The sequence below is a fragment of the Aegilops tauschii genome, chromosome 6 (genome assembly GCF_002575655.3).
Source record: "Aegilops tauschii subsp. strangulata cultivar AL8/78 chromosome 6, Aet v6.0, whole genome shotgun sequence".
Classification (NCBI taxonomy): Eukaryota; Viridiplantae; Streptophyta; class Magnoliopsida; order Poales; family Poaceae; genus Aegilops; species Aegilops tauschii.
In genome coordinates, this window is record NC_053040.3 from 206204447 (window position 1) to 206276535 (window position 72089).

At 45.3% G+C, this 72089-nt stretch overlaps 1 protein-coding gene across 3 annotated transcripts; it reads right to left on the reverse strand.

The window, feature by feature from the left end:
- Nucleotides 1-33024: 33024 nt before the first annotated feature.
- LOC109759321 (uncharacterized) lies at nt 33025-37331 on the reverse strand. 3 transcript variants are annotated; one of them, XM_073501297.1, is made up of 10 exons: nt 36805-37331; nt 36569-36689; nt 36347-36466; nt 36197-36255; nt 35750-35825; nt 35464-35668; nt 34888-34987; nt 34269-34501; nt 33419-33754; nt 33025-33299 (listed from the first exon to the last, which is right to left on the reverse strand). In XM_073501297.1, the coding sequence occupies exons 1-4, from the start codon at nt 37180-37182 to the stop codon at nt 36245-36247; spliced, it is 630 nt and encodes a 209-aa protein (XP_073357398.1). In that variant the 5' UTR covers nt 37183-37331; the 3' UTR covers nt 33025-33299; nt 33419-33754; nt 34269-34501; nt 34888-34987; nt 35464-35668; nt 35750-35825; nt 36197-36244. The 3 variants fall into 3 exon arrangements, with proteins under 3 accessions (XP_073357398.1, XP_073357397.1, XP_073357396.1); XM_073501296.1 differs by lacking the exon at nt 34888-34987 and adding an exon at nt 34796-34852 and having other exon boundaries at nt 36805-37330; XM_073501295.1 differs by lacking the exon at nt 34888-34987 and having other exon boundaries at nt 36805-37330.
- Between the last annotated feature and the right edge of the window lie 34758 nt (nt 37332-72089).

Sequence of the window (72089 nt, forward strand, 5' to 3'; positions counted from 1 at the left end):
GAAATGGCCCAACGGAATAATGGGCCGTTAATGCGTATAAAGTGATACACTGTTCATTACGGGCCAGTTTTACCACGGGCCGTTAATGGGCCGAGGGTTACTAAGGGCCTCATATGGGCCAAAAGACGTCATGGGCCATACATGGGCCGGAAGTTAAAACGGGCTGGAATTATATTAGACGGCCCAGATGACGCTACTGGGCCTAATTCGGATAGGCCGTAAACGGGCCCTAGGTTAGCGGGCTGTAAATGGGCTATATGCGAACAGGCTGTTAACAGGCTTGCCGTGGGCCGGCCCGCCACCTTTTGACCAAGTCAAACAGGCTGGCCTTTTCATAGGAATGGGCCTTTTGTTGGGCCATGCAACGTGTCGACGTATCATAGGCGCTTCGGGTCCAATGAGGGGATGACGTCTGTCCCAACGGTGAGCGGACACGTGTTTCCTCCAGCCAATGATGATTTTACACGTGGAAAATCCCCATTGGTCGGGGCTGTTAACGGGTTATCGGATCCAAAACTGGACCCGATAGCTTAACGGCATTCCGTTACGGTGGATGCCACGTGTCGGTCACCCTTGATGAAAGCACTTCTGTGACGCGCGATTTATCGTCATGGAAGTGGACACTTCCGTGATGATAATTTTGGTAATGTCATGGAACACTTCTACGACAGCACAGGTATGACTATCTTGATTCTGTCAAAAAATCGTCATGGATGTACATGCATGATAGAAAACGTGACCTACTGTGACAAACACGTATCATCACGGAAGTGTATTTTTTTTGTAGTGATATTTGGGATATTTCTATGAACTTTGTTGAATCTCTATAAATACTTACGAAGGGTTTCTCCTTCCTTCTGATGGAGGAGCTGCAAATCGTTGGGCCTTCGTGGTTCCTGATGATCGCCAGTGAAGGTGCCAATGAACTCGTGGCACAGGTCAGCCCATGACAAAATGGTGTTCTCCGGTGGGTGCATCAGCCAAGACCTCACATTGGACTTGACGGCCAAAGGGAAGTAGTTGGCAAACACCTTCTCATCTCTTCCCCCGACAGCCTGAACAGCAATGGTGTAGATGCTCAGGAACTCTACCGAGTTTAGCCTCCCATCGTACTTCTCAGGTATCTCTGGCTTCAATGTGCAAACGGACGGCCAACAGACTTGCCACAGCTCTCGTGTAAAGGCACGGCAGCCAACCTCAAAAGGTAGGCGCCTGCCAACACCGAGCGCAGGCTCGTTGACGTTTAGGCCGTCGCACTTGTCGGTCCGGCGGAGGTTGTCGCAGCGCTGCTCGATGACGACACGTGTGTCTCCTCTCCGCCCATCCTCCGGGGCTCGACGTTGGCCTGGACATACTTGAGGGTTAGAAGAGGCCATCGAGATGTCGTCGTGATCTTAATTCTGTGGCGCTTGCGCTGGCTGCCGTGGTAGGGACTGCATCGTGGGGATGGCCCCTTCCGTACGGTCAGCAGCATGAGATGTTATTGTCGCTTGGGTAGGTCGTGGCGGGCCAGCTCGGCGTGAGCCCCTAGCTTCAGCGAAGCTGAGCAGGCTCTGGATGGTGGCATGCCATTCGTCCATCTACTCGGCCGATGGCAAAACCCTCAGCAGCAGCTGAGCTCGCGCCATGGCCTCCGAGGCTGTACTTGGCATGGATGTCAATGAAGTTGTTCGCACCGTTGCGCGGCTCCTGATGGTGCCAGCGGCTGTAGTACTGCACCCCCGCTGTCGCTGCGGGGCGACCACCTAGAGATGGTGTGGTGAAGGCGCTCGAGGGCCAGCGGCTCCGTCGGGCGTAGCGGCTTGGTCGGCCCGTCCCGGGGGAGGTGCATGCACAGCGACCGCACACGTGGTGGGGGCGGCCGGAGGGCGGCGATTCGCCCTGGTCCGAGCACCATTGTTGTGTTTGTGCCCGTCGGTAGGAGAGAGGGGTGCAGATGGAGTAACCCCCTCAGCCATACCTTGGGTAGCATGGCATTCCGGGTGTTGTTGATGCCGCTCTCCTCAAGTGCCTCCTGCTCCTGCATCGGCTGTGGGGGAAGTGGTAACGGTGCCGCCAGCTTCGAACACATCCCCAGCAGCATCCGCACCCTCGCGCGCCTCCGCATTTCCCACAGCGTTAGACGCCGCGGGCGGCGGAGCCTTCAAGGTGGATGGATGAGCCAGATGGCCGGATTTCTTCTTTGGCACCATGGTTGATGGCGTTGTTGAAGACGAAGATGGTGACAAAGTGGACGCGCTGCGCACGCCTTCAGATTCGCACAAGCGAGCCCCCTACTCGGCACGCCAAAGATGTCACGGGAAACCACGGCCACCCATGGGACCAGGAGGCCCCTTGCTGATTCGGCAGGGGGGCAACGCGTTGCACAAAGAGCAGACAAGCGTGGGGGGGCAGCGCGGCAGGGATCACACAAGCAATTTACCTAGGTTTGGGCCGCCGCTGGGCGTAAAACCCTACTCCTGCTTTGGCGGATTGATGGTGTCAAAGGTGGTGGTGAGCGTAGTACACTTTCCCGGCAGGGGTTGCCTTGGGGCAGCAGCGACTATGCGCGTATGAGGGTGTGAGTTATCCAACCTTCTAACCCTTTCTCTGGTTGCCATGGGCCTCCTTTTATAGATCAAGGGGTCACCACAATGGCAAATTAGTCATTATGCACTGATATAATAGCAAACAGTACTATCGTACCTAACTCTGCAGGCTGATAGGGTGCATTAAATGCACCTCTTACTGTCACATTGCTGGTTGCCCGGCAAGGCTTGTTGGGCTGTCTTGCCAGCTCCGCACCTGCTCGATTGACACGTCGCAGGACGGGTGTCGTCTGTGTGTTTTCTCTGTAAGGAGAGGCATCCATGTGGTGAATTACTGCCACTTAGTAACTTTGCGGCTTGACACCGCACTGATCGACGACGTGGGTCGTGGTGGAGTGGTGGTGAGGTGGTTTCGCCTTCGTGAGCCCCGGCAGGCCCTGCCGGGGTGCTTCTGTCGCCTGCTTCTGGGGGTGGCCTTGCCCCTTGCCGGGCTCGCCTGTCCGGCAAAGGAGGCTTTTCTCTGGGTGATATCCGGCTTTTCTGGCTTGATCTTGATCCCTTTGATCTGCATTTTGGTCCTTCAAATCCTTTGGTCCCTTGAACCCTGATTTGGCTGGTGCTTTGATCTTGCTCTTGTACCCAGGCACAAGAGCAAGATCGAAGCACCAGCCAAGTCAGAGTTCAAGGGACCAAAGGATTCGAAGGACCAACATGCATATCAGAGGGATCAAGATCAAGCCAGAGAAGCAGGATATCACCAAGAGAAAAGGCTCCTTTGTCGGGCAGGCGAGCCCGGCAAGGGGCAAGGCCACCCCAAGAAGCAGGCGACCGAAGCACCTCGGCAGGGCCTGCCGGTGCTCACAGAGGCGAAACCACCTCACCAACCACTCCATCATGACCCACGTCATCGACCAGTGCGGTGTCAAGCCGCAAAGTTACTAAGTGGCAGTCATTCGCCACATGGCTGCCTCTCCTTATAGGGAAAACACTAAGACGACACCCGTCCTGTGATGTGTCAAGCAAGCAGGTGCGAAGCTGGCAAGATAGCCCGGCAAGCCTTGCCAGGCAACCTGCGATGTGACACTAAGCAGCACATTTAATGTGCCCTGTCAGCCCACAGAGTTAGGTATGATAGCACTGTTTGCTATCATATCAATGCATAATGACTACTTTGCCATTGTGGTGAACCCTTGATCTATAAAAGAAGGCCCATGGCAACCGGAGAACGGGTTAGAAGGTTGGATAACTCACACCCTCATACGCGCGTAGTCGCTACTGCCCCAAGGCAACCTCTGACGGGCAAGTGTACTACGCTTACCACCACCTTTTCGACCATCAATCCACCAAAGCAGGAGTAGGGTTTTACGCCTCGCGGCGGCCCGAACCTGGGTAAATTGCTTGTGTGATCCATGTCGCACTGCCCCCACGCTTGTCTGCTCTTTGTGCAACACGTTGCCCCCTGCTGAACCAGCAAGGGGCCTCCTGGTCCCATAGGTGGCCGTGGTTTCCCGCGACAAGCCGTTAGATTCATCAAACCGCACATTCACCGATTCCATAACTTTCCTGGGGTGAGAATTATAGACACGATAGGTATGCGAGTTTGAGCCATAACTATGAAGAAAACCTTCATCTGCCTTAGGTGCAAACTTGGAATAATGATTCATATCAAGGATGTAGCAAGGTGCACCAAAAAAGTGAAGATAAGAAACATTCGGTTTCTTGCCAGTGATAAGCTCATATGAAGTTTTCTTAAGGAACTTGTGAAGATAAACAGTATTGATAACATGACAAGCAGTGTTAATAGCATCAGCCCAGAAGCGAATAGGAGTTTAATACTCGCTGAGCATTGTTCTCGCTATTTCGATGAGAGTTCTATTCTTTCGCTCAACCACTCCATTTTGCTGGGGAGTGTATGCATCAGAGAACTCATGAGAAATACCATTTTCCTCCAAAAATTCATCGATGTGAGTATTTTTGAACTCACTCCCGTTGTCACTTTTGACATGCTTGATTCGCACATCATATTCATTCTGGGCCTTCTTGGCGAAGCTTTTGAAGATATCTTGGGTGTAGGTTTTGTCTTCGAGAAAAAATACCCAAGTGTATCGAGAGAAATCATCAACAATAACCAGACCATAATGACTGCCACCGAAACTTGCATAATTTTGAGGACCGAATAAATCCATATGAAGAATTTCCAGAGGTCTTGTTGTGGTCATAACTATCTTTGATGAATGATGCTTCTTGGCTAATTTACCAGCCTCACATGCAAAAGAGAGACGATTCTTGTCGAATTTTACATCAGGAATGCCACGAAGATGATTTTTCTTCACCAGGGTCTGCAAATTCCTCATACCTGCATGACCAAGTATACTGTAGCACAGACATCCTTCGATTGCTTTTGCAAGAAAACAAGTTTGGACTGAGGGACCCTTAGAGAAATCCACAATATAAAGATCACCTTTTCTAATTCCCTCAATGATGAAGGGGTTGTCAGAGGCCATGAAGACAACGCATTTGGATATAGAAAATAGGACTAGGATGCCTAGATCACATAGCTTGCCAACTGACATGAGATTGTATCCAAGAGACTGAACAAGTAAAACATCATCAATGGACTTGTCTTTGGATATAGCAATTTTACCTAGCCCAATTACATTTCCTTTGTTGTTGTCACCAAAAGTGACATACTTCAGAGAAGAAACAGTTAAGTTGGGGTCGACAAACAACGAGTTGTGTCTCCGGTCATATGACTAGTGCATCCATTATCCATTCTCCACTCGGTACACCCGGAGACATAGTCCTGCAGAAGAATTACGCTTTCTTAACCAACCACATCTTTGCAGGTGGCTTCAAAACAGTAGAGCGAGTAGGATATGATTTTTTTCGATAAGCAAAGTTTTTGCTCGAGGAAGAACAAACATAATCTAAAGTGTAAGCATTGAAATTCCTTCCAGACGAATGAGCATAGTGATTGTATGAAGTGTGCATATACTCATTCTGTCGAACTTTTTCAATGAAGTATCGAGCATGAGCCTGCATGGTTAGTAAAGTAGTAAGAGGTAATGCATCGATAGTTTTCTTAGGCACCCAAATAGATTTCTTTGGGGGACCATTTCTGCTGTTTGGTCCGACATAGCGAGCAACAGCCTCACCATGTTGATTTTTGAACAACTTATAGTTGTCCTGAGAATCATCATCAGGATATTCAGGTATGGGACAGATATATCCCGGAAGTAATGTCGGATTGAGCGTTTTGCTCTTTGCAGGTACCCACACAGTGCAAGGATATTGATGCGGTTTCTAGTATGAACCATTTTCATTCAGTTTCCTTTCGAAACTGATACCTTCTTTCCTGGGATTTTTGTGAAGAATAGAATTCTTCAGAAGTTCATAAAGGTTTGATGCCCTTTGGGAGATTTGAACATTCCTGACTGAAGAAGATCCTTCAACCTAGCATTTTCATCAGAAACAGAACCATTTTCCTCAATCGAGGGGTTAGCATTCACAGATGATTCATCATTTGATTCAGCATTGGTTCGTTCATGGCATTTTAAGTAGGGTGGGACAAACACTTCAGGTTTCTCTTTAAGTTGTTGGGTGAGAAGAGAATTTTCCTTGATCAAATCCTCATGAGCCTCTCTCAGCGCCTCAAGTTCCTATTTCCTTTTTAGGTAATCATAAGTCAATCTTTTATGGTCGGCCGAGAGAAATTCATGATGATTTCGCAGTTCTTCCATTTGCGACTAGAGAGTAGAATACTCTTCGGTCAACGACAGATTTTTCTCCATATCCTCAACCAACAACCCTTCAGACTTCCTGAGGGTTTTCTCAATTTTCTCAAGAGAGTTTTGTTGAATATTAGCAATTTTGATCAACTTAGCATGGTCATCCTCATCAGAAGAATATTGATCACTCGAGTGAACCTTGTGATGTTTGGAGGATACCTTTTCTTTTGAGGCGTTGGCCATGAAGCAGTAGGCAGGAGTTTCATCATTGCTTGACGGATTCCCGAAGAAGTTTGTCGTAGTGGACGAAGCATAAGCTATGGCAGCCATGCCAGAGTCGGAATCCTCCACGGATTCATCAGCTTCTTCAGAGTCTATTGATTCTTCTTCTTCAGAGTCCATTTCCTTGCTGATATACACCTTGGCCTTGCGAGAATTATTCTTGCGATTGGAGGAGGACTTGGAAGGGTTCCTTGATGAAGATCTTGACGAAGATTTTGAGGTGGAGCTATCCTTCTTCTTGAAGAATTTCTTTGTTTTCTTCTCATCATCGGTGTCGTAGTTCTTGCTCTTGATTTTGCCTCGATAGTTGCCAGAATCATATCTTCCACTTCTACGAATTTCAGCTTCCCAGAGACGGCGGTCCAAAATGAAGTGTCCAGGCTTTTTGCACTTGAAGCAGGTGTATTCTCTAGTAGATTTGGATGAAGATTTTGAAACGCCGGAGTTGCTTGAACCTTTCTTCTAGAACTGGCTCTTCCTGTTGAGATGCTAGAATCTTTTCATCATCAATGCCAGATCCTTGCTGAGCCTTTCTGGCTCATCTAAATCTCCTTCGGCATTTCCATCGGAGGAAGAAACAGCAACAGCCTTAAGAGCATGATTTCTGCATTGACTGGAGACATGGATATCTCTTTTCTCTTCTTCTTGTTCCTCGTGAGTGTTCAGTCTTTCCATGATATCAGCTGAGTCTAGGGATTCAAAGTCAGAACGTTGACGAATCATCAAGACAAGAGTGTCGAATGAACTGTCAAGAGATCAGAGCAGTTTCTTCACAATTTCATGGTCAGTGATGTCTTTGGCGCTGGGACCTTGAAGCTCATTTGCTATGTCACTGAGACGGTCGAACGTTTGCTGACAACCCTCATTTCCAATGCGCTTGAAACGATTGAATTTTGCGTGAAGAGTATCGATTCGAGCTTCTTTCTGAGTTATAACACATTCATTGATCTTCTTGAGGACGTCCCACAAATCCTTCATAGTTTCACACTGGCGATACCAAAGAAATTGCACTCGAGAGAGATGGCCACCAATTTCATCTTTGGCTTGAGCATCCATCTGAATGAGTTTCTTCTCCTCGTCAGTGGGAGCTTGAGGTATAGCAAAGGTGAACCCCAACTGCACCACATTCCACATGTCATCATCTATTCCTCAGAGATGGATCTTCATCTTCTCCTTCCAGAAGGGATAGTCCGTCCCATCAAATATGGGAATCTTGAGATGCGACTTGTAGCTCACTGAATACATACTTAAACTACAAGGTTGTTAGACCAAAATGAGCAGAGTCAAGGAGTACCTTGCTCTGATACCAATTGTAGAAACGAAGTATGTCTACCAGAGGGGGTGAATGGGAGTTTTAAAACCTCTTCGGAAATCTCAAAACTCTCATAGCCCAGCAGCGGAATGAATGAAAGACAGATTACAGCAAGCTAAAACTAAGTACCGAAAGGAAACTAAAGACACATCGAGACAAAACACACGAAGGAAAACATATCGAATATAAAACAGGGGTGAAAGAGATAACCAGAGATGCTCGATGGCGACAAGGTATTTGTTCGACTAGTTTGTCCTTCTGCACAAGGACTATGTCTGGTTGGAGGGGTTGTGACTTAACACGGAAGATAAACTCTCTTCACCCTATTCTACTTGACAATTGGTTCATCAACCAATGTCGATTACTCATGGTAGATACTTGAGGCGATCTCCTAACCTTCACAGACTTCTTCTTCGAGAACCACAATCACTCTTGGTCTCTAGAGAAATTGACACCTAACGGTCTAGAGAGTTTGCAGCTCTCAAGAGTAATAGGTGGAGCGCACTCGACTTAGATTCGAGTGATGCTGAACCACTACATTCTTCGGCTCTAGGGGTTTTCTCTCGGTGGATTTTAAACTCAAATCGCTCAGAGAGGGGGTTGCTCAATAATCTTCTCAGAAACAAACTGAGCAGCCACCGGACAAGGCCGGCGCGGGGTGGCTATTTATAGTTGTAGCCTTCCCTGATGGGAAATGGCGATTTTGGACACGCAGTACCGCCAATGGACAACCAACACATTTGCAACGGTCAGGTTTTGGAGCAAAGGTAACATTACTTGAGGAACAAGTAATCCTAACTCCACGGTCTGAGACAAATCTCTCGCAGCGAAGAAGATCACAGTCTCTTGCTGGCAAGTATTTGCTCAGAACACAAAGATATTTCTCTCACAACTTCCATAGGATTTGGGTTTAGCATCAGAGAATCAAAGTTTCGAATGCTACACCCCTCTTCATAGTACGGTGGTCCTATGACTCAATAAAGAGTAGAAGAAGAATTAAATAAATGCTACGTCTTCAATCTCCTCGGACGCTGTCATTTCCTTCGGACAGACACCGAACCAATTGCTTGAACTTCAGCAATTTTTAGGGGTCACTCTTGTTAACATCATCTTTGGTGATAACCTTCGTTGCATCGCAGGGAGATTATCTTCATGGTTTGCATGAAACTCCCCGTGATCTCAAGGACCAGTTACTATGTGTGCACTAGAAAACACATAAGTCCCATACTTTTTATGTCAACAAACTCCGAAACATAAAGAGCCTATCATTGCACCAACAATCCTGATTACAAAGACTATGTGTATAAACTTCAAAAGGCTTTGTATGGACTCAAACAAGCACCACGTGCTTGGTATGATCATCTTAAGAAGTTTCTACTCGATGATGGCTTTGTGAGAGGGGTGATCGATCCCACTCTTTTTACTAAGAGGGATAAGGGTTATTTGATCTTATGCCAAATCTATGTAGATAACATTATTTTTGGTTCTCCTAACATTCATTTGTGCAAGAAGTTTGCGGCCTCCATGACCAAGACCTTTGAGATGTCACTCAATGCGGACTTGAAGTTCTTTCTCGGATTTCAAATTCAACAATTTCAAGAAGGAATTTTCTTGTCCCAAACCAAATATCTCAAAGAACTTCTTGATAAGTTTGGAATGACCATGCAAGACACCCATGCCAACCAAACTTGTTCTTACTGAAGATACAAACGGTATCCCTTTTGACCCATCTCTTTATCGCTCTATGATTGGTTCGTTGATTTATCTTTGTGCATCTAGACCAGACATCATGTTAAGTGTAGACATATGTGCAAGATTTCAAGCTTCCCCTAGGGAAATTCATCATAAGGCGGTTAAGCATATTCTTAGATACCTTGTTCACACCCCAAAGCTGGGTCTATGGTACCCCAAGGATGCCAAGTTTGATCTCATTAGGTACACAGATGCTGATTGGGCCGTAGGCAAAGTGGGAGAGAAGTCTACCTATGGTGCATGTCGATTTCTTTGACGCTCCTTGGTAAGTTGGTCCTCGAAGAAGCAGAATTGTGTCTCCCTCTCCACCGCCGAAGCCGAATACATTGCAAACGCAAGTTGTGCAACTCAATTACTATGGATGAGGCAAACTTTAAAGGATTATGGTATCACGTATAGACATGTGCCTCTTCTATGCGACAATGAAAGTGCCATCAAGATTGCTGAGAACCCTATTGATCACCCTCGCACCAAGCACATTGATATTAGGTATCACTTCTTGAGAGACCATGTGCAAAAGGGTGACATTGATATTGCTCATGTTGGTACGAATATGCAACTTGCCAACATTTTCACCAAACCTTTGGATGAAGCAAGGTTCTGTCAACTTAGGCGTGAACTTGGTATCTTGGAGCTTGATAACATTATGTGAAACCTTGTACCTATGGATACATCTACTTCATGTCGATCTTGATGTAGGCCTCTATTTAGGGGGGAGATTTTCAACTCATGATTTGCCTTTCTCTCTATATAATGAATAAATGAAACAAACACTCTCAAAGTTATCATGTTCTTCGAACTATGGTGCTTTAAATGATGGATTTGTGGTGATGGCCTCAAGGTTTCTTTCTTTGCAGTGCCATACCACGTTTACTCAACATGGTGTCCTAAGCCACCGCCCAATATTAGAGCGGCTTACTTGCTCTATCTAGGGTCATCATTGCCTGACATGGTCATGTTCCTTGTGTTCTCTATGCCACATCTCCTCATCTCAACATGATGTGTGTGTCTAGTTCCTAATTGTGTGGTTTCATCTCTATCCTACTACTTATATATATAGGAGTAGGATTTTCTACAATAGCTTGCCATAGAACTAGTTAAGGTTTTCAACGGTGGAAAAGTTCTCAAAAATCCTGAAAAAAATACTGAACCAACACACCTATAATATAACATGATCCAATGGAGGGATTGAAAAAATATGACTGCATGTGTCCTGGACAAAAAGAACAAAATTTTCAATATATATTGATCCTGCAGTGAGCTGAAATGCTTGTTTTTCGCTGAGGACACATAAATGCATATTTTTACAATCACACCGTTAAATCATCTTATTATATTAAAGAGAGAGAGGATAGGATTATTCAATAATATTCTGTTACCATCTGTCCTTATAAGGGCGCGACGCGCAGACCATAACTCCCCGACCCGCCTCGTACCCACGCGCTGCCGCCGGCCATCCGCCCGCCCCATCCTACCCACATGCTGCCGCCGCCATCCGATCGCCCCACCCTACCCACGTGTTGTCGCTGTCTTCCGACCGCCCCACCCTACCCATGGGCCTCCGTCGCGAACCCCGCCGCCTCCCTCAATCGCACGCCGACGCCTTCTCCCTCCGCTTCGGCCGCCGCCTTCTCCCCGCACTCTGGCCTACAGCTCCGGCCTTCTCTCTCCCAGCGCTCCGGCCCTCTCCCTTCCCGCGCTCCGGCCTCCTCCCTCTCCCGAGCTCCGGCCTCCTTCCTCCCCACACTCCGGCCTCCTCCCTCCCCGCACTCCGGCCTCCTCCCTCCCCGCGCTCCGGCCGCCTCGCACTCCTCGGTCTAGTCGCCTTGCTCATATGGTTCGGTTGCCTTCATCACCGCGCTCCGTCCGGCTTTCTCCTCGAGGTCCGACCGCCTCCCCCTTCCCTCGAGGCCCCACGGCTGCGTCACTGCCGCCCAACCGCTCGGTCCACAAGCTAGGGATCTGGGCCGCCCCCTCGCCGTGGTGGCCCTGCTGGCCATCGGCGACAGAAGCGTGGTGGAGGGTTTTAAAGCTTATCTAGTATATTTCATGTCTGCCCTACAGCAGTTCTTCAATGCGCTTAAAAAAAGACCAGCAGTTCAATTACTAAAAATACTAAATTCATTTTTCACTTCAGTTCAATTGGCAAATTTAGTTCAATCCAAATCCTTATTATAGTTTCTGTTCAAATTCTTGTTACGCAGTGCTTGCATGCTGATCCATCTAAGAGTAGACAATAATTGCAGGACCTGCGCACAGCACTCAGTAAGATAGTATTTCTTCTGTCCCCATTTTATGACAGCCAGCAAAAGTTCATCAATCCCCAAAAACTCGGTGCTTGCCGACGATAACCTTGAGTTGTAAGCGACTACTGTAACTAAATCGACTACAAAAATTGCAGCGAGCATGGGTGTAGAAACTTCGAGTACGGCACCCTGCTGCAGCTCCGCATCAGACACAAGCGCCGCATGGAGCAACTGCCTTCTGCTCCCATACCTGTCGATGCTTTAAGATTTCCATATATGAATATAAATGTATGTGTAGTCTCCATAGTAAGAAAAATGTAGTCTTGTTCAGTCACGTGGTGTGTAGTTGCTGTTGAGAATTCATGCATGTTCTGGTTCATGCCGAAATTATGTCGTGAAAAGAATTCATCCCATCTACTTTCATGATGGGCAACCAATTTATTTGAGTGGATAGCTCTGAGTTCTGACTTGAATTGATAGTTCTAAGTTCTGTAGTTCTTCAATTCTGTGACGCCCCCGATTTGACCGTACACTAATCATGCATGCAAATGTGTACGATCAAGATCAGGGACTCACGGGAAGATATCACAACACAACTCTAAAACATAAATAAGCCATACAAGCATCATAATACAAGCCAGGGGCCTCGAGGGCTCGAATACAAGTGCTCGATCATAGACGAGTCAGCGGAAGCAACAATATCTGAGTACAGACATAAGTTAAACAAGTTTGCCTTAAGAAGGCTAGCACAAAAGTAGCAACGATCGAAAAGGCAAGGCCTCCTGCCTGGGACCTCCTAACTACTCCTCGAAGCCGAACTCCACGTAGAATCATCCTCGGGATCTCTAGCTCCTGGACTCCAGCATCTGGTTGCGACCATCCGGTATAGAAAGGGGAAAAGAGAGAGAAAAGCAACCGTGAGTACTCATCCAAAGTACTCGCAAGCAAGGAGCTACACTACATATGCATGGGTATATGTGTAAAGGGCCATATCGGTGGACTGAACTGCAGAATGCCAGAATAAGAGGGGGAGAGCTAATCCTGTCGAAGACTACGCTTTTGGCAGCCTCCATCTTGCAGCATGTAGAAGAGAGTAGATTGAAGTCCTCCAAGTAGCATCGTATAGCATAATCCTACCCGGCGATCCCCTCCTCGTCGCCCTGTTAGAGAGCGATCACCGGGTTATGTCTGGCACTTGGAAGGGTGTGTTTTATTAAGTATCCAGTTCTAGTTGTCATAAGGTCAAGGTACAACTCTGGGTCGTCCTTTTACCGAGGGACACGGCTATTCGAATAGATAAACTTCCCAATAGGGGTGCACCACATAACCCAACACGCTCGATCCCATTTGGCCGGACACACTTTCCTGGGTCATGCCCGGCCTCGGAAGATCAACACGTCGCAGCCCCACCTAGGCTCAACAAAGAGGTCAACACGCCGGTCTAAATCCTATGCGCGCAGGGGTCTGGGCCCATCGCCCATTGCACACCTGCACGTTGCGAGGGCGGCCGGAAGCAGACCTAGCCTAGCAGGCGTTCCAGTCCAATCCAGCGCGCGCCGCTCCGTCGCTGACGTCAAGAAGAGCTTCGGCTGATACCACGACGTCGAGTGCCCATAACTGTTCCCGCGTAGCTGGTTAGTGCGTATAGACCAAATGGCCAGACTCAGATCAAATACCAAGATCTCGTTAAGCGTGTTAAGTATCTGCGAACGCCGACCAGGGCCAGGCCCACCTCTCTCCTAGGTGGTCTCAACCTGCCCTGTCGCTCTGCCACAAAGTAACAGTTGGGGGCCGTCAGGAACCCAGGCCCACCTCTACCGGGATGGAGCCACCTGTCCTTTTAGCCCCCTCATCAGAATCACTTGCGGGTACTCAACGAGCCGACCCGACTTTAGTCACCACATGTGTCATGTATATAAAGTATATAGTATATACCCGTGATCACCTCCGGAAGTGATCAGGCCCAGTAGTATAGCATGGCAGACGGACAAGAGTGTAGGGCCACTGATGGAACACTAGCATCCTATACTAAGAAGTAGGATAGCAGGTAAGGGTAACAACTGTAGCAACAATGACAGGCTATGCATCAGGATAGGATTAACGAAAAGCAGTAACATGCTACACTACTCTAATGCAAGCAGTATAGAGAAGAATAGGCGATATCTGGTGATCAAGGGGGGGGCTTGCCTGGTTGTTCTGGCAAGTAGGAGGGGTCGTCTTCGATGTAGTCGAACACACGAACATCGGCAGCGGTCTCGGAGTCTACCGGAAAGAAGTAACGGAGGGGGAACACAATAAATAACAGAGCAATCAAATGTAACACAAAGCAAGACGCGACGATACGTTGTGCTAGGGGTGACCTAACGTAGGGATAGGTGCTACTGGCGAAGGGGGGAAACATCCGGGAAAGTATTCCCGATGTTTTGCGTTTTCAGACAGATGGACCGGAGGTGAAATGTTGCAAGTTCACTATGCTAGGGACGTGTGGTGAACGAACGGACTGCGAAATCGGATTCGTCTCGTCGTTCTGAGCAACTTTCATGTACAAAGTATTTTCATCCGAGGTACGGTTTATTTTATATTAATTTTCAAAGCTTAAAATCATTTTTAGAATTAATCAGAATTAATTTAATTTGAAACTAGATTTATGACATTAGCATGATGTCATGCTAACGTCAGCAGTCAACAGGGGTTGACTGGTCAACCTGACGCGTGGGTCCTACATGTCATAGGCTTAGGTTAACTAAATTGGTTTAGTTAATTAAATAGGTGTTTAGGTTAACTAATTATGCTTAAATTAACTTAGTTAATTAAGTAATTAATTAATTATTTATTTATTTTTAATTATTATTTTTTATCTTTCAGTTTTTTAAACGTTCTGGAGGCGGGGCCCTCCTGTCATTGACCCCAGGGGGCCTAGCGGATCGGCGCTTGGGCACACGCGCAGGAGCGCGGCAGCGGCCACAGCAGAGGCTGGCGGCGCTAGCCGGCGACCAGGGGCTAGCTAGGACGGCCGTTGGCACGGGGCAAACGGCGGATGGGCGCAACCGGTGATGTGCGTGCGCGTGACGCAGTGCGTGGGGTGGAGCGGCAGGCGACTGTGCAGCGTGAGAGGGCGCAGGCGGCGCGGGGATGCATGGGAGCATGGGTCGGGCGACGGGGATCGTGAGCGCAGGAGGGGAGGGCGCGGGTGACCGCGGCGAGCGGCGACAGCCAGGTCCGCGGGCGCGCACGGCGATGATAGGAGGAAGGGGGAGACGGCGGGGGTCCTCACGTTCGGTGCTGGGAAGAGGGGCGGCGTGGCTCGGGGTGGTCTGGCGAGGGAGAGGACGAGGTAGACGACGGCGACGGGGACGAGGAAGTCCGGCGACGGGGGGTTCCGCGCGGCGACGTCGGCCTTAGGGTGCCGCGGGTGTCGGGGGCGAGGCGGGGAGACGACGGCGATGAGGCCCGGCGTGTCGAGGCCGTGAGCCGCAGCGGCGGCGGGGCAGCGCCAGGAATGGGCGCCGGCGTCTTGGGGGGGCGGCGAGGCTCAGTGGAGCCGGTGATGGAGAGGCGGGGGCGGTGCAGTCCGGCGCGAGGGCGAGGAGGCGACGGCGTTGACGGAGTCGGGCGGCGCTGGGGATGGGCGCAGGTGGCGGGGGCGCGAGGCGGCGCGGAATCGGGCTCCTCCTCGAGCCAGATCTAGACGAGTGGGGGGAAGGGACGAGGGAGAGAGTGGGGGTCGTGGGGGAGTGGGGTGACCGGGCTAGGGTTCGATGGGGAGTGGGGGTTAGGCGCAGCTGGTGGGCTGGCCTGGTGGTCTGGTGGCCTGCTGGGCCGTGGCCCAGTGGGCCAGGGGGTTTGTTTTTTTTCCTTTATTTTTATTTATTCTTTCCTATTTTATTTTAGTTACATTTTATTTTAGCTTTAGTAAAAATTATCACTAACACCTAATTTGGTACTTTTAAATAAACTACTGCCACATTAATTCTTACCCCAACTAAAATAGTTTAATATTTTATAAAATTCAAAAGGCATTTATTTTATTATTTAACCTACAGTTTTAATTATTTTGAACACTTAATCATTTTATTAATTTAGGTTTCTTCACCACTATTACCCAGGATTTATTTAACACATTTACAGCATTTTAGTTTTCACTTTTGAAAACTTTAACCGTTCGACTTGATCTTAAATTTCAATTTGGATCGGTTCTAAACTAGCACGAGATTAGAACAGTAATTGTGGTGACGTGGCATCATTACCAGAGGGTTACTGTAGCTAGATTACCCGGGCGTCACAATTCTCCTCCACTACAAGAAATCTCGTCCTAAGATTTAAGCGGTGGAGTAAGGGGGAAAAAGTGTTGGTAGCGAAAACCTAACGAGTCTTGTCGGACTTGGCTGCCCTTTCGAAGAGGTTGATCCCTTTCGTTGATGTCTTCATTACTCTGCTTCAAGTCACCATGATCAAGTCGTCGTCCTTTCTTCGGGATCTCCATCGTACTTACGACAGAGTAAGGGGGTATTCTGGAAGAACGGACCTCTGCAAGGTTGACTATCTGGTCAATATCATCGGGGAAGGTGGCGGAATGTAACTCTCGAACTAAATCTTAAGAAAAAAGCCGAGAGCAAGTAAGAAAGTACCATGAGAAGTTTCAAACGGGTAGGCAATCGTTCGAAGCCTGAAACAAAGTGTGAAAGGGGTTCAAAGCAATCGGAATAAGTATTATGTCTCATGCCAGTATAGATCAGTAGGACGGTGGTCCGTGAATTACATACGAGGCCACGCGCGATGAATAAATTTGGGGAACAGGGGGTGCACAGGAGAGTCAGGTTTTGATCCTGTGGAACTGTGGGTTATGGGCCCACCATGTGGTTAAAGTAGGAAGGGCGGTGACATCTTGCACGATCATGATAGCAAGGCAAGTCAGAGGGTAGCCTGTCAGCTATATGTCAGCAACATCGTCGGTACCAAGGGCGAGGACGAAGAGAACCATTCTCCTGCTCGTTGAAACGAGGCGGACGAATAGGCAAAGTTCTCGTCCATCGGTGGTTACCGGAATGTCACCAACAATAGTAACAGGGTCTTACTGACAGAGTTGTACACCGAGGTGTTTGCACAAGCAGGGAATTAATACTGCTTAGATCATAATGATCACCAGGAACGTTAAACCAACCAATGGAAAGGAAAATATGATTATCAGAATAAACAGAACAATGGAAAGGAAAATGTGTTTAAACACATATTTCAGGGGTATATCCTTCCCAAGGACAAGCTGAGCATGATATTCATGACAGGATATAATGTAGAAAACTCTTTAGGTAGGGGAGAGAAATTTCATGACATTACCCATACAACGGTGTTTGGATAATTGAGCAGGAAACATTTAGCATTGGGCTTCAAATGTTCCTGTTGAAAATCGGAGTACCATAGACATGCTTCGAGATAGCATTGACATGGTCAACAGGTGAAGATCAGTCTTTGGAAACAAAAAGGATCCATCAGGAACAACTTATAGAATAAGTCTTACAATTTCCTCATGGAAGAATAGCTAACCTTGCTAAAAGGGAAAACTTATAACAATAGGTCCTCCGGCCATGTGTGCTAGGCATGACATCATCTTACCGGGTTATATAAAGACCAATGTTATAACTCTTGGAATTACGTTCCAACCATCATTTCTGACCAAGATTCAGATCAGATTGGTGTCAAGATACCTCAGACTCAGGATGCCTGAGAAGAAAGGTGCAACACAAATTGTTGAGGTGACATTGTATGAATCTCGGGAATTAAACCATGGAAGCGAGTTCCGGAACAAGAGTTCATTATTAAATCAAGGAGAGGATGAGGGGGTGGCTGATGGAATCAACGACAATTCATCGAGATCAACAAAAGATGGATTTCCACAACTATGTGAACAAGGAGATAACATTTGTCAGATCAAATGGTATAATGATGTATGTTCGAGGAAAACATACACAATTAAACATTGGTTGAAAGGTGCACCCGAAATATGGGGTTAGGTAGCATGATCAATGTTAGAATGGTGGTTCAGCAACCGATAGGCTAAGAATGAATTATCGATCATTAACTTCAAAGCAATAGGGTTGCTAGAAGTGCAGAATCCAAACAACACCGTCCACTTGTGGGTACCCCGGTTGGAATCAACACGAGGACCAAAAAAGAATGGTGATGCTGAGAAGTATCATTATAGCAAGAATTCTTAAGAGGTGGAGCAATCCTCACAACATTGAGGACAAAAGAGATGTTAATGTTCCAAGGTAAAGAAGAACAATTGCTGGATAGCAAGGAACTTAAAGTTCATTCAAAACAAGACCAAGTCTGTGTTTGAAAGGAAGGCATGGATGTGGTCGATGATAACACAGATCATCGAGGGACAAGCATGGAATTTCTCAGCATGAATTCAATTGATATCTCGGAAGAAGTTAAAATGTTGACGATGATCACGACACACTTGTCGAGAGGTTTCCAGAAGATGTAATCGATCGGCAATGACATCAAGTCAAAGGAATGGTGAAGCGAAAAGTTATTGGAACCAAGGGTACGACACAAACTTGAAATCAAGCTTGTTGTTCAAGGTGAAATGGTATGAGAGGAAGATCGACGTAAGCTTAGCTCATCGTCAAAAATTGTGCTCTGGGAAGGACCAGGTAGCACAGTTAACATCGGCACGACAAGGATATAGCCAAACATGCTAGGAATGACGTGATTGAGTTCAAACTCGTAAGTAATGAAGGTTACCAAGAGTTGCTTAATCGTGATGCGGACTCGAGTCAGTTATCGGTGTATTTGAGTGTTTAATAACTCAGAGCCCGTGAAAAATTGGAATCAATGAGAATGTAGCACTTGATGAAGAACTCATAAGAAGTTATGAAGTCCCGTGATAATCTTGAGATACCAGGGGGGTAATACTCAACGACAAATCAAAGTAGAGGTTGGACTGGGGTATTACTCTGCAGAAGACAAGTGCTTAAACTTGCACGAGAAATGGTATTTAAAGGAGAACATGGTCAGAAACCACGATCATAAATGATCGAACCACGGAGACAAGATGAACTTATAACAAGGGGGTAATTATTTTTACAAGCAGCTTCCATGATAAGTTATACATCGTGTCCATGGGCATGAACACAAAGTTCAAGGTCGACCCCCACTTCTTTAATGCATAACCTTTCATTCACTTCTCGCCTTCAACGAAGTTGTGTGTTGAAATTTTATCTGACATCACACCAGTAGAGTATGACCCGTGAAAACTTTCAAGTTCACACATATTAAGGAAGGCATAGGTTCAACCCATCAGGGCATCTTAGGAACATATACCACAAACTTCGGAGTAAATAATACAAGCTCGAAAGTAGAGCATGGTTCACAAAGCAGAGGATACAATTTACCAAAGGCATTATGTATCCGAGGAAAAGCTCACAAGCTTAGTTAATATGAAGGACATTGTCGGATAAAATCCGACAAAGGGTCTGGTGGTCCACAAGGGATCTGATGTGAGCATCAGTACTCAACCAGAGGAAGAAAGAATGCAAGGAGATCAGATTATAGAAACAACTGACTAACTCAAAGCTCAATGCAAAGGAATTATAATTTCAAATTCAAGGGATCAGAAGCAAACGCTCTGATTAAGGATGGATAGGTTTAGTAAGCTTAGGGGTAAAATTGACAACAATTTGATTGGTCGAGAACCTACTCATGTTCAAACTGACACTGAGCCGGAATGATGAATTCTAGGATTCGACTGAGGAATGCGAGCATTCGCAACATATTGAATCCATGGACTCAAAATGATAGTGACAAAGGCTGCCAATAAGATTACTATACTTATGGGATTAACCATAATGCAAGCAAGCAAGAATTTCAAGAGCAATAGGCTTCTGAGGATTTTCAGAAGATCGAATAGTATTTTGAAGACTATTGTGAAATACATGAATCAACTGGGGATGAGTCGATACTCGGTAGGTGCGAGTAATTTATTCATAGTGGTATTCATGTGGCAAAGAACAGCAAGGCAGTAAGCTCAAAGGATTCTCGGAGCAGCAAAGAGAATTTTGGGGTATCTTGTAATAACAAGATCAACTGGGAAACATTGTATGGATGGCGAGTATACGTGGTTATCCATAGGAGCTTATCGATGAAAGGGAATTGCAAAAGCGACACCCTAAAGTCTCAAGAGAACATCGGCGAGTATCTTCGGATCCTTCTGGTGCAGCAGACGATCGTCTGTAATAAGGGGCTCTCCGGGAGAAAGTATTATCGAGAACCTAGAGTCAGAGTTAGTAAAATCGTTTAATCCGAATAGAAGAGATGTCAGAGTCCCAGAGTATAGACAAGGAGTAAAAGATCCTAATACCACCCAATGGCGACGTGGGCCCGTAAGACACACAGCCATGTTAGTAAAAGTTTTGTAATGTCTAGACTCGACTTCGGCCAAGGAGTGTGGAAAGGGGGATTCCTACAGGCAGTTGGCTCTGATACCAACTTGTGACGCCCCCGATTTGACCGTACACTAATCATGCACGCAAATGTGTATGATCAAGATCAGGGACTCACGGGAAGATATCACAACACAACTCTAAAACATAAATAAGTCATACAAGCATCATAATACAAGCCAGGGGCCTCGAGGGCTCGAATACAAGTGCTCGATCATAGACGAGTCAGCGGAAGCAACAATATCTGAGTACAGACATAAGTTAAACAAGTTTGCCTTAATAAGGCTAGCACAAAAGTAGCAACGATCGAAAAGGCAAGGCCTCCTGCCTGGGACCTCCTAACTACTCCTCGAAGCCGAACTCCACGTAGAATCATCCTCGGGATCTCTAGCTCCTGGACTCCAGCATCTGGTTGCGACCATCCGGTATAGAAAGGGGAAAAGAAGGAGAAAAGCAACCGTGAGTACTCATCCAAAGTACTCGCAAGCAAGGAGCTACACTACATATGCATGGGTATATGTGTAAAGGGCCATATCGGTGGACTGAACTGCAGAATGCCAGAATAAGAGGGGGAGAGCTAATCCTGTCGAAGACTACGCTTCTGGCAGCCTCCATCTTGCAGCATGTAGAAGAGAGTAGATTGAAGTCCTCCAAGTAGCATCGTATAGCATAATCCTACCCGGCGATCCCCTCCTCGTCGCCCTGTTAGAGAGCGATCACCGGGTTATATTTGGCACTTGGAAGGGTGTGTTTTATTAAGTATCCAGTTCTAGTTGTCATAAGGTCAAGGTACAACTCCGGGTCGTCCTTTTACCGAGGAACACGGCTATTCGAATAGATAAACTTCCCTGTAGGGGTGCACCACATAACCCAACACGCTCGATCCCATTTGGCCGGACACACTTTCCTGGGTCATGCCCGGCCTCGGAAGATCAACACGTCGCAGCCCCACCTAGGCTCAACAGAGAGGTCAACATGCCGGTCTAAATCCTATGCGCGCAGGGGTCTGGGCCCATCGCCCATTGCACACCTGCACGTTGCGAGGGCGGCCGGAAGCAGACCTAGCCTAGCAGGCGTTCCAGTCCAATCCAGCGCGCGCCGCTCCGTCGCTGACGTCAAGAAGAGCTTCGGCTGATACCACGACGTCGAGTGCCCATAACTGTTCCCGCGTAGCTGGTTAGTGCGTATAGACCAAATGGCCAGACTCAGATCAAATACCAAGATCTCGTTAAGCGTGTTAAGTATCTGCGAACGCCGACCAGGGCCAGGCCCACCTCTCTCCTAGGTGGTCTCAACCTGCCCTGTCGCTCCGCCACAAAGTAACAGTCGGGGGCCGTCAGGAACCCAGGCCCACCTCTACCGGGATGGAGCCACCTGTCCTTTCAGCCCCCTCATCAAAATCACTTGCGGGTACTCAACGAGCCGACCCGACTTTAGTCACCACATGTGTCATGTATATAAAGTATATAGTATATACCCGTGATCACCTCCGGAAGTGATCAGGCCCAGTAGTATAGCATGGCAGACGGACAAGAGTGTAGGGCCACTGATGGAACACTAGCATCCTATACTAAGAAGTAGGATAGCAGGTAAGGGTAACAACTGTAGCAACAATGATAGGCTATGCATCAAGATAGGATTAACGGAAAGCAGTAACATGCTACACTACTCTAATGCAAGCAGTATAGAGAAGAATAGGCGATATCTGGTGATCAAGGGGGGGGCTTGCCTGTTGTTCTGGCAAGTAGGAGGGGTCGTCTTCGATGTAGTCGAACACACGAACATCGGCAGCGGTCTCGGAGTCTACCGGAAAGAAGTAACGGAGGGGGAACACAATAAATAACAGAGCAATCAAATGTAACACAAAGCAAGACGCGGCGATACGTTGTGCTAGGGGTGACCTAACGTAGGGATAGGTGCTACTGGCGAAGGGGGAAACATCCGGGAAAGTATTCCCGATGTTTCGCGTTTTCGGATTCGTCTCGTCGTTCTGAGCAACTTTCATGTACAAAGTATTTTCATCCGAGGTACGGTTTATTTTATATTAATTTTCGAAGCTTAAAATCATTTTTATAATTAATCAGAATTAATTTAATTCGAAACTGGATTTATGACATCAGCATGATGTCATGCTGACATCAGCAGTCAACAGGGGTTGACTGGTCAACCTGACGCGTGGGTCCTACATGTCATAGGCTTAGGTTAACTAAATTGGTTTAGTTAATTAAATAGGTGTTTAGGTTAACTAATTATGCTTAAATTAACTTAATTAATTAAGTAATTAATTATTTATTTATTTATTTTTAATTATTATTTTTTATTTTTTTATCTTTCATTTTTTTTAAACATTCTGGAGGCGGGGCCCTCCTGTCATTGACCCCAGGGGGCCTAGCGGAGCGGCGCTTGGGCACACGCGCAGGGGCGCGGCAGCGGCCACAGCAGAGGCTGGCGGCGCTAGCCAGGGGCTAGCTAGGACGGCCGTTGGCGCGGGGCAAACGCCGGACGGGCGCAACCGGTGATGTGCGTGCGCGCGACGCAGTGCGTGGGGCGGAGCGGCAGGCGACTGTGCAGCGTGAGAGGGCGCGGGCGGCGCGGGGGTGCATGGGAGCACGGGTCGGGCGACGGGGATCGTGAGCGCACGAGGGGAGGGCGCGGGTGACCGCGGCGAGCGGCGACAGCCAGGTCCGCGGGCGCGCACGGCGATGATAGGAGGAAGGGGGAGACGGCGGGGGTCCTCACGTTCGGTGCTGGGAAGAGGGGCGGCGTGGCTCGGGGTGGTCCGGCGAGGGAGAGGACGAGGTAGACGACGGCGACAGGGACGAGGAAGTCCGGCGACAGGGGGGTTCCGCGCGGCGACGTCGGCCTCAGGGCGCCGCGGGTGTCGGGGGCGAGGCGGGGAGACGACGGCGATGAGGCCCGGCGTGTCGAGGCCGTGAGCCGCAGCGGCGGCGGGGCAGCGCCAGGAACGGGCGCCGGCGTCTTGGGGGGGGGCGCGGCGAGGCTCAATGGAGCCGGTGATGGAGAGGCGGGGGCGGTGCAGTCTGGCGCGAGGGCGAGGAGGCGACGGCGTTGACGGAGTCGGGCGGCGCTGGGGATGGGCGCAGGTGGCGGGGGCGCGAGGCAGCGCGGAATCGGGCTCCTCCTCGAGCCAGATCCAGACGAGTGAGGGGAAGGGACGAGGGAGAGAGTGGGGGTCGTGGGGGAGTGGGGTGACCGAGCTAGGGTTCGATGGGGAGTGGGGGTTAGGCGCAGCTGGTGGGCTGGCCTGGTGGTCTGGTGGCCTGCTGGGCCGTGGCCCAGTGGGCCAGGGGGTTTGTTTTTTTTCCTTTATTTTTATTTATTCTTTCCTATTTTATTTTAGTTACATTTTATTTTAGTTTTAGTAAAAATTATCACTAACACCTAATTTGGTACTTTTAAATAAACTACTGCCACATTAATTCTTACCCCAACTAAAATAGTTTAATATTTTATAAAATTCAAAAGGCATTTATTTTATTATTTAACCTACAGTTTTAATTATTTTGAACACTTAATCATTTTATTAAATTTAGGTTTCTTCACCACTATTACCCAGGATTTATTTAACACATTTACAGCATTTTAGTTTTCACTTTTGAAAACTTTAACCGTTCGACTTGATCTTAAATTTCAATTTGGATCGGTTCTAAACTAGCACGAGATTAGCAACAGTAATTGTGGTGACGTGGCATCATTACCAGAGGGTTACTGTAGCTGGATTACCCGGGCGTCACAAATTCTTAGTCGTAAAGTGGTATGATCCCCTTAACTTGTGGCTCCTTTCTTTCCTTGTTACTGGTGTGTCATCGTTTGCATTTGTCAGTGCCACTAGTAGTACATAATTTGCAATGTCGTTCTACTCTATAACTAAGACATAAAAAGTTGAGATTCAGAAGACAGATTCGGCCAGATCTGGAGGGAAAAGGCATGTCGATGGTGTTCTATCTTCTATCCTATATAGCCTATCTTGGTTGCTCTTTGTTTAATTACTTTGTAATTATTTCAATTTTGGTTAAGTCTTTTCTTTGATATATCTGTTGTAAATTGTAGGCACCAAGGCAAAATTCATAGTTGTAGTTTTCTGCAATTTACTATGGCAAAAGGTCAGAAGATTGTCCTTCCAGCGCGTCGTAGCCACCTCCCCGCAGCACCGCCTCCATCCAGCGCGCCGCCCCGCTTCCCCACAGCGTGCCGCCACAGGCGTAACCCTACAACGCACATTGAGAAATGGTGGCGCGCGGGGTGTGGGGCGGCGTATCCCCACCATATTTTTGTAGGTTGCCGCAAAAACAAGATGCACAAGTTCATCTTTTGTATGCTTTTCAGTACATTTACTTCCCAATGGTGAGTCCAATTTCCTTTGTGTTTCCATCTTCATATAGCACAAACAAATGCTTGGGGTTATGCTTGAGAATGAGTACCGTACTGTCACTTGGTTAACCAATTTTATAATGCAGATGTGTTGTTTGAGGTTGTATGAAATAAACTATGCAAAAATTGAAAGTGTCAAAGTCCACCTTGCAAAACAACATCAGCTATCTCAGTTCAAGTACATAAGAAAACATAAGTCCACTCCGTAAAAACAACAGTAGATGCAGGAAGTTCAGTTTTGCTATATGCGATTGGTAATGCAGATGTGTTCTTTTGTGGTGGAGATTTTGGGAGTAAATTATGCAAACAATTTAAAAGTACTCAAGTCCAACATGCAAACCGGTAGCAGTCCTATAGTGCAACATGCATCAAATTCAAAAATAGAAAACCTGGCTTGAAAAAAATTCACATCTGGTTGTTTATTTCATAGCTCATCGTTTCTAATATAAGCCAATGCTTCTATTATCATCTAATTGTTTATTTTGTAGCTCGCTTTTTCTGATATAATGTTAAAAGTCCACTAGATGAAAATTTCTCTGTGTTAGCTATATCAGTACTAGTGCTCATCGGTACAACAAAGTAGCAGTACTGATCAGTACAACTTACAAAGTACTAGTTGATACCGATTTGCAGCAGTGTAGTTTGTACCAATTTTCAAGATGGCTCTGTATAGTATTGGTCAGTCATTTCGTTAAACTGCCTCGGTTGGCGGCCTGAACAGACTGGGTGTGGTGGCTGTGAACGGCCCCGGACTAGAGCAGAGGGCGTTCAGGACCTGCGTAACGGCTGGGTGGCTGTGAATGACCACGCAGGCTCCACGCTCTATCTCCTGGGTAACGACGACGAAGCCCAAGCCTAACAACAGCAACAACGCGTTGGGAGATGGCGTTCACCTGTGCGGCAGCGAGGATGATAGTGATGATATAGAATTGTTTTCTGTGTTGCTACATTATCAGTCCAAAGGGTGGTGAAGATTCAGTCTTGGGTGTGTAGATGATGCGGTGTGTGTCAGGTTGTGTGTGCGTGCGTGCTAATTGGTGGTTGTTGTGTGTGTGCAGGGTACGTCCAACGACAATGAGTAGGCGGCAAGTGTACTGGTGAGCAGCAGGACGGAGGCATGAGGTAGTTGAGTAGGTGTGTGCGGTGAGCAGCTACTGAACTGATTCTAACGCTGGAATATTAGTCCCACACAGCCTCTCAAGACCTTGTCATTGTCTCTGAACCTGGTGGTCTTCGTGGCCCTGCTTGAACCTTCATGGCTCAAGCCATTCATTGCCTCCACCCCGAGGCCGTTCGATGATGCAGCGCTCAAGCCGTTCACCCTTACCACCACAAGTCGTTCACCTCCGCCACACGAGGCAGTGCGACGACGCAGCAATCAGGCCTTTCACCTCTCCCACCGCAAGCCGTTCATCTCAGCCATAGGAGGTCGATGCAGCACTAAGGATGTTGTGTTCTTTTTGGGTACATGTTTTGTGTGCTTATCAGTTAACCTACTTAACAATTCTATGTCCAATTTCCCCTTGGTTTACGTGTTCTTCCTATAACACAACAGGTGTTGTGTGTCATGCCCTAATAAGCATTTGATAAAACCTTGTATGGATCGAAACTAGCATATGTTATGTTCTATTCTTGTAAATGAAGCTCCTTCTGTTTTGTTTGAAGTTACTTGGCATAAAAATTTGTATATGGTCTACCGTAAAAAAACTTATATAAAATGTCTTGATGCATGAAATCTGAAAATACACTTGGTTCAGTTCCTATATTTTCTTTCAGTTCAATTTAAAATTCTCGTTCAGTTCAATTCTGGTTTTGTTACACACTTTTATGTCATTATATTTAATCTGCCATAGTGGCCATGGGTGTGTGGGTTAGCCCTAGCTACGTGTGCTGGTTGTTTGGAGAACAATAATTGAACGGAAACTAGGGTTATTCGAATTTGGGTGATTCACGATTTGATGGAATCTCCACTAGTGGCACTACACCTGTGCCAAACAAAAAGAACCCCACAGAAATTCAAAATGGTAAAAGTTCAACTCATAAAATGAGAGATCCAGAACATCGTTGCAAAAAAATGTTGAAAAAAACAGAGAACCAAAAAATTAACAAAGGAAGAACCAGGGTTATTCACCAGCAATTTTTTAAAAAGCTTGCAGAACAAAACAACATAAGTTAGGAGATCATGACACTGTGACAAGAATGCTCAGTACAATCCCACACAGGGCTTAATTCGTATTATCATTTCCGAACAATGATGAAACAATGCTCAGTACAAACCCGCTCAACAAAAAATTGTGTTAAAAAAATAAACACATGATTTTTTTTCGAAAAATATAACATTTGGTTCAACGATATAAACCATGCAAGTTCGGGGACGATGATACTGTAAACCGTTGAAAAGTTACGAGGAAAAACCATACCGAAAAACGGAGTAAAGTCTAGTCTATGAAAACACGCTCAGTACATATCCATATGGACATCCGTTCAAGTACTTTCTTTTTGGAACCTTTCAAAATTACTCTATGAAAAATACCTCAGTACAAACGCAGACATATAGCAGTACGAGTACTCTGTTTTTCACATGAGAACACAACATGATCCATCTATCCATATTCAAAATTACTCTTCAACGGTTACGAATTTGAGAAAACATTCAACATGACAAAGTTTCGCATTTTCGATATCTTTCCAATGGTATATTATTTGCCCCATTTTGACAAAATTTAAAAAAATCGCATTCGAAATTAAATTTGACCGTATTTGAATTCGAGTTTAAACCGTAAGGAATTAGAAAAACATTTCTACACAAACAATTTGCGCACTTTCCATAGCTTTCCAACCCCGTATCATTTGCGTCAATCCGACGAACCATTTGCAAAAAATGCGAAAATACGTTTCACCCAAAATTTTAAAAAATTCAAATTACTTTTAGATCATATAGAACTTGAAAAAACAATAGATATATGAAAGATGCGGATTTTACCAGCTTTCCAATGCCATCTTATTTGCTCAATTCCAACAAACTGTTTGAAAATTAAGTCTAAAATATGATTCGCGTTTTCGATTTTGAAAAAAAGGTTTTTCAAAACTGCTCTTAAACCATAATTTTTTTGCAAAAAAATTATATGATTGTAATATAGATGTCAAGAGATTTCTAACGATATATTACACGCCCCGTTTTAACAAAAAATTGCAAATTGAACTAAACAAGACGATTTTTAACGGAAAATGAAAGTATCAGTTCAACCGCTCGAATTCATCAGTCCAACCGCTCGAATTCATCAATTCAAGTAGGGTAACAGAATAATATTCTGTTACGCGAAACAGAATAGCCCAGATATATACAGCCGGTCTATTCTGCTAATATTAGCAGAATAACTATTCTGATAACACTTCCGCACTGCACGCTCAATGCGAGGGCACTGCACTTTCAGTAGCAAAGGTACTGCAATACACAGACTAGTGAACTTCGTGTCCGAAAAACTGCACGCGGTGTTTTTTCGGTACCTTTTTCGCTCTAGTTTTTTAACCGTTTATCGGAATAATGTGTCTAATATACCCTTGAGAAGCTATGGATTAGGCGCAACTTTGCCATGTTGAACACTTTTCAAAATTCATCATAGTTTAAGAGTAGTTTCAAAAACAGTGCGACTCACGACGAATGGCAGCGAGCATTTTTTGTTTTTTTTCTAAACCGCTCGTCGGAATGAAGCAAATGATACACCGTTAGAAACATATCGTCGAGGCGCATCTTTTTAATATCTATTATTTTCTCTAATTTGTCACGGTTTAAGAGCAGATTCAAATTTACTAAATCACGAAATTTCGTTTTTCAAAGTTTTTCAAATTTTCGGTACTATTTTCGCTCCAGTTTTTTAACCGTGCGGTGGGGAGGTGGCGCGGGGGAAGCGGGGAAGGTGGTGGTGCGTGGGGGGAAGCAGGGAGTGGGTGGGTGGTGACGCCGCGGTGAGGAGGTTGAAGAAGGGGGGAGTGGATCAGGAGGTTCGTGTGGTCGTGGTGGGGTGGGAGGGGTGGGGATTGGGATCGGGCAGAAGTGGGCACATCTGTTGGTTTTTTTATTGTGGTTCGTTGCGTGTTTGTGTGGGTGTTAGCAGAATAAGGTCTTAAGGGGTGTTATCATAATAGACCTACCCTATTTGCTATTGTTCTAGAGTTCATCAAAAGTTCTATCATCGCTGTCTGTGAAAATTTGACTCAGGATGTCCGACACTTACCGGACGTCCGATGACTCGCAACATACCGGTCATCTGACACTGGACGGATATCCTGCTGTTGTGCATCCTTCCTTCTCGACCCTCTTGTTTATTCCAGGCCTCAGATGTCTGAGATCATCCGGTCGTCGGTCGCCTGGTCAGTCTGAAGCACCCATCATCTCCCGGACGTCCGACAACTATCGGTCGTCCGGTAAAGTCCGCGGCCCGTATAAAATCTGGGGACGGGATCGAACGAGTAGTTGCCCTATACTATCCCCTCCCCGGCAAAAACGATAAATTTGACCTGTGGACAAAAAGAATTCACAAAGTGAACTGTCTTTGAAAAAATTTCACTCCGCTGACCCTTTCGTGTAGCGCCCGACAGTTAGGCATCACACTACACTATGTAGCGCCTGTCAGTATCTGGCTAGCGTCGCACTCCGGAATACCTAAAAATTGCTAAGTCAATGTGTAACGCAGTGTAGCGCCTAGATCATAGGCGCCGCACTACTTGCATGTACGCAGCGATGCAGAGGATGTAACGTAGATAGATGAATTAGAATCAAATTATGTAGCAAACGCCACTAGTGGTAAAGAGAGGGCAGAAACATCCAAGAGTTGATGAAACCCAAGAAAGATGTTGTAGCGCCGTACATGGGAGGGGAGCAGACATCTACTGGAGAGACAAGAAAAAGATAAAATAAACCTCATCCAGCCTAGCCGGCTAGCATACTATAGCAGCTATCAGTAGACCATACTATAGCAGCTAGCAGTAGACCATACTATACAATCACTGACAAAAGCCAAGCTATGCTGCTGACGAGCATCCCGTACCAGCGGCAGGCCTGTCTCTGCCACGGTACAGAAAACTAAAACGCGGCACGGATAATGCAAATAGTGCAGCGCCTAACGTATAGGCGCTACACTCTTAGGCGTTGCACACTGACTTAGCAATTTTTAGACAGTTCGGAGTGCGACGCTAGACAGGCGTGTAGCGCCTGTCAGTTAGGCGCTGCATAATGTAGCATGACGCCTGACTGTCGGGCGCCACACTAAAGGGTCAGTGGAGTAAATTTTTTTCAAGCACGGTTCATTTTGTGAATTTTTTTTGTTCATAGGTCAAATTTGTCGTGTTTGCCCCCCTCCCCACCTCGCGCCTCTGTCCGCCGCCGTGCCGCCAGGGAGTGGTTCTCCCGTCCCTCCGTCGATCCGGCCCTTGAGTCCCTTACACGAGGTAGCTCTACCTCGACCTCATCTCTTCCACCAGTCCCTACTCTATTTTCTCTCACAATTCATGGTGGATTTGTACTCGGTGGTGATCTTCTTTTTTTCCTTTGTTTGTTCACAAGGTGTGGGTACCTCGACGATGCTGAAAATCAAACACATAGCCCACAAAAATACCAGGGGCTCGTCGGCTTGCAATAATATTTCCTATCCATTCATATCTTTGTGGTCTCAAGTTCCCTCGATACATCATTTCCTTGTGGTAATTTCCCCAGTTCATGTCGTTTTTCAGCGTCACGATGCGGTGGCTCAGATGACTATGAGGAGGAACTGCCATATGGAGATCAGGCGGAATATGTCATTGTTCGTACAAATGTTCCAAAGCCTGGAACACAGTAGCCCTCTTACATGCCTCCTCCGCCTCTGAATCAGCCTCACGGTGATGCTCGTCGCATTTCTCTTGAGCCTCCTCCGTCTCTAGGTTGTGAGATCAAGAATTTCACTTTAGTCTCCAAACCTGCTTACCTTAAGTTTCGTCGCGATGTTGACCAATTCTCTGTTGAGCATGACTCGATGGATTCTCGTTTTCGTACAAATTTTCAGGCAGAAATTTTCACCACTGTCATTGTTCCTAAGGGTCTGTCTGTTCACCACTATGTTGAATTAGAGCATATCCATTCTCACCCTGTGAAATATCCGGGTGCCATTGAACTCATTGAGTCCTCTGGTCTTGCTGCTCCATTTGCTTTTGAACACAATTTCAATCATGCTGCCATTCATCAGTTTTCAAGTGTTTCTTCGATCCTGACAAGACCGTCACCTGGATGACTTCTGACACCAAGCTCACTGCCTCCTATGCTCAGTTTGTCGCCGCTCTTGGTTTTCTTGACACTTGGTTAAAATCCATAAGGCTAACCCCAATCATGCGCCCAAAGCCATTGAGGCATGTGGCTATCTCCACAACCTCTTAGTGAGCTTGATGAAGTGGAAAGGGGCAAGGATCTGGATCAAATATCTATTTGGCGGTCTCCCTTTTTCATTATCTATGAGTGTGTCATACACACCATCGATGCAAAGATGGGTCACAAGGGGTCCTGTAATGGGTATTGTATTGATCTCATGTCTCACCTTTATGCGCATCCCAACGGGAAGATCAATGTTCCTCATTTTCTGTGGCATGAGATTCGTCTTGCCAGTCTTCAGTACAAGTGGGATTTTCCTCATGCTCCTTTTCTTCAGGCCTTCATTGAGAGTATAGCTCATTTTCCCATTGCTCGGACTCATGTGCATCCGCAGTGGGTCATTCCACCTAATATGGCGGATGATTTGGCTCCCAAGAAATCCACCTCTGCCCCTGCTCGATGAACAGCTGCTCAGTCTCGTCCTGCTCCCTCTGGCTGAACTCCTTTCGGTCGCATTGCTCGTTTTCTCGGGAAGGCCCATTATGCCATCATGAAGGCCTTCTCCTTCCACTGCTCATGAAACCACGATGTGGTCACTCGCATGGTCTCCTCTAAGAATGCTTTGAAGGATCGTTTGAGAGACTCCGAAGCCACTGATGTGAGTGAGGATGGGTGTTTTCCTGAGCCTCCTCCTTCCGACTTTGGTTTCCCTTCTGTCCCTGAATGGGCTGATCTCTTTGACGAGGCAGGAGGCAGTGGCACCCATGGCGAGGACGGTGACAGTGATGATCTCTGATTGCGTGGATGCTATCTCAATGCCTTCCCCTTTTGGGTACTTGATGCCAAGGGGGAGGAGATTATCATATTATTCGATTTGTTAACCACTCGGCTATTTATGTATGTTGAGTATGTTGATTGTATGGTGAACCACTACGTTATGTTGAGCTCGTTGAACCACTATGCTATGTTATATGTGTTCAAACTGTTACGATATGTATGTATGTTGAGCTCTATCATGAATTATCTGTACTAGTTGACCCGTTGCGCCAAATGGCGGAGAGACCTGCTGAAGACATGTTGTCGATGAAAATAATTTCATGCTGCAAGAACTTCAACTAAAGCATGCTATTTTTTAAACATGTTTATTACGTTGTTAAATAATAGTCTGGGAAAAGGGAAACTTTGCATAATATGAATATGCTCAGTTTGAAAATATGGGCACTATGACGAGAGAGTAAAGTTGGCATGGTTGTATTTTTTTAGCAAGTTTGGAAACATGGTTATCATGATGAGAAACCTAGCCATGCATATTTTTCCTGCAAAAAAAAAGGAAAAATATAAGAAACCTAAGAAAAAAACATGCCTTTGTTGTGCATATACGGAGATATAGGGATCAGGAGGTATTAGGATAGCCCATATGTTATCTAGCCCAACCCACGTAGAGCGATGCCTGTGGCCCGTGAGGAGCCGAATAAGAAGCGGCAGGGGGCAGAGCGAGCGAAGACTGTCTATCCCCCTCATTTCTTTCTCGGTTCGTCAGCTGGGTAACAAATGGCACAGAGACCCACTGAATCCATGTTCAGCATGAAAAGAAATTCCATGTTTTAGTTGTTTTATTAGCGGGCAAATATATATGATAACAAATTTAACCCCCTTTAATAAAAAAATAGAGACTTGTCATCTACAATGAGATATACCTACACATTTTAATTTGGTAGTAGAGTCCCATTTCAAGACCATGTCATGTTGAAAAAATGTGTATTTTTCAGTAATCTCCCGTTGCGCCATATTGCGAACAGACCCACACCATACGTGCTTTGAAAATATTCCATTTATCAGTATTGAGCAAGCACATATGGTTACTATTCTAACCACTATATAAACAAAATGAACGGGGGCTTGTATAAGGGTAACCAAAGTTCAAAAGAAAAAAGAAGTGTTGTATGTGTTGTTTTTCCGATGATTTGGGTCTTGGAACACCTGAATAGGCAAGCACAATATTGCAAGTAAGAAAATGTGAAACATTGCTAATAACTTGCCTCATATACATGATAGTTTTAGGTCATGCAAGTAGTGGGGAAAAGAAAAGCAGTCTATATGTGATGAAGCAAGCCTAAGTCAAATAGGTAATGCCCATACAACCAAATTCATTACAATGGATGGATTTCAGTCCTAAAACTGGAAAGTAAATATGCATAACAGAAGTGAATCGTAGAACGTGGTTTATACACAGCACGATAGTCTTCCTGTGAGTACAGCTTCTACCACACATCGCCTGTAAACAAAAGAAAAGATAACCATGAGTTATTTCTACTTATAATAGAGCAACATCACAACAGTTCTAGTTATCCACATTGTTACGTTAAATATATATAAGAGAAGTCATGCATGTACCTAGCTAGAACGAATTAGCCCATAGCATTTTTCAGACTCATTTCGTGTCCTCGGTTTCTCAATGCTGCTGTAACTGTAGTATATTATCTCTGTTTTCACCACAGATTTCATGAATCATTTTGCTTCCATAGCAGCAGGGTCTCCTGACATGGTCTCATGTAATAGCCATACGGCTATTTTATCTCCAAAAGATAATGTTGGTGTATGGAAATTATAGTCATCCACATCATGCCACTGTCACATTTTGCTTCGATACTCAGCCACCGGTAGGCCCAAAGTTTGCAGAATAATATCCAACATCATCCTGTGAGGTATTTTCACCATCGGTGGAGCACCCTGTAGGTTTTAATGGCATGCCATAAATTTGCAGAATTTACAGGGAAGCCTAAGACATTTTAGAATTTACAGGGAAGCCTAATGGCATGTAAATTTAATTGGATTGTTGGCTGAACAATTTCTCTAATGTACATCTTTAAAAATACATTACAGTAACCTGGCCTAAAACTTAGATTCTGTGTGATGTTGCTTTGTTCATTAGTGAACTTTTGGGATGCTTGCCTGAATAAATTGGGATTACATAGGACCATAAGTATGCAGTTCTTGAGAGCTAAAATTGATCCATAATTCCATGTCTACGGATGCAACAATTCAGCTTAGACATCCAATCGTAGTTAGGTTCAGGTTCAGTCTATTTCATATAGCTAGCAAAAGCAAGTGGAAGGCCTCCACCCTAGGGAACTACTTGTTTGCATGTGCTCTGACTAAACTGAACAAGACACTTGTATCTCTGAAATGTACTACACTCTTATTTTCTGCATAACAATTTTGTGACATCCATACACAAACATACCTGTAGGCCAATAACCAAGCTCGCCATAATCCGCTGACAGATGCAAATTGCATTGACACAAACTGGAGCCCACGCAAGTGCCAAAAGTAGCACGTGTGTATGGCAAAGCTTCGAGAACATCCAGTATTCCCGTTGAGAGCATGAGCAGATCCATGTCCGAGCCTCCACCGTTGTAATCTGGTATCCCATTCTCATCCTTGTCAGACCTTTGTCTTCCCAAAATCAAATTTGTCCTGAACCAAAACAGAAAGAATTCGATTCATTTACTTTTAGCAACATGTAACAGAAAGCCTACTAAATCTTCCTTTGGTGGAATCTGCACTTTCATCTACCCAGAAAGGAACAATTTTGCACAATAAAGAACACAGACGTCAAGGACTAATATAAATGAAGTGAGATCTTCGTTCCAAAAATAAGTGAAATTAACATGTCATACATATCTGCTCCTTAGTATAAGTAACTACTCCTACTTAATGCCCAACAGTACAGTCTTAGAAAAATGAAGGGAAAAGGGATAAGTTTAGAACTGAAGTACGCTTGAAGCCCAACAGTACAGTATGTCTGAAGCCAACAATCCAATGACCCTGCATAAGAAATAATTATTGAATATTTTTCTGACCTGATGCAGGGTCATGGGGTTGTTGGTGGCTGGAAGACGGCGCAAGGTAGTTGCTTGTTGTATAAAATACACGTCAAGAAAAGTCAACCCACTCATACTTCTACAATGGCAGGGGCAAATCAAAAATGGATAGAAGAATTAGTACAATCCTAAAATCTGGAATGCAAATTGCTTCTTCAAACAACTGGGCTTATTAACCCAATTATAAACAGTCACACTTGCTCAGAGATTAGATAAATCACAGATGTAAGGAATATAAAGAGGCTCGGACATTAAATAAAACAGGACTGTAAGAAATATGAAGTGCAGGTTTCTGTACACCTCACACTTCTCGTTTGTAGTGCACAAGTCATCGGATGGTTCAAAGGGGGATATAATACAAAAGCAAGACAGGAATATAAGGTGCAGGTTTCTGTACACCTCACACTTATCATTTGTAGTGAACAAGTCATTGGATGGTTCAAAGGAGGATGAAATACAAAAGCAAGACAGGTTTAGGTAACACATTCAAGTGTGATTATTAATGTATCATCACACACTACAAAATATAATTGTTGACTCGATAGCCGGACCTACCTGGCATATCAAGAACAGCCTCAAATTCTGAAGAAATGAGGCATCATCAGGGGGTAAGTATGCCAATGATCATATCCTCACAATTGATCTGGACTTTTTCTTTTTCCAACTAAACTGATAACTTTGTGTTATCTATCAGATACGAGAGGTAATAATACAACGCCAAAAGTATATCTTCTTGAATTCCATTCTCGGTAGTAACAATCTGGGAGAGAGAAACCATATCATTTATATTTCCTTGAAGTATGAAAATACTGCAGTAATGCGAAGGAAAAATTCACAGAACCTGGAGTGCTCGCCTAGGACTTAAAACAACATCTATTGCTCTCAACCTGTCCGCACCATTCTAAAACTTCCACTCTCTGCAGCAAAAACAAAAGGAAACCACCAAACTGAGTATTGCATCAACCATGAAACAACAATCTAGAAAGGTAATGGAATTGAGGACATGCCCCTACGAAGCTCCCATTTGAACAATTAAACCAGCAGCTGCAAAATTGTATGTGATAATTGGATATTCACTCTAACTGCAATAATTTTTTGTTTGTGTGAATGACTTAGTTAATATTCATTCATCATTATGTACAGTTTTGTTGCAACTGGAATAAATGTATTTCTAACTGTCGGAATGCTTAGACTTTCCTGTCTACATATGTATCACCAAACAAGAAGTTAGATGCTTGCAGAAAACACATACAAATCACCAGATATCTTGTAACACAGTATAGAATACCTTGCGGTTCTGGGCAATACTGACCCTCTTCTTAATAACCCCAAGCTGCTAAAAGAAACCTGCAAAATAATCCAAACCAACAAAGATGATATTAGGACCAGACCCCTTGCGTCACCTGCACTTCTCCAAGCTCCAATGACAGAGACATACCTTGCATATGGTCCTCGCAGAAGCTGTGGGGGATGTGGCCGGTACATAGGACATGGGTCGTGTTCTCCGGCTCCTCTGGTTGCTTCGTCTCTCGGATCTCTGCTCTTTCCCCTCCGGCGGCTACACCAATCACAACTCAACATCAGGGACAAGGAAAAAAATGCATGCGTGTTTGTGTGTGTTTTCTGTTGGGTTCGATTTGGTTCGAAGGCAAGCACGCACACAACAGGAAGTCCTTCCCCTCACGGCCTTGGAACCAGCCGAGAAGGATCTTCTGTCCCCATCTCATCTCCAACTCACTTCCTCTCTGTGGCTCGATTGACACCATCGGATTCAGAAAGGACTGTGGCCACAAGATTCACAATAAATCAAAGTACATTCTAAGAATACATACATCATATAGAGGCATTTAGGCTACACAAATCTTGAATAGATGGGGAAAGATTGGGGAAGCTCACTCTGATATGCGCCCCTCCGCAAACTCTCCCCGAGGTCGCCTGTCCCCGTTGTTGCTGCTCACCTCGTGCTCCTCCTGCTGGGCGGAAGAGGCAGCAGCGGCCCAAGTGGTGGCCTCGCAAACCTCCTGCTGAGCTGGGGAGAAGAGGGTGGCGAGGCGCAGGAGCCGCGCGAGATCGGCGCCAGGGCGATGCGAGCTTGTGCATAGCTGCGGCCGCCATCGCCCACCCGCTGAGGCCGCCGTCAGCTGCACCCCGGCACTGGCCGGAAGACCCGTGTGATGACGAAGGACAGAGGGGGGAGGAGGAGGGAGGGGGCCGACGACGCGGGGGAGGAGAAGACGCGGCCGAGGCGAGTGGGGAGAAGAGGGGCGGCGCCATGGGAGAGGATGGAGGGAGCGGGGAGGAGAACGGGGCGGAGTGGGCGCAGGCTCGGGACGAGCAGGGCTGGCGGCTAGGGTTTTGACGCGCGGGCAGAGGGGATTGGCAAATCCCTCGCGGACACGAACAAAGTTTACCCAGCCAACGAGCGAGTGAGACGAGCCCACCCGTCACTGGCCAAAGAAAACAACCGTGAGGTGAAAATCGAGTTAGACCGTTTTAAAGATCCAATGGCTTAGACGTGTCCAAAAGCCAGATCCAACGGCCGACGAAGGCCCGATCGGGGAGCCTCCTGGATGCGAGTTGGCTAGCATCTTTATTGTTTTAAATGTTGACATATTGAGCTATGAAATGTTTTATGTATTCTACTCTTTACCAAGTAAAGGTGAGCTCATGCGCACATTCAGTTTCACTATGCATACAATAAGGGGAAGCTCTGTAACAAATCTCTTGTAAGCTTCAAAAGTCTATTTATTTTGAGAGCTATATGTATGTTGTCATCAACTACCAAAAAGGGGAGATTGAAAGTGCAATCATGCCCTTAATAATATTTTGATATTGTTTACAACATACATATAAGGAACTAATCATCTTTGTCAAGTGAATCTCAAGTTTAGTTCCCAAAAGATTAAAGTGTGGATCATGATCGACAAAATCAAGATACTCAAAGTATGGAGAATCAAGACAAAAATCTCTAGCTCCTTCTCGGTTTTCTGTTTGAGTATAGGATCCCGCGCTATTAAGAGGGGATCACTGGTTCTCGCAAAAGACTTGATCAAAATATAGGAAAATCACTTGCAGGAGTTCTTACCTTGACTGTGGTGTTTGGCCTCTACCTTGTCTGGACATCTGAAGGTTTCCGGATGAACGGCGCATCACAGTCCTCCGGATGTCCGAAGCCACTTTACAGAAAGAAAATCTCGGATTTCTGGCCCTTCCGGACGACCGGCTTTCGGACATCCATGGGTGTCTGGTCATCCGGTGCCACTTCACAGAACCGAAATTAATGGATTCCCGTCCTCCCCGGACAACCGTGCACCGGACGGCCGACATTCTCCGGTCGTCTGCTTCCTGTGCTCCTATCCTCTCTACAGCTGCGCCGGACCACTCCACTCTCTGGTGGCGGGACGACCGATGCATGTCGAACGTACGGTCCGTCTTTTCTGTCCGGTACCTGTCGGACGTCCGGAGTCTGCGCAACATAAGTGACCTCTGATGTTGGCTTGAACTACGTCGGTATTTTCCCAAAGAGGAAGGGATGGTGCAGCACAGCAACGTAGGTATTTGCCTCAGTGATGAGACCAAGGTTATCGAACCAGTAGGAGGACCACGCAACACTACATAAACGGTACCTGCATACGAAGAACAAATACTTGCAACCCGACGTGTTAAAGGGGTTGTCAATCCTTTTCGGGTAACTGTGCCAGAAATTGCCAAGTTGACAAGATAAAATTGTAGTAGATTGATAGATGCAAATAAAAGCAAATAAAATTCAATGAGGTATTTTTGGGTTTTTGATAATATAGATCGGAAAATAAAAGTTGCAAATAAATAAAAAGGCAAATAGCAAAATAGACTGAAAGTATGTGATGAGAAAATAGACCCGGGGTCGTAGATTTCACTAGTGGCTTCTCTCAAGAAACAATGGGTAAACAAATTACTATTGGGAAATTGATAGAACTTCAAATAATTATGATGATATCCAGGCAATGATCATTATATAGGCATCACGTCCAAGATTAATAGACCGACTCCTGCGTGCATCTACTACTATTACTCCACACATCGACTACTATCCAGCATGCATCTAGTGTATTAAGTTCATGGAGATACGGAGTAATGCAATAAGAACGATGACATGATGTAGACAAGATCTACTCATATAGGAATAGACCCCATCTTGTTATCCTTAATAGCAACGATACATATGTGTCGGTTCCCCTTCTGTCACTAGGATCGAGGACCGTAAGATCGAACCCATCACAAAGCATCTCTTCCCATGGCAAGAAAAATCGATCTAGTCGGCCTAACTAAACCAAAGATTCGAAGAAGAAATATGAGGCTATAAGTAATCATGCATATAAGAGATCAAAAGACTCAAATAACTTTCATGGATAAAAACATAGATTTGATCATAAACTCAAAGTTCATCGGATCCCAACAAACCCACCGCAAAAAGAGTTACATCAAATAGATCTCCAAGAGGCCATTGTATTGAGAATCAAAAGAGAGAGAGGAAGCCATTTAGCTACTAAATACGGACCCGTAGGTCTACAATGAAGTACTCACGCATCATCGAAGAGGTACCAATGAGGATGATGAACCCCTCCGTGATGGTGTCTAGATTGGATCTGTGGTTTCTAGAACTTGCGGCGGCTGGAATTGTTTTTCGTCGCCTCCCCTAGGGTTTCTGGAATATTCGGGTATTTATAGAGCAAAGAGGCAGTGCGGGAGGCTGCCAAGGTGGACACAACCCACCAGGGCGCGCCTGGGCCCCCAGGCACGCCCAGGTGGGTTGTGCTCCCCTCGGAGCCCCACTCTGGTACTTCTTTGCCCCAACATGTGTCTTCTGGTCCAGAAAAAATCACCAAAAAGTTTCGCTGAGTTTGGACTCCGTTTGGTATTGATTTCTTGCGAAGTAAAAAACAAGCAAAAACAGCAACTGGCACTGGGCACTATGTCAATAAGTTAGTCCCAAAGAATGATATGAAGTTGCTATAAAATGATTGTAAAACATCCAAGAATGGTAATATAACTGCATGGAATAATCAAAAATTATAGATACATTGGAGACGTATCAGCATCCCCAAGCTTAATTCATGCTCGTCCTCGAGTAGGTAAATGATAAAAACAGAATTTTTGATGTGGAATGCTGCCAAACATGTTCATCACATAATATTTCCTTTGTAGCATGGGAATTTGGACTTTTATATGATTCAAAGCAATAGCCCAGTTTTGACATGAAGATTTCAATACTCAAGCATATCAACAAGCAACTATGTCTTTTCAAAATATCAATGCTAAAGCAAGTTATCCCTAGCCCGTTATGCTCAATCATTGATCCATTCATGAAACACACTCGCATATTAGCTACACCCAATGCTCAAGTACGATCATAGAGCCCCTTAGTTGGTGCTTTATAAGAGAAGATGGAGACTCAAATAAAAATAAAATTGCATAAAGTAAATAGAAAGGCCCTTCGCAGAGGGAAGTAGGGATTTGTAGAGTGCCAGAGCTCAAAGCGAAAAAGATAGAGATAAAACATTTTGGGTGGCATGCCTTTCCTGTCAACGAAAATGATCGAGTAGTTTCCAATACTTTCCATGCTAGATATATCATAGGCGGTTCCCAAACAGAAAATAGAGTTTATTCCTTTTTCCACCATACTTTCACATTCCACGGCTAACCGAATCCACGGGTGCTATCCATACCAACACTTTCCAAGGAATTTATTATTTGACAACATAAAGTAAATTCTTTTAATTTCGGGACTAGGCATCCCTAGTACCTTTGTCGTACTCTTGTGCAATGACAAGTGAATAAACACCCATCTTGAGAATAACATATCTAGCATGAAAAAATATCAGCCACCTGTTGGGGAACGTAGTAATTTCAAAAAAAACTACGCACACGCAAGATCATGGTGATGCATAGCAACGAGAGGGGAGAGTGTAGTCTACGTACCTTCGTAGACCGAAATCGGAAGCGTTAACACAACGCGGTTGATGTAGTCGTACGTCTTCACGATCCGACCGATCAAGTACCGAACGCACGGCACCTCCTAGTTCAGCACACGTTCAGCTCGATGACGTCCCTCGAACTCCGATCCAGCCAAGTGTTGAGGGAGAGTTTCGTCAGCACGACGGCGTGGTGACAATGATGATGTTCTACCGACGCAGGGCTTCGCCTAAGCACCGCTACGATATTATCGAGGTGTAATATGGTGGAGGGGGCACCGCACACGGCTAAGAGATCAATGATCAATTGTGTCTAGAGGTGCCCCCCTGCCCCCGTATATAAAGGAGCAAGGGGGGGGGGTTCGGCCGGCCAAGGGGAGAGGCGCGCCAGGAGGAGTCCTACTCCTACCGGGAGTAGGACTCCCCCCTTTTTCCATGTTGGACTAGGAGAGAGGGGGGAAGAGGTGGAGGGGGGAAGGAAAGGGGGGGCGCTGCCCCCCTCTCCTTGTCCTATTCGGACTGGGGGGGAGGGGCGTGCGGCCTTGCCCTGGCCTCCTCTCCTCTCTTCCACCTAGGCCCACTAAGGCCCATTAAGTTACTGGGGGTTCCGGTAACCTCCCGGTACTCCGGAAAAATCCCGATTTCACCCGGAACACTTCTGATGTCCAAACATAGGCTTCCAATATATCAATCTTTATGTCTCGACCATTTTGAGACTCCTCGTCATGTCCGTGATCACATCCGGGACTCCGAACAACCTTCGGTACATCAAAACACATAAACTCATAATATAACTGTCATCATAACGTTAAGCGTGCGGACCCTACGGGTTCGAGAACTATGTAGACATGACCGAGACACCTCTCCGGTCAATAACCAATAGCGGAACCTGGATGCTCATATTGGTTCCCACATATTCTACGAAGATCTTTATCGGTCAGACCGCATAACAACATACGTTGTTCCCTTTGTCATCGGTATGTTACTTGCCCGAGATTCGATCGTCGGTATCTCGATACCTAGTTCAATCTCATTACCGGCAAGTCTCTTTACTTGTTCCGTAATACATCATCCCGCAACTAACTCATTAGTCACAATGCTTGCAAGGCTTATAGTGATGTGTATTACTGAGTGGGCCCAGAGATACCTCTCCGACAATCGGAGTGACAAATCCTAATCTCGAAATACGCCAACCCAACAAGTACCTTTGGAGACACCTGTAGAGCACCTTTATAATCACCCAGTTACGTTGTGACGTTTGGTAGCACACAAAGTGTTCCTCCGGTAAACGGGAGTTGCATAATCTCATAGTCATAGGAACATGTATAAGTCATGAAGAAAGCAATAGCAACATACTAAACGATCGAGTGCTAAGCTAACGGAATGGGTCAAGTCAATCACATCATTCTCCTAATGATGTGATCCCGTTAATCAAATGACAACTCATGTCTATGGCTTAGGAAACATAACCATCTTTGATCAACGAGCTAGTCAAGTAGAGGCATACTAGTGACACTCTGTTTGTCTATGTATTCACACATGTATTATGTTTCCGGTTAATACAATTCTAGCATGAATAATAAACATTTATCATGATATAAGGAAATAAATAATAACTTTATTATTGCCTCTAGGGCATATTTCCTTCAGTCTCCCACTTGCACTAGAGTCAATAATCTAGATTACACAGTAATGATTCTTACACCCATGGAGTCTTGGTGCTGATCATGTTTTGCTCGTGGAAGAGGCTTAGTCAACGGGTCTGCAACATTCAGATCCGTATGTATCTTGCAAATTTCTATGTCTCCCACCTGGACTAAATCCCGGATGGAATTGAAGCGTCTTTTGATGTGCTTGGTTCTCTTGTGAAATCTGGATTCCTTTGCTGAGGCAATTGCACCAGTATTGTCACAAAAGATTTTCATTGGACCCGATGCACTAGGTATGACACCTAGATCGGATATGAACTCCTTCATCCAGACTCCTTCATTTGCTGCTTCCGAAGCAGCTATGTACTCCGCTTCACACGTAGATCCCGCCACGACGCTTTGTTTAGAACTGCACCAACTGACAGCTCCACCGTTCAATGTAAACACGTATCCGGTTTGCGATTTAGAATCGTCCGGATCAGTGTCAAAGCTTGCATCGACGTAACCATTTACGATGAGCTCTTTGTCACCTCCATAAACGAGAAACATATCCTTAGTCCTTTTCAGGTATTTCAGGATGTTCTTGACCGCTGTCCAGTGATCCACTCCTGGATTACTTTGGTACCTTCCTGCTAGACTTATAGCAAGGCATACATCAGGTCTGGTACACAGCATTGCATACATGATAGAGCCTATGGCTGAAGCATAGGGAACATCTTTCATCTTCTCTCTATCTTCTGTAGTGGTCGGGCATTGAGTCTTACTCAATTTCACACCTTGTATCACAGGCAAGAACCCTTTCTTTGCTTGATCCATTTTGAACTTCTTCAAAACTTTGTCAAGGTATGTGCTTTGTGAAAGTCCAATTAAGCGTCTTGATCTATCTCTATAAATCTTGATGCCCAATATATACGCAGCTTCACCGAGGTCTTTCATTGAAAAACTCTTATTCAAGTATCCCTTTATGCTATCCAGAAATTCTATATCATTTCCAATCAGCAATATGTCAGCCACATATAATATCAGAAATGCTACAGAGCTCCCACTCACTTTCTTGTAAATACAGGCTTCTCCAAAAGTCTGTATAAAACCAAATGCTTTGATCACACTATCAAAGCATTTATTCCAACTCCGAGAGGCTTGCACCAGTCCATAAATGGATCGCTGGAGCTTGCACACTTTGTTAGCTTTCTTTGGATCGACAAAACCTTCCGGTTGCATCATATACAACTCTTCTTCCAGAAATCCATTCAGGAATGCAGTTTTGACATCCATTTGCCAAATTTCATAATCATAAAATGCGGCAATTGCTAACATGATTCGGACAGACTTAAGCATCGCTACGGGTGAGAAGGTCTCATCGTAGTCAATCCCTTGAACTTCTCGAAAACCTTTCGCAACAAGTCGAGCTTTATAGACAGTAACATTACCGTCAGCGTCAGTCTTCTTCTTGAAGATCCATTTATTTTCAATAGCTTGCCGATCATTGGGCAAGTCAACCAAAGTCCATACTTTGTTCTCATACATGTATCCCATCTCGGATTTCATGGCCTCAAGCCATTTTGCGGAATCTGGGCTCACCATCCCTTCTTCATAGTTCGTAGGTTCGTCATGGTCTAGTAACATAACCTCCAGAACAGGATTACCGTACCACTCTGGTGCGGATCTTAATCTGGTTGACCTACGAGGTTCAGTAATAACTTGATCTGAAGTTTCATGATCATTATCATTAACTTCCTCATTAATTGGTGTAGGTGTCGCAGAAACTGGTTTCTGTGATGATCTACTTTCCAATAAGGGAGTAGGTACAGTTACCTCATCAAGTTCTACTTTCCTCCCACTCACTTCTTTCGAGAGAAACTCCTTCTCTAGAAAGGATCCATTCTTCGCAACGAATGTCTTGCCTTCGGATCTATGATAGAAGGTGTACCCAACAGTCTCCTTTGGGTATCCTATGAAGACACATTTCTCCGATTTAGGTTCGAGCTTATCAGGTTGAAGTTTCTTCACATAAGCATCGCAACCCCAAACTTTAAGAAACGACAACTTTGGTTTCTTGCCAAACCATAGTTCATAAGGCGTCGTCTCAACGGATTTCGATGGTGCCCTATTTAGAGTGAATGCAGCCGTCTCCAAAGCATAACCCCAAAACATAGCGATAAATCAGTAAGAGACATCATAGATCGCACCATATCTAGTAAAGTACGATTACGACGTTCGGACACACCGTTACGCTGTGGTGTTCCGGGTGGCGTGAGTTGCGAAACTATTCCGCATTGTTTCAAATGTAGGCCAAACTCGTAACTCAAATATTCTCCTCCACGATCTGATCGTAGAAACTTAATTTTCTTGTTACGATGATTTTCAACTTCGCTCTGAAATTCTTTGAACTTTTCAAATGTTTCAGACTTATGTTTCATTAAGTAGATATACCCATATCTGCTCAAATCATCTGTGAAGGTGAGAAAATAACGATATCTGCCACGAGCCTCAATATTCATCGGACCACATACATCTGTATGTATGATTTCCAACAAATCAGTTGCTCTCTCCATAGTTCCGGAGAACGGTGTTTTAGTCATCTTGCCCATGAGACACGGTTCGCAAGTACCAAGTGATTCCAAAAGTCCATCATTATGGAGTTTCTTCATGCGCTTTACACCGATATGACCTAAACGGTAGTGCCACAAATAAGTTGCACTATCATTATCAACTCTGCATCTTTTGGCTTTGACATTATGAATATGTGTGTCAATACTACCGAGATTCATTAAAAATAGACCACTCTTCAAGGGTGCATGCCCATAAAAGATATTACTCATATAAATAGAACAACCATTATTCTCTGATTTAAATGAATAACCGTCTCGCATCAAAGAAGATCCAGATATAATGTTCATGCTCAACGCTGGCACCAAATAACAATTATTTAGGTCTAATACTAATCCCGAAGGTAGATGTAGAGGTAGCATGCCGACCGCGATCACATCGACTTTGGAACCATTTCCCACGCGCATCGTCACCTCGTCCTTAGCCAATCTTCGCTTAATCCGTAGCCCCTGTTTCGAGTTGCAAATATTAGCAACAGAACCAGTATCAAATACCCAGGTGCTACTGCGAGCATTAGTAAGGTACACATCAATAACATGTATATCACATATACCTTTGTTCACCTTGCCATCCTTCTTATCCGCCAAATACTTGGGGCAGTTTCGCTTCCAGTGACCAGTCTGCTTGCAGTAGAAGCACTCAGTCTCAGGTTTAGGTCCAGACTTGGGTTTCTTCTCCTGAGCAGCAACTTGTTTGCTGTTCTTCTTGAAGTTCCCCTTCTTCTTCCCTTTACCCTTTTTCTTGAAACTAGTGGTCTTATTGACCATCAACACTTGATGCTCCTTTTTGATTTCTACCTCCGCAGCCTTTAGCATTGCGAAGAGCTCGGGAATCGTCTTATCCATCCCTTGCATATTATAGTTCATCACAAAGCTCTTGTAGCTTGGTGGCAGTGATTGAAGAATTCTGTCAATGACGCTATCATCCGGAAGATTAACTCCCAGTTGAATCAAGTGATTGTTATACCCAGACATTTTGAGTATATGCTCACTGACAGAACTATTCTCTTCCATCTTGCAGCTGTAGAACTTATTGGAGATTTCATATCTCTCAATCCGGGCATTTGCTTGAAATATTAACTTCAACTCCTGGAACATCTCATATGCTCCATGACGTTCAAAATGTCGTTGAAGACCCGGTTCTAAGCCATAAAGCATGGCACACTGAAATATCGAGTAGTCATCAGCTTTGCTCTGCCAGACGTTCATAACATCTGGTGTTGCTCCTGCAGCAGGCCTGGCACCCAGCGGTGCTTCCAGGATGTAATTCTTCTGTGCAGCAATGAGGATAATCCTCAAGTTACGGACCCAATCCGTGTAATTGCTACCATCATCTTTCAACTTTGCTTTCTCAAGGAACGCATTAAAATTCAACGGAACAATAGCACGGGCCACCTTTCTACAATTAACATAGACAAGCAAAATACTATCAGGTACTATGTTCATGATAAATTCAAGTTCAATTAATCATATTATTTAAGAACTCCCACTTAGATAGACATCCCTCTAATCCTCTAAGTGATCACGTGATCCATATCAATTAAACCATGTCCGATCATCACGTGAGATGGAGTAGTTTCAACGGTGAACATCACTATGTTGATCATATCTACTATATGATTCACGCTCGACCTTTCGGTCTCAGTGTTCCGAGGCCATATCTGCATATGCTAGGCTCATCAAGTTTAACCTGAGTATTCCGCGTGTGCAGCTGTTTTGCACCCGTTGTATTTGAACATAGAGCCTATCACACCCGATCATCACGTGGTGTCTTAGCACGAAGAACTTTCGCAACGGTGCATACTCAGGGAGAACACTTATACTTTGATAATTTAGTGAAGGATCATCTTATAATGCTACCGTCAATCAAAGCAAGATAAGATGCATAAAAGATAAACATCACATGCAATCAATATAAGTGATATGATATGGCCATCATCATCTTGTGCTTGTGATCTCCATCTCCGAAGCACCGTCATGATCACCATTGTCATCGGCGTGACACCTTGATCTCCATCGTAGCATCGTTGTCGTTTCGCCAACTTATTGCTTCTACGACTATCGCTACCGCTTAGTGATAAAGTAAAACAATTACATGGCGATTGCATTGCATACAATAAAGCGACAACCATATGGCTCCTGCCAGTTGCCGATAACTTTGTTACAAAACATGATCATGTCATACAATAAAATTCAGTATCATGTCTTGACCATATCACATCACAACATGCCCTGCAAAAACAAGTTAGACGTCCTCTACTTTGTTGTTGCAAGTTTTACGTGGCTGCTACGGGCTTAGCAAGAACCGTTCTTACCTACGCATCAAAACCACAACGATAGTTTGTCAAGTTGGTGTTGTTTTAAACTTCGCAAGGACCGGGCGTAGCCACACTCGGTTCAACTAAAGTGAGAGAGACAGACACCCGCCGGTCACCTTTAAGCAACGAGTGCTCGCAACGGTGAAACCAGTCTCGCGTAAGCGTACGCGTAATGTCGGTCTGGGCCGCTTCATCTCACAATACCGTCGAACCAAAGTATGACATGCTGGTAAGCAGTATGACTTATATCGCCCACAACTCACTTGTGTTCTACTCGTGCATATAACATCAACGCATAAAACCTGGCTCGGATGCCACTGTTGGGGAACGTAGTAATTTCAAAAAAAATCCCACGAACACGCAAGATCATGGTGATGCATAGCAACGAGAGGGGAGAGTGTTGTCTACGTACCCTCGTAGACCGATGGCGGAAGCGTTAACACAACGCGGTTGATGTAGTCGTACGTCTTCACGATCCGACCGATCAAGTACCGAACGTACGACACCTCCGAATTCAGCACACGTTCAGCTCGATGACGTCCCTCGAACTCCGATCCAGCCGAGTGTTGAGGGACAGTTTCGTCAGCACGTTGGCGTGGTGACAATGATGATGTTCTACCGACGCAGGGCTTCGCCTAAGCACCGCTACGATATTATCGAGGTGTAATATGGTGGAGGGGGGCACCGCACACGGCTAAGAGATCAATGATCAATTGTGTCTAGAGGTGCCCCCTGCCCCCGTATATAAAGGAGCAAGGGGGGGGGGTTCGGCCGGCCAAGGGGAGAGGCACGCCAGGAGGAGTCCTACTCCTACCGGGAGTAGGACTCCCCCCTTTTTCCATGTTGGACTAGGAGAGAGAGGGGGAAGAGGTGGAGGGGAGGAAGGAAAGGGGGCGGGGCGCCGCCCCCCTCTCCTTATCCTATTCGAACTGGGGGGGAGGGGCATGCGGCCCTGCCCTGGCCTCCTCTCCTCTCTTCCACCTAGGCCCACTAAGGCCCATTAAGTTACCGGGGGGTTCCGGTAACCTCCCGGTACTCCGGAAAAATCCCGATTTCACCCGGAACACTTTCGATGTCCAAACATAGGCTTCCAATATATCAATCTTTATGTCTCGACCATTTCGAGACTCCTCGTCGTGTCTGTGATCACATCCGGGACTCCGAACAACCTTCGGTACATCAAAACATATAAACTCATAATATAACTGTCATCGTAACGTTAAGCGTGCGGACCCTACGGGTTCGAGAACTATGTAGACATGACCGAGACACCTCTCCGGTCAATAACCAATAGCGGAACCTGGATGCTCATATTGGTTCCCACATATTCTACGAATATCTTTATCGGTCAGACCGCATAACAACATACGTTGTTCCCTTTGTCATCGGTATGTTACTTGCCCGAGATTCGATCGTCGGTATCTCGATACCTAGTTCAATCTCGTTACCGGCAAGTCTCTTTACTCGTTCCGTAATACATCATCCCGCAACTAACTCATTAGTCATAATGCTTGCAAGGCTTATAGTGATGTGTATTACTGAGTGGGCCCAGAGATACCTCTCCGACAATCGGAGTGACAAATCCTAATCTCGAAATACGCCAACCCAACAAGTACCTTTGGAGACACCTGTAGAGCACCTTTATAATCACCCAGTTACGTTGTGACGTTTGGTAGCACATAAAGTGTTCCTCCGGTAAACGGGAGTTGCATAATCTCATAGTCATAGGAACATGTATAAGTCATGAAGAAAGCAATGGCAACATACTAAACGATCGAGTGCTAAGCTAACGGAATGGGTCAAGTCAATCACATCATTCTCCTAATGATGTGATCCCATTAATCAAATGACAACTCATGTCTATGGCTTAGGAAACATAACCATCTTTGATCAACGAGCTAGTCAAGTAGAGGCATACTAGTGACACTCTGTTTGTCTATGTATTCACACATGTATTATGTTTCCAGTTAATACAATTCTAGCATGAATAATAAACATTTATCATGATATAAGGAAATAAATAATAACTTTATTATTGCCTCTAGGGCGTATTTCCTTCACCACCCCCAATCGTTTTATGAGCGGTACGAGCACACAAAAAGGAAATTTATTTTGAAATTAGAGATGGCACATACAAATTAGCTTAGAACGCCACGGAATACCGCATATAGGTAGGTATAGTGGACTCATATGGCAAAACTAGGTCTAAGGATTTTGGATGCACAAGTAGTGATCATACTTAGTGCAAGTGAAGGCTAGCAAAAGATTGGGAAGCATCCAACCAAAAAACTGAAAATCTCATGAGCGAGCATTAAGCATAACTAACACCGAATAACGCACCACAAGTAGGATGTAATTTCGTTGCATAACTATTGATTTTCGTGCTTGCATAGGGAATCACAAAACCTTAACACCAATATTCTTAATAAAACATAATTACTCATTGACATGACTCACATATCACTATCAACATATCGCAAAACTATTACAAAGAATCAAGTTTATTTTGTCCAGTGATGTTCATGAAAGTTTTTATTATATACATCTTGAATATCTATCACTTTGGGACTAATTTCATATGTTGCTATTGATAGCTTAAACAAATCTAAGTGAAGAACATGAGCATAAAAATTTCTTCTCTCAAAATAATTTAAGTGAAGCAAGAGAAATTTCTTAAAAAAATTATGAACTCTCAAATAAATCTAAGTGAAGCATGCGAGCATTTCTTCAAAAGTAATAAAGCACACCGTGCTAAAAAAAGATATAAGTGAAGCACTAGAGCAATTCCATAGCTCATAAAGATTTAAGTGAAGCATAGAGAGCAACTCTAATAAGTCATATCATCATTTTGGTTACCTCAAATAGGTGTGTCCAGCAAGGATAGATGACACAAAAAAGCAAAACAAGAAAATACTCATATCATACAGGACGCTCCAAGCAAAACTCATGATATGTGACGGATAAAAATATAGTTCCAAGTAAAATACCGATGGTCATTAGAAGAAAGAGGGGATGCCACTCGGGCACCCCCAAGCTTAGTTGCTTGCTTCTCCTTTAGACAATAGCTTGGGATGCTATGGGGCATCCCCAAGCTTAGGCTCTTCTTACTCCTTATTCCTTCATCCATCGTGATCTCACCCAAAAACTTGAAAATTTCAATCACACAAAACTCGACAAAACCTTCGTGAGACCCGTTAGTATAACAAAGCAAATCACTACTCTAAGTACTATTGCAAACCCATTCATATTTTATTTTTGCATTATATCTACTGTATTTCAACTTTTTGATAGCTTATACCCTCCAATACAAAACATAGATTCATCGAAATAAGCACACAACACAAAGAAAACAGAATCTGTCAAAAACAGAACAGTCTGTAGTAATCAGGGAACTTCGTATACTTCTGTAGCTCCAAAAATTCTGAAAAATTCAGACAACATGGGCAATTTGTATATCAATCTTGTGTAAATAATTCAGAGCAAAAGCTAGTTTCTGTAATCAGGGAACTTCGTATACTTCTGTAACTCCAAAAGTTTCTGTTTTTCAACAAGATCAAATCAACTATCACCCAACATGATCCCAAAGGCTTTGCTTGCCACAAACACTAATTAAAACACAATAAACACATCTAATCAGATGCATAACTGTGCAAACACTCGAGAACAGAAAGAAAAAGGCAAAAATAAATTTGATTCATTGGGTTGCCACCCAACAAGCGCTATCGTTTTATGCCCCTAGCTAGGCATTGATAATTTTAATGATGCTCACATTAAAAGACAAGAATTGAAGCACAAAGAGAGCATCATAAAACATGTGAAAAACATATTTAAGTCTAAAGTACTTCCTATGCATAGGCATTTTATAAGAAAATTATAACACCCCAAAAATTTCACCATATTTTGTTTATTAAAATTTTGCCAGGAAATTAAATTTTTATTTTCTGGATTTATCTTTTGATTTCAGAACCTCTCTTTTCTTTGATATTGTGAAGTTTTTACCCCAAGTGAAAACCTTCCAAAAATATTATTTGACTTGTATACCCTATCAAGAGAACATTTCTTTTATCAGTGGATTTATTTGCATAATTGTTTTTTTCTCTGAGCTTTATTCTTTTAAAAATGATTTTTCATAAGTTATGGAGCCTCTTTTGCACTGTAACCCTTTCAAATACTTCTTGAAAATTTCAACCAAAATTTGGGGATGTCATGTGATGTTTCCACATCACTTTTATGCAAAAATATCTTTTGTTCATTGGAGATTTTGAGCTCTACACCAAATTTTCAAATCTGGTCGAGTAGGTAATTTTGCATTACAACCTATTTAAATATTTCTTTAAAAATTCTTCCAAGTGTTTGGAGATGTCAGTAGATGCATATAAGGCAACTTTATGCAAAAACCCATGAGTGTTCTTTGAAAAATTTGAGCAAATCATCCTCTTTTACTCTCTGGTCCAGTTTGGCATTTTCTACTGCAACTCTATTTTTGTTTGCTCTGTTGCCCATGATTCTTTTTCCTGCTTATAGTCCACCCTGGAAAAACCTTAAGTCCAGGAGAATGGACCCATTGGAGTATTTTTGGTCCATGAAACTCTGCCTTTTACTTTCTGTCCAGAATTGGTTTTCTCTTGACAAACTAACCTTGCCACCCTCTTTATCACCTAAAGAGACTAGGATCTGGAGATTTTGGCCACCCCAAGAGTTGCCTAGATGCCCTTAGCATTTTGTCAAACACCTTGAGTGCATGAACAGTTTTGGCATGATTTTTAGTTTGCATTGTGAACTTGAGCCCCTGACCCATCCAGCTTGTCCACTAAGCCCCTAGACCACTCTAACCCAGACCTGTTAACTGCTAGCCTCGCTCAAACCCTCTAGCACACGATGGCATTTCGTCGAGCACCTGGCGTGCGTGCTCTGGGCGCGGCCAGAGCGCGCGTTTTGCACGTGCGTGCGCCCGAGTCGCCGCGTCCCGCCCCTGGCCCTTGCTCGCCTGCAGAGCCACGCCCGTCCTCGTCCACACATCAGAGCGCTCCAAGCTTCCCCCTGGCGCCCTACAGCGCCGCCGTCAGAGCTCCCTTGGCGGCACACCGGCGGCCACAGCAAGCCTCTGCCATGACGGCGCCGCCCAAGGACACGCGCGCGCCAGCTGCCCCCTGGAACAGCTCAAGCTCATCTGCAAGCTCCTCGGCAAGCGCTCGTCGCCGCCACGTCGCCCTACAGCTACAGAATGGCGGTTCGCCGTTCTTATCCACGGCCGCCGCGGGAACCGACCTCGACCGCCTATAAAAGGAGCCCCCGAGCTCGTCCAGACCCTCAGGCGACCTCAGGCCATCTCCCAAGTGCTCCCATAGCCAACAATCGACGGAGGGAGGCCTTCTTCCTCGTCTCCGGCCAGTTCAGCTGCCGCCACGCTCCGGTGCCGAACGTCGCGAGCAGGGCCTCCCCAGCTCATCTAGCACCACCAGCCGACTCCCCTTGACCGTGCAGAGCCGCCCCACCTCTCTAGCCCGATCGGGAGCCACCGTAGCCCAAACCCCCAATTGCTCCCGAAATGCCGTCCGCCGCGAAGCTCGCCGCCGGCAGCTCCCTGCGTCCCCGCCAGCCTTTCGACCACGGGGAGGACTGCCCTGGACTGGCGGATCCATCCCTGCCCTCGGGGCCCCGTGGGGAGCCGCCGTTCGCCGGCGTCGATCGCCGGAGCCCCGCCTCTGTTCGGCCAGAGGAGGAAGGAGGCGGGGGAAAGACTGGTCAAACCTGACCAGTGGGCCCAAGGGACCCACTGTCAGTGACCCACGAGCCAGTCCACGCTGGATTAAGTGGAGGCGTAAAGCACGAAGTACGTGTCCCCCTCTCGAAAGCGTATTTCGTCCGAAACGTTTTCTTTTCTGTTTTATTTTAAAATCAGATTTTGACTGAAACTTTGACTGGCTATATCTTTTTAAATAAAACCCAAATGAATTAATTCTTTTTCCTACCTCTCTCAAATTCCACCTAGTTTATTTTAAGATTTATTTCAAAAATATCTAGGACAACTTTTTGCGCTTTTTTTAAAGTATGTGTTATTTGAATATTTTTGAAAATAGGAATTTGGAGGGGAGATTATAAGTTTCAAAAGTTTTGGAGTGCACCTCACCCCTCCACACCTTGAAGGCAAGCATTCTAAACCCTGCATAATATTTTGTGTGTTGTTTGATACGGTTACAACACCACCTTGACATGGAGCATTCGTTATTTTATGTGACGATACGATCATACGCATGAGTGCATAATGAGATTCTTTGCTGTTAGAATTGGATATGCTTGTGATAATAATCATCTTCGTATGCCTTTCATGCCTACCGGAAGGAAGCCGGGAAAGTCTCTGTCTTGGGTAGACACGAGCTTGTCCCTAGTCCCTCGTCGAGACGAGTGTGTCCGGTATGGCATGATGAGGTATGATGAGTGGTGATTCTATCTGTTAATTGAAATATATTTTGTTATGCTAATCATACAGGGAATACTTGAACCTCCTGAGTCGGCCGTAGATCGAGTCTTGTTCTAGTAACCCCCATACTTGTTTCGTACTACCACTTGTCCCTGCCGCAGGTAGGGTACGGTTCAGTAAGTTGTCAACCCCTTACCAAGCACACACCGTACAGAGAGGCCATGGTGGAAGATACCGGAGGCATCCGGTAGGCATGCCACCTGGTCCGGGGGCATGGGTGTTTCCGGTTGGAGCCGAGGGGGGTAGCTCCCCTAGTTTGCGCGCGTTATAAATTTAGTGATCCCATGCTAAGTCGAGGTTGTAGCCTCCCCACTTAGATTTTTGCTTAATGGGTGTTGTGGGTGATTCCAGACACCGGTAAGTTAGGCTGGTGTGTGCGGTCAGGTGTGTTTTCAATTAGAAGACCGTAGGCGGAATTAGTCCCGATGGACCAAAGAAATCTGTTACTCGTGGGTAAAGAGTACACCCTCTGCAGAGATTAAACATCTATTCGAATAGCCGTGTCCATGGTTAAGGACTACAGTCTGGGATGGGTCAAGTGTCGGTCTTAGTGTCGGTCTTCAGAGGAAAAATTGCAAAACCAGAACATGGATCATGACTTGTGACTCATGATGATTATGATCACTATTATTATGGACTAACCATTTACATTATTTGAATTATTGAGTATCCCTGGGACGGTTCTACCTCCTGGATATTCACTGTGATTACTCTTATATAAGCCCTTTATGTGGTGTCGCTCAGTCGCCCGACTGTGGCATGCTTGTTATTTAAATTATTTATAAGCCCTTTATGTGGTGTCGCTCAGACGCCCGACTGTGGCATGCTTGTTATTTAAATTATTTATAAGCCCTTTATGTGGTGTCGCTTAGACGCCCGACTGTGGCATGCTTGTTATTTAAATTATTTATAAGCCCTTTATGTGGTGTCGCTCACATGCCCGACTATGGCATGCTTGTTATTTAAATTATTTATAAGCCCTTTTATGTGGTGTCGCTCAGACGCCCGACTAAGGCATGATTTATATTATTATCCTTTCGAGGCGTCGCTTCAGACACCCGATCGGTGCATTCTATTTCTACTCCCGTATTGCATATTCATGTTTTATATGAACAACCTGCATGCGTGCATCATGGATTTTGTTTATTTCGTGACCGACGTTATGATCATAGAATATTTCGAAGCATGATTATCCCTTGTTATATTATACCCGTGTTCATAATGTTTGCGAGTACATTCAAAAGTACTCACTGGCTTGTCCCTGGCTATTGTCTTGGCCAGATTTCTTGCGTGGAGAGGAGCGTTGCGACGACAGCCCCAGAACCCATGCAAAGGTGATAGCAGCCTCGCGAAGATAGGAGTTATCCTGGTCAGCTGTTCCTGTGTGAAATGGAGTCCCATAGACGCAGATGAACCACAAACCGCTTCCACCATCAACCACTAGAAACCAATTGTTGTACTCATAGGCCACAATGGTCTTGTACTACATATTTTGTACTTTGCTTGGAATTTCTGTATCAAGTTGGTGCCTCATCAGCTAACAGTAATCCTGGGGCTGGTGAGCACAAGGGCCATTTTCTGGGAAATTAATATCCCGAAAACCGGTCTTGACAAACTTGGTATCAGAGCCAGGCTGACCATTGGCTAATCCTATCTTAGCCAGGTCAATAAACCTAGGTTAACCAACCCACCAGACCTTAACCTAACCCCGGCCAAGCTTCCCGTGTAAGATAGCCACACAGTGACCCCGACGCTTTTGGCAGTTGGTGCCCAACCTATCAGCCTAGCCTGTCGATCACGCGCCAGTTACCGACACCTAATTTGTCTCATTCGCAATCGTGCGAAGGAAGACTCCGTCCCCTTTTCTATAAAAAGGGCACGCTAGCCTCAACACGGCACAACACAGCCTCTTCCCCCAACTCGAGGCATAATGCCTGGCCCTATTGTGCACAATGAGACCACAACCACCAACCTTGGAGGTTTTGTGACCGTGCTCGCAAACCTCACCCGCCGTGCCTATGAATTAGAAGAGCCCCCGGAGTATGTTGTGTATCAAGGACCCATGAGCGGTGAGAGCCGTCAATTCTGGGCCACAGTGCACATCTATGGTAGGGGTCTATCTCCAGAACGCCCCTACAGGTTCACTGGAAGGACAATTTCCTTTGAGCCACAAGCCATCCAACTAGTAGCTCGAGAGGCTATAGTTCAACTCCGACACTTGTCGCCCAGAGTTAACTGTCGCTCGTTCTACTACTACCCTAGCCGTGACGGGTATGGTAGGCCGCCCCTGGTTGCCAACGGAGATCACGAGACGGATCCTGCATTGTTGCATCTGGTGCGCTATGTAAGCGCACTAGAGGAACTGTTCGATCAGATCACCCTTGATCTGATCGCAGCTCGTGGAGAACTGGTTCGCCAAGCCCCGGCAAGAGGAGAAGATGAGCCCGAAGCCGACAACCCAGTCGTGCTGTTCGGACAGCCGATCGAGTCCTTGAGGTCTGCCCCAGCCATCGACCAAAATGCTTTGGTGTCCCCAGAAGTGCTTCGTCGCCTTTTGGGAACACGCTCCAACGGGATTGTGGCCAACAACCCCCGCGATGGTCATCATCGCTACCCCGACCCTGCAGCCCCTCAACCTCATCCAGCTAATCCCGACGGTGAAACCCGTGGAGAAGCCTCGACGTCCACAAGGCATGCCCGCCTAGATATGAACGAAGTAGACTAAGTCGCTCGAGTAGTACCGGGCCTTAGTATTTCTACGCCTTGTAATTGTGTGATCCTGTATCACCATAATTAAATGCTGTCTGCTTGTGCGCCCCTATTTTTGAATAGTAGCCATGCATAAGTACGTCAGCGTGTAGTTGCATTTTTAAATTCCGGGCGCAGCTACCAGAACCACCCCGACGACACCCACAGCAATGCGTCACATTTATGAGATATGTGTATCTGTGGCATTGACCCCGACCCCAAGAGCAGAACCGACAAACTAGTTACCCTTCACCGCGGTAAATAACCCAGCCCCAATGCTATAAAAAAGGCCACCTCGTGACCTTGCCAAGTACCCCTCACCTTGTGCACAACACTCACAGCCATTCCCTTGCCACGCCGAGCCCCAGTATTTATCTGAGAACTCCAGATGCCACCCTAGGTAGTTTTATCAAAATATTGTGGGACTTTACCTACAGTACCATGAGTGCTATCCATCCACCCCAGTACGAGTTGCTCAAATCGAGGATCACCCCATCCACCTCGAAATATTGGGCAGTGGTGCACATCCCTCCCGCAAACCCAAACCAAGACCCAACGGAAGTCTCCTTCATGGGGAAATCCATGCCGACTCCGCAAATGGCCATAGAAGCTGCTGCGTACGAAGCGCTTACTCGTCTTCGATTCGCGGTACCCTATGCCAGCGAACGAGGGTATTATTACTTTCCGAGTCGTGCAACACCCGGAGAAGTAGCAGCTTTTCCCGGTGGACGAATCTAAAGAGACCCAGTACTGGCCAACCTTGCCCAGTATGTTATCGCTCAAGAGCGTTTGACTCAGCGGGTAATGGGTTATCTCCAGAGCCTTGCTGATTTAAATCCTCAGATCGCTATTGGCAGACCACCGAGACCCGACCAGGAGAGACGCATCCATCGACTAGTCAATCCGCTTCCCCCGATAGAAGAGGAGTGTGCCCCAGTACCAGAGACGTTTTCTCAGAACCCTGTCCATTTACCGTTTTCATTGTAAACGTCACCGCTATGTTTATTATCCCAACATTTATTTATGTGTTGCAACTTGTGCATGGTATCCTAGATTTGTGCGACGGATCAAATATTTGGTTTCAATTATGTGAGCGGTTCTACTGCTGTTAATTTTGATTTAACTAATTTTCACTCGCGATAGATTTTGAAGTGAGGCTTTCCCTGAGTTGCTGCGACGTATACCTCTTCACGACATAGATTTTTATTCACACGGCACCATAATAGCAGACTCACAACCACAACCACTCGACCACGTGCGCTAATTACAAATCCTCGTGCACATTTTGCACCTAACTGATCACACCCGAGCACACCACAGTCTCAGTAGGAGAGATTTGTGAGTAATTTATTCGGGTGCAATTGGCCTCCAGCACACTGACAACAGTTAGCACTCGATGCCGCACTTAATCCTCGTGATCACCGCCGCCGCGGAGAGCCAACACTCGAGCGGCAGCATCACGACGATCATCAAGGATCATCGCGCATAGGAGCACGGAGAACCCCAGCAATGTCGCGAATCCTCCGCACACCAGGATCAAGTACCAGTCCGGCATCACCTCCGCCATTAGAGCCTCGTTTCGAGCTCCTGCAAACAGAAATGGAGAAGAATGAAGGAGAAGGAGAAGCGAGGCCAGGTGTGAGGAAGAAGGAGGAGCACCTCGGTCATTTTATAGCTCGAGATCGGTGTACGGTGGGCGAAGTCCACCAGCACCGCTCGTCGCTCGATCACCGGTGTTCGGAGGCGAATCCGCGAGCAGTGCCGACAGTGCACTGGCCCGCGAGGTGAGTGCACGCTACACCGGCAACTAGCACGCCGCGCACTACCGCAGTACGGCCTAGATGCCCTACGCGCTAGACGTCGCTGGTGGAGAAAGCGCGGGAAAGCACGCGAGAGAGAGAAAGAAGAGAGGGCCAGAGGTAGAAGAAGAGACTGACAATGGGCCCCGGGGCCACCTGTCAGCCAGAGAGAGCACTGTGCTCTCGGGTACGACCAACGTATTTTAGAAATTTAGAATTTATTCTAAATTTACTGTATCCAACGTAGAAATATCTCGTTTTCCCCAACCGTGGATTTTTCCACGCGGCGCCAGTATTCCACACTGTAGTTTTACACCACTTATTGCTCTCTCACTGTAGATACATTTTATTGCATAAGTAGGATGATTTTTTTTGGTAAGAGCAATGTTTGTTCAAAACAGCTTTTAGCAAATCTCGAGGACGAGATTTTTCTTAAGGGGGGTAGTGTTGTAACACCCCAAAAATTTAACCATATTTTGTTTATTAAAATTTTGCCAGGAAATTAAATTTTTATTTTCTGGATTTATCTTTTGATTTCAGAACCTCTCTTTTCTTTGATATTGTGAAGTTTTTACCCCAAGTGAAAACCTTCCAAAAATATTATTGGACTTGTATACCCTCTCAAGAGAACATTTCTTTTATCAGTGGATTTATTTGCATAATTGTTTTTTTTCTCTGAGCTTTATTCTTTTAAAAATGATTTTTCATAAGTTATAGAGCCTCTTTTGCACTGTAACCCTTTCAAATACTTCTTGAAAATTTCAACCAAAATTTGGGGATGTCATGTGATGTTTCCACATCACTTTTATGCAAAAATATCTTTTGGTCATTGGAGATTTTGAGCTCTACACCAAATTTTCAAATCTGGTCCAGTAGGTAATTTTGCACTACAACCTATTTAAATATTTCTTTAAAAATTCTTCCAAGTGTTTGGAGATGTCAGTAGATGCATATAATGCAACTTTATGCAAAAACCCATGAGTGTTCTTTGAAAAATTTGAGCAAATCATCCTCTTTTACTCTCTGGTCCAGTTTGGCATTTTCTACTGCAACTCTATTTTTGTTTGCTCTGTTGCCCATGATTCTTTTTCCTGCTTATAGTGCACCCTGCAAAAACCTTAAGTCCAGGAGAATGGACCCATTGGAGTATTTTTGGTCCATGAAACTCTGCCTTTTACTTTCTGTCCAGAATTGGTTTTCTCTTGACAAACTAACCTTGCCACCCTCTTTATCACCTAAAGAGACTAGGATCTGGAGATTTTGGCCACCCCAAGAGTTGCCTAGATGCCCTTAGCATTTTGTCAAACACCTTGAGTGCATGAACAGTTTTGGCATGATTTTTAGTTTGCATTGTGAACTTGAGCCCCTGACCCATCCAGCTTGTCCACTAAGCCCCTAGACCACTCTAACCCAGACATGTCAACTACCAGCCTCGCTCAAACCCTCTAGCACATGATGGCATTTCGTCGAGCACCTGGCGTGCGTGCTCTGGGCGCGGCCAGAGCGCGCGTTTTGCACGTGCGTGCGCCCGAGCCGCCGCGTCCCGCCCCTGGCCCTTGCTCGCCTGCAGAGCCACGCCCGTCCTCGTCCACACATCAAAGCGCTCCAAGCTTCCCCCTGGCGCCCTACAGCGCCGCTGTCAGAGCTCCCTTGGCGGCACGCCGGCGGCCACAGCAGGCCTCTGCCATGGACGGCGCCGCCCAAGCCACACGCGCGCGCCAGCTGCCCCCTGGAACAGCTCGAGCTCATCCGCAAGCTCGTCGGCAAGCGCTCGTCGCCGCCACGTCGCCCTGCAGCTACAGAACGGCGGTTCGCCTTTCTTATCCACGGCCGCCGTGGGAACCGACCTCGACCGCCTATAAAAGGAGCCCCCGAGCTCGTCCAGACCCTCAGGTGACCTCAGGCCATCTCCCCAGTGCTCCCATAGCCAACAATCGACGGAGGGAGGCCTTCTTCCTCGTCTCCGGCCAGTTCGGCCGCCGCCACACTCCAGTGCCGAACGTCGCGAGCAGGGCCTCCCCAGCTCATCTAGCACCACCACCCGACTCCCCTTGACCGTGCGGAGCCGCCCCACCTCTCTAGCCCGATCGGGAGCCACCGTAGCCCAAACCCCCAATTGCTCCAGAAACGCCGTCCGCCGCGAAGCTCGCCGCCGGCAACTCCCTGCGTCCCGGCCAGCCTTTCGACCATGGGGAGGACCGCCCTGGACTGGCGGATCCATCCCTGCCCTCGGGGCGCCGTGGGGAGCCGCCGTTCGCCGGCGTCGATCGCCGGAGCCCTGCCTCTGTTCGGCCAGAGGAGGAAGGAGGCAGGGGAAAGACTGGTCAAACCTGACCAGTGGGCCCAAGGGACCCACTGTCAGTGACCCACGAGCCGGTCCACGCTGGATTAAGTGGAGGCGTAAAGCACGAAGTACGTGTCCCCCTCTCGAAAGCGTATTTCGTCCGAAACTTTTTCTTTTCTGTTTTATTTTAAAATCAGATTTTGACTGAAACTTTGACTGGCTATATCTTTTTAAATAAAACCCAAATGAATTAATTCTTTTTCCTACCTCTCTCAAATTCCACCTAGTTTATTTTAAGATTTATTTCAAAAATATCTAGGACAACTTTTTGCGCTGTTTTTAAAGTATGTGTTATTTGAATATTTTTGAAAATAGGAATTTGGAGGGGAGATTATAACTTTCAAAAGTTTTGGAGTGCACCTCACCCCTCCACACCTTGAAGGCAAGCATTCTGAACCCTGGCATAATATTTTGTGTGTTGTTTGATACGGTTACAACACACCTTGACATGGAGCATTCGTTATTTTATGTGACGATACGATTATACGCATGAGTTCATAATGAGATTCTTTGTTGTTAGAATTGGATATGCTTGTGATAATAATCATCTTCGTATGCCTTTCATGCCTACCGGAAGGAAGCCGGGAAAGTATCTGTCTTGGGTAGACACGAGCTTGTCCCTAGTCCCTCGTCGAGACAAGTGTGTCCGGTATGGCATGATGAGGTATGATGAGTGGTGATTCTATCTGTTAATTGAAATATATTTTGTTATGCTAATCATACAGGGAATACTTGAACCTCCTGAGTCGGCCGTAGATCGAGTCTTGTTCCAGTAACCCCCATACTTGTTTCGTACTACCACTTGTCCCTGCCGCAGGTAGGTTACGGTTCAGTAAGTTGTCAACCCCTTACCAAGCACACACCGTACAGAGAGGCCATGGTGGAAGATACCGGAGGCATCCGGTAGGCATGCCACCTGGTCCGGGGGCATGGGTGTTTCCGGTTGGAGCCGAGGGGGGTAGCTCCCCTAGGTTGCGCGCGTTATAAATTTAGTGATCCCATGCTAAGTCGTGGTTGTAGCCTCCCCACTTAGAGTTTTGCTTAATGGGTGTTGTGGGTGATTCCAGACACCGGTAAGTTAGGCTGGTGTGTGCGGTCAGGTGTGTTTTCAATTGAAAGACGGTAGGCGGAATTAGTCCCGATGGACCAAAGAAATCCGTTACTCGTGGGTAAAGAGTACACCCTATGCAGAGATTAAACATCTATTCGAATAGCCGTGTCCATGGTTAAGGACTACAGTCTGGGATGGGTCAAGTGTCGGTCTTAGTGTCGGTCTGTAGCATCAAAATTGCAAAAACAGAACATGGATCATGACTTGTGACTCATGATGCTTATGATCACTATTATTATGGACTAACCATTTACATTATTTGAATTATTGAGTATCCCTGGGACGGTTCTACCTCCTGGATATTCACTGTGATTACTCTTATATAAGCCCTTTATGTGGTGTCGCTCAGACGCCCGACTGTGGCGTGTTTGTTATTTAAATTATTTATAAGCCCTTTATTTGGTGTCGCTCAGACGCCCGACTGTGGCATGCTTGTTATTTAAATTATTTATAAGCCCTTTATGTGGTGTCGCTCAGACGCCCGACTGTGGCATGCTTGTTATTTAAATTATTTATAAGCCCTTTTATGTGGTGTTGCTCAGACGCCCGACTAAGGCATGATTTATATTATTATCCTTTCGAGGCGTCGCTTCAGACACCCGATCGGTGCATTCTATTTCTACTCCCGTATTGCATATTCATGTTTTATATGAACAACCTGCATGCGTGCATCATGGATTTTGTTTATTTCGTGACTGACATTATGATCATAGAATATTTTGGAGCATGATTATCCCTTGTTATATTATACCCGTGTTCATAATGTTTGCGAGTACATTCAAAAGTACTCACTGGCTTGTCCCTGGCTATTGTCTTGGCTAGATTTCTTGCGTGGAGAGGAGCGTTGCGACGACAGCCCCGGAACCCATGCAAAGGTGATAGCAGCCTTGCGAAGATAGGAGTTATCCTGGTCAGCTGTTCCTGTGGGAAATGGAGTCCCATAGACGCAGATGAACCACAAACCGCTTCCGCCATCAACCACTAGAAACCAATTGTTGTACTCATAGGCCACAATGGTCTTGTACTACATATTTTGTACTTTGCTTGGAATTTCTGTATCAAGTTGGTGCCTCATCAGCTAACAGTAATCCTGGGGCTGGTGAGCACAAGGGCCATTTTCTGGGAAATTAATATCCCGAAAACCGGTCCTGACAAAAATAGATTATCAAGGCAAGCAAAAACTAGTATATGCAAGGAAGAAGAAAGAAACAATAGCAATCTCAACATAATGAGAGGTAATTTAGTAACATGAAAATTTCTACCACAATATTTCCCTCTCTCATAATAATTACATGTAGGATCATATTCAAATTCAACAATATATCTATCACATAACATATTTTCTACATGATCCACATGCATGCAAATTTGACACTCTTCCAATGTAGTGTGATGAACATCAACTAAAGTCATGACCTCTCCGAACCCACTTTTATCAAAAGTTTCATAGGATTGAACACTCTCCAAATATGTAGGATTATTTTACCTAGAGTTGACACTCTTCCAAACCCACTTTCAATATCATTGCAAACATTAATAGCATATTCATCATGAGTCTCAAATAAATTTTCAAGATCATAAGAAGCATCACCCCAATCATGATCATTACAATAAGTAGAGGACATAGCAAAACTAGCATCCCTAGGCTTGGGGCTTCGCATATTATTAGCACAATTGACATTAATAGAATTTATAATAACATCATTGGGATCATGCTTTTCATTCAAGGAGCTATCATGAATCACTTCATAAATTTCTTCCTTTAGCACTTCATTACAATTTTCAGATTCACGAATTTCAAGCAAAACCTCTTAAAGATAATCAAGTGTACTCAACTCACTAGCAATTGGTTCATTATAATTGGATCTTTTAAAAAGATTAACAAGTGGATGAGGATCCATCTCATTAGATTTTTAGCAAGCGAAGATGCAGGCAAATAGAAGACACATGGCAACACAAGCAAACAAGAGATCTAACGAGAAAAACGGTGAACAGAAAAGAGGGTGAATAAAATGGCAAATTTAACCAGAGGAAAATGGCAAATAATGTAAATTGCAAGGATATGAGATTTGTGATTAGGAACCTGGTAGATGTTGATGATGTCTCCCCGGCAACGGCACCAGAAATTCCTTTTGATGTTGGCTTGAACTACGTCGGTATTTCCCCAAAGAGGAAGGGACGATGCAGCATAGCAACGGTGGGTATTTCCCTCAGTGATGAGACCAAGGTTATCGAACCACTAGGAGAACCACACATTACTACGTAAACGGTACCCGCACACAAAAGAACAAATACTTGCAACCCTACGTGTTAAAGGGGTTGTCAATCCCTTTCGGGTAACGGTGCCAAAATTGCCAAGTTGACAAGATAAAATTGTAGTAGATTGATAGATGCAAATAAAATTCATCGAGGTATTTTTGGGTTTTTGATAATATAGATCTGAAAATAAAAGTCGCAAATAAATAAAAAGGCAAATAGCAAAACAGATCTGAAAGTATATGATGAGAAAATAGACTCGGGGGCCGTAGATTTTACTTGTGGCTTCTCTCAAGAAAAATAGCATACGGAGGGTAAACAAATTACTGTTGGGCAATTGATAGAACTTCAAATAATTATGACCATGTCCAGGCAATGATCATTATATAGGCATCACGTCCAAGATTAGTAGACCGACTCCTGCCTGCATCTACTACTATTACTCCACACATCGACCGCTATCCAGCATGCATCTAGTGTATTAAGTTCATGGAGAAACAGAGTAATGCAATAAGAATGATGACGTGATGTAGACAAGAGATCATATAGGAATAGACCCCATCTTGTTATCGTTAATAGCAAGGATACATACGTGTCGGTTCCCCTTCTGTACTAGGATCGAGCACCGTAAGATCGAACCCATCACAAAGAACCTCTTCCCATGGCAAGAAAAATTGATCTTGTCGGCCTTACTAAACCAAATATTCAAAGAAGAAATACGAGGCTATACGTAATCATGCGTATAAGAGATCAAAAGATTCAAATAACTTTCATGGATAAAAACATAGATCTGATCATAAACTCAAAGTTCATCGGATCCCAGCAAACACACCGCAAAAAGAGTTACATCGAATATATCTCCAAGAAACCATTGTATTGAGAATTAAAAGAGAGAGGGGAAGCCATCTAGCTACTAACTACGGACCCGTAGGTCTACAATGAACTACTCATGCATCATTAGAGAGGCACCAATGAGGATGATGAACCCCTCCGTGATGGTGTCTAGATTGGATATGTGGTTTCTGGAACATGCAACGGCTGGAATTGTTTTTCGTCGCCTCCCCTAGGGTTTTTGGAATATTGGGGTATTAATAGAGCAATGAGGCGGTGCGGGAGGCGCCCGAAGTGGGCACAACCCACCAGGGTGCGCCTGGGCCCCAGGCTCGCCCAAGTGGGTTGTGCTCCCCTCAGAGCCCCCCTTTGGTACTTCTTCGGCCCAACATGTGTCTTCTGGTCCAGAAAAAATCACCAAAAACTTTAGCTGTGTTTGGACTCCGTTTGGTATTGATTTCCTGCAAAGTAAAAAACTAGCAAAAAACACTAACTGGCACTGGGCACTATGATAATAGGTTAGTCCCAAAAAATGATATAAAGTTGCTATAAAATGATTGTAAACTAAAACATCCAAGAATGATAATATAACAGCATGGAACAATAAAAAATTATAGATACTTTGGAGACGTATCAACCTCCAACGGCCACTTCTACACTTGAGTGAGGGTCGTCCAACACAGTGAAAAGATTCCAAGAAGACCTTTCTCTCTCACTCTCTATTGCTTTCACCAAATCCTAGATCCCGAGTGCATTTGTGGGGATTCTTGATTATTATTCCAATCAAACGATAGATAGTCCTTCTCTCCTCCTCTCAACCCAAGGAATTCATGATTTGAGCAAGTTTTGAGTGGTTCCCTTGATCTTGTTACTCTTGGAGGTTGGAGACTCCTTTTTTACTATAAACAGTAGGGTAAAAACCCCACTATAACTTTTATTAATGAAAAAAACAGAGGTCTGATACAAAGGGCTTGAGGTAAGCCCAAGGAAAAGAAAGAAAAAACAACAAGAACTAAAACAAAAGGAGAAGAGAAAAGACAAGATCTAAACTATCCTATTCTACAACAAGCAAAAAAGGATTACAAGATGGACTCCAGCCAAGATGAGAAATTGAAAGATCGTGGATGTCGCCTAGAGGGGGGGGGGGGTGAATAGGCGCTTTAAAATAATTACGGTTTAGGCTTAAACCTAGCGGTTAATTTGACAAGCACAAAACCTACAACAACTAGGCTCACCTATGTGCACCAACAACTTATGCTAAGCAAGATAAACAACTAAGTGATAGCAAGATATATGACAAGAAACAATATGGCTATCACAAAGTAAAGTGCATAAGTAAAGGGTTCGGGTAAGAGATAACCGAGACACACGGAGACGACGATGTATCCCGAAGTTCACACCCTTGCGGATGCTAATCTCCGTTTGGAGCGGTGTGGAGGCACAATGCTCCCCAAGAAGCCACTAGGGCCACCGTAATCTCCTCACGCCCTCGCACAATGCAAGATGCCGTGATTCCACTAAGGGAGCCTTGAGGGCGGTCACCGAACCCGTACAAATGGCAACCCTTGGGGGCGGTCACCGAACCCGTACACTTTGGCAACCCTTGGGGGCGGTCACCGGAACCCGTCAAATTGCTCGGGGCGATCTCCACAACCTAATTGGAGACCCCGACGCTTGCCCGGAGCTTTACACCACAATGATTGAGCTCCGAACACCACCAACCGTCTAGGGCGCCCAAGCACCCAAGAGGAACAAGCTCAAGGGCACCAAGCACCCAAGAGTAATAAGCTTCTCAACTTGTAACTTCCACGTATCACCGTGGAGAACTCAAACCAATGCACCAAATGCAATGGCAAGGGCACACGGAGTGCCCAAGTCCTTCTCTCTCAAATCCCACCGAAGCAACTAATGCTAGGGAGGAAAATGAGAGGAAGAACAAGAAGGAGAACACCAAGAACTCCAAGATCTAGATCCAATGGGTTCCCCTCACATAGAGGAGAAAGTGATTGGTGGAAATGTGGATCTAGATCTCCTCTCTCTTTTCCCTCAAAAACTAGCAAGAATACATGGAGGGATTGAGAGTTAGCAAGCTCGAAGAAGGTCAACAATGGGGGAAGAACACGAGCTCAAGAGATTAGGTAGAATGGGGAAGAAGACCCCCTTATATAGTGGGGGGAACAATCCAACCGTTACCCCCACTTCAGCCCTGCAGAGAGCGGTACTATCGCTTGGCCAGCGGTACTACCACTTGCCCCTATAAGCGATACTACTGCTCCCCATCGCGGTACTGCCGCTGGGCCCAGAGCGGTACTACCGCGGTGGCAGGACGGTACTACCGCATACGAGCGGTACAACGGCCCCCACTGCCGTGGCCAGTACCGTAAAACCCGACACAAAAAAGACCCCTCGAATCGAGGCGGTACTTAGCACGAGACCGCAGCGGTACTACGGCTGGGGGCTACCAGCGGTACTACCGCTTGTAGCACCCAAGCGGTACTACCGCTCCGGCCCGCGGTACTACCGCTAGGAAACCAAAACTGCCATAACTTCTGCATATGAGCTCCGAATTGAGCAAACTCAAGCTTGTTGGATTGAGAAAGACGAGTAGCATCAAAACAGCGACTGGTTATAGTAAGAAGAGGCAGGGGAGGTATGCCAACAAATAGAGGAGTGAAACCTCCAACCGAGAAGAACCGGCATAACCTCCAACATCGAAAACATCATAGAAGATGCGAGTGAACTCCGTTTTCGATGAACTCGAGCTTGTCATCAAGATGACCATAAGCTCCAAAACTCACAAAGAGAAGAACCAAACAAGAACCAATAAAGATGATGCAAGGATGCAATGGTTTGAGCTCTCTATGAACGATACGATCAAGCTACTCATCGAGAGCCCCCCTTTATAGTACGGCAATCGATCCTATAACCCGGTCTCCCAACTACCATCATGAGACCGGTAAAATAGAAAACCTATCAAGAGCAAACCTTTGCCTTGCACATGGTCCACTTGAGCTAGATGATGACGATCTTGACTCCCTCAAGTTGGACCACCTTTCTTGGTTGTGTTGGCTCGATGAAGACTAGTTGATTGCTCCCCCATACTCCACTATGGGTGAGCCACTCTTCCGCGCATCTTCACAAGTCCATTGTCACCACAATGGACGGCAAGCTTCAAGCATTTGATCTCTTCATGATGCTTCACTTGAACTTGCACACCGCAACATCTTCACAAGTCCATTGTCGCCACAATGGACGGCAAGCTTCAAGCATTTGATCTCTTCATGATGCTTCACTTGAACTTGCACACCGCAACCTAACCCCACAAAGAACTCTCACGAAGATCATGGGTTAGTACACAAAGCATAATTGACAATGCTTACCACACCATGGGATCGCTTGATCCCTCTCGGTACATCTTGTGCGCTTTGTGTGTTGATCAACTTGATTCACTCTTGACTTAGTCTTGATCAACCTTGACTCTTTCCAACTCTCTTCATTTGGATGATGTCTTGAAGGTAAACATGAATGATCACACAATCTTCTTCTTCAAGACATGCTTGCAATAAGCTCAACTCTCACATGACCAATCTTTGGATAATTCCTTAATAACACCTTGGTCACCACATAAACTCCTTGAAACCAACACATGGACTTCAAGAAATGCCTATGGACAAATCCTTCAAATATAACTCAAGGCAACCATTAGTCCATAGAGATTGTCATCAATTACCAAAACCAAACATGGGGGCACCGCATGTTCTTTCAGAAATGTTGTGCATACTTTTTCTTCATCCTGTATCTTAGAAGTTTCAGCTCTTCCAAGTAAATGAACTTCCAACCCTCAAAGGAAGGATTAATATGCTCAAATATTTTATTATTTCTGGAAATCCATATAGCCCAGGACCCAAGAATGATGATCTCCATGAAGAAGGGTTTGTTCAGTTTGTCTTTGAGATCTTGAAAGGCTTCTAAGATTGACAAGTTGTGAGTTCTATTTGGGCATATAAAATCCCAACACTGTGCTGCAAAGGGGCAACTCCAAAAAAGGTGATGTAGTGTCTCCTCCTATTGACAGTTCCTAACAACACAATTATATTCTTCCAGCTCAAAATTCTTTCTTCTCAGTAGATTTCTTGTGTGAACACTATCATGTAGTAGCATCCAGAAGAATAACTTGTGCTTTGGCTGGCATGAGCTCTTCCATATCAAACTAAAGTGTGTGGGAGTTTGTTTGTATCCAATTAATACACTGTATGCTTTAATTGATGAGTAAAATTCATTACCCCATATGTAACTCCATGTATCTCTCAGCTCCAGGTGCTCTGAAGTTCTCAGTGTGATGCAGATATTATCCATTTCCAGAAATTCCTCATAGGCTTGAGTTGTCAATGGTAGGTGAAAAAGATCTTGCAGGTATTTAGTGTGGATCACTTGGTTGACATTTATGGTTTTATCTCTAGCAAAAGAAAGTAGGTGATCAAACTTCTGCTTCAAGACAAAATCATGCCAACAGTCATCCCAAAAAAGAGCACTTTTGCCATCTCCTATATTACATCGTGCAATAGCTTTGTACTGATCAATGAGTGCCAAATTAGACTTCCACCAGAAAGACCCCGCCCCGTTATCCCCTGGCAATTGTCCATTACTGTAGTAGGATTCCCAAATGAGATGCACACAGGGTATGTCATGTCTGTTGAAAAACTTATGCAGATTTTTGATAAGCAGAGTCTTGTTTTGTGTGAAGATGTCCATAACACAAAGCCCTCCTTGGCATTTTGGTCGGCAAACAGTTTTCCATGCTATTAGGGCAGGTCTACGATCTTCCATATCAGGGCTCCTCCACAGGCAGTGTCTCAGATATTTGATAATTTGTTGCTTGATGGTGACAGGTACATCCAGGCAGCACATGAAGAAAATTGTGAGAGATGTCAGTACTGATTTTACCAAGAGTAATCTTCCTTCTTGGGTCATGAATGTGGAAATCCCAGCTAATCTTTTTGCAATTCTTTGGACTAATGGCAAACATTGTTCCATAGTTCGTTTGTGAATTCCCAGGGGCAATCCCAAGTAAGTAAAAGGGAATTCCCCTCTACTGCATTGCAAGGTATTTGTGAAAATACTAACTCTGTCCTCTGCAATGTTAATAGGCACCATGCTTGACTTCCCATAGTTCACCTTTAAACCTGTGGCTTCTGCAAAAGTATTTAATAGAGACTTGAGACAGATGAGTTGCCTTGCATTTGCTTTCATGAGGACCAAGGTGTCATCAGCATATTGAGTTATTGGGAAATCAGGGCATGAGTTGACTTGTAAAGGAGTGGTCACAATCCCCAATCTCATGGCTTTATTAAGAATGGATTGAAGTAGATCTACAGCCAGTACAAAAATAAGAGCTGAGTAAGGGTGACCCTGCATAACTCCTCTTTTGCAGTAAAATTTCTTGCCAGGGACACCATTGAGCATAACTGCAAAAGATGCAGATGTGAAGATTTGATTAGTCCAGGAGATCCATTTTTCTCCAAATCCTTTAGCTCTTAGAATATAAATTATGGCTTGATGCTCAATTGTGTCAAAAGACTTTTCAAAATCAAGCTTAATCACCAACATCTCCTACCTTGATCTGTGACACTGATGGATATATTCATAGGCCCAACAAAGACAGTCCTGGATCATTCTATCTTTGAGAAAACCATATTGATTAATATGGACCATTTGAAGAATCAATTTTTGGAGCCTGTTAGCTAACAACTTGGTGATGATTTTAAGAACTCCATTAAGTAAAGAGATTGGTCAGAAATCATTTGGAGTTAGGGGCACATCCTTCTTTGGCACCAGTGTTATGTATGAGGTATTAATACTCTCAAGATTAACATTGCCAGCATGGAAAGCCAGGATGAGTTCAGTAATATCTCCCTTTATAATCCCCCAACAAAATTTGAGAAATTCATTATTAAAGCCATCAGGACCTGGAGATTTGTGATACGTCTCCAACGTATCTATAATTTTTGATTGTTCCATGCTATATTATATTCTGTTTTGGATGTTTAATAGGCTTTATTATACACTTTTATATTATTTTTGGGACTAACCTATTAACCGGAGGCCCAGCCCAAATTGCTGTTTTTTGCTTATTTCAGTGTTTCGCAGAAAAAGGATATCAAATGGAGTCAAAACGGAATGAAACCTTCGGGAACGTGATTTTCGAACAAACGTGATCCAGAGGACTTGGAGTCCACGTAAAGCAATCAACGAGGAGAGCACGAGGCAGGGGGCACGCCTACCCCCCCAGGCGTGCCCTCCACCCTCGTGGGGCCCACGTTGCTCCACCGACGTACTTCTTCCTCCTATATATACCTACGTACCCCCAAACTATCAGATACAGAGCCAAAAACCTATTTCCACCGCTGCAACCTTCTGTACCCATGAGATCCCATCTTGGGGCCTTTTCCGGCGCTCCGCCGGAGGGGGCATTGATCACGGAGGGCTTCTACATCAACACCATAGCCTCTCCGATGATGTGTGAGTAGTTTACCTCAGACCTTCGGGTCCATAGTTATTAGCTAGATGGCTTCTTCTCTCTCTTTGGATCTCAATACAAAGTTCTCCTTGATCTTCTTGGAGATCTATTCGATGTAATCTTCTTTTGCGGTGTGTTTGTCGAGATCTGATGAATTGTGGGTTTATGATCAAGATTATCTATGAACAATATTTGAATCTCCTCTGAATTCTTTTATGTATGATTGGTTATCTTTGCAAGTCTCTTCGAATTATCAGTCTGGTTCGGCCTACTAGATTGATCTTTCTTGCAATGGGAGAAGTGCTAGCTTTGGGTTCAATCTTGCGGTGCTCGATCCCAGCGACAGAAAGGGAAACAACACGTATTGTATTGTTGCCATCGAGGATAAAAAGATGGGGTTTATATCATATTGCATGAGTTTATCCCTCTACATCATGTCATCTTACTTAAAGCATTACTCTGTTCTTATGAACTTAATACTCTAGATGCATGCTGGATAGCGGTCGATGTGTGGAGTAATAGTAGTAGGTGCAGAATCGTTTCGGTCTACTTATCATGGACGTGATG

Coding starts and splice junctions, on each gene's coding strand:
- LOC109759321 (XM_073501297.1), bottom strand. CDS start 37,182: ATGGCGCCGCCCCTCTTCTCCCCACTCGCCTCGGCCGCGTCTTCTCCT. Junction 36,690..36,804: donor GCGGAGGGGCGCATATCAGA/GTGAGCTTCCCC, acceptor TTGTGGCCACAG/TCCTTTCTGAATCCGATGGT. Junction 36,467..36,568: donor GGGGAAGGACTTCCTGTTGT/GTGCGTGCTTGC, acceptor TGATTGGTGTAG/CCGCCGGAGGGGAAAGAGCA.